This window comes from Zootoca vivipara, chromosome 2, assembly GCF_965207765.1.
Source record: "Zootoca vivipara chromosome 2, rZooViv2.hap1.1, whole genome shotgun sequence".
NCBI lineage: Eukaryota > Metazoa > Chordata > Lepidosauria > Squamata > Lacertidae > Zootoca > Zootoca vivipara.
The window spans coordinates 19,025,462-19,095,896 of record NC_142584.1 but is presented as its reverse complement, the minus strand read 5'-3'; the positions used below and the strand labels follow the sequence as shown (position 1 = coordinate 19,095,896).

The following is a 70,435-nucleotide window of genomic DNA, read 5'->3' as shown; positions in this document are numbered from 1 at the left end:
AGTGTATACACAGTCTTATTCAATGGGATTGGTCATGGTCAAGACAGCTGAAATGTGGAAGAGGACAACTTGTTTGCAGAAACTGAATGGCACTTATTTGCATAATATATACAGATAGGATAACTTAACTTTCTTTGCTGCAGAACTGGATATTGATGAGGTAAATAGATGCAGAATACACACTGCTCTAATTATAAGGTAATCTGACTACATAGAAATAGCACAATTTGGTTATTTCTGTGTGTAAAGCATTTTAAATTATTCACTTCATACACTCTACCTCCCCACCCCCCAAAAAGCACTCTTTCATAGGAAAGAGCATGCAACCCACATGTAGCTATTAATGTATGGATTTTTCTGTGTTGCACATAATGGGAAGCCACAGCCAAATATGGCTTCCCAGTATACACCTACAAAGCAAAATGAACTCATAATAAGAGATCACACCTGATGATCTGCATGCCGTCTACACAGTATTTTCTACACACATTTTCCATGTTCGCAAATGTGATGATGCACTGTCCCTAGGTAACACATGATTTAAAGGGAAAACCCAGAGGGGACAAGAAGATTTTCAGTGTACCTTTTGAAAATGTTCACTCTTCTGTGTAATAACCTAGTTGCCAAAATAGGCTTGCTGTGCAACTGTATAAGAGACGTTTGATGCTCTGTGTGAGCTGATTGGCCCATTCAATTGCAGTGCTCTTGAAAGCAGGTGGCAACACACAGAGGAAGTTAGAGACATAGTTCAGAACAGGCTGGTACCAAAGAAGCAAATCTAATCCTTGCAGAGGATGAGTCACAGCTCTCCTACATAACACAGTTCCAAGCCTGTAGTTCTTCTCACAAGGACCACATCACCCACGTCTCAGTAAGAGCGAGAGAGGCAAAAACCATCAAACAACAAAGGAAAGAATTGTGTTTGAAAACACAACCATACAGATGTGCACCAGTGATGATGAGCTGTACAAGATTAGGAGGCACATGTTTTAAAAGCTGCTAACACTATTACTAGGAAGAGAGATCCATCTGTCCTAGTTTTCTCTTTTTGCCAAGGCTGGCCACTTTCTGGCTGGCTATAAGGCGGCATTTTTGCTGAAGCGGCAAGTGGAGGAGACTTTCATTAGCAACCTCACTGTCTGCATTCACACATAATCCTAAACCAGGCTGTGAGGCTTCTTTTAACTATAACATCCATGAGGTGTCTGAGCGAAAACGCCTCTTTTCATCAGTGAGGAAACAAACCACAGAGCGGCTGGCTTGGTAATGTTATGAATTTGGGTAGGGGGAGGGGGGAGTAGGCTATATGCAAGATCCTTCTAATTCCTGGATCCAACGAGTGTTAAAATATAAGCCAGGCTAGTTTCCTGTGTTGAGGTGATCGCCTGGGTGATGGGTCATTAAGAGAACAAAGGAAAGGGGCTCTGTGCCACAGGAGAAATGGGTGGGGCTCCTCCCTCAACTCAGTGATAGTTAGAAGGACAAAGCCTGAGTTTAGAGCTGAGAGTTTGCAGTGATGTAAAGCCGCAAGCTGGAGAGTCAGAGAGCAATGCTTGATGACTGTTTGGATCCAAAGCTGCGGCTATGGGAGAAACAAAACCCTTTTGGAGTGTTAATGCTGTGAGCTCCTCCATCACAGGCTCAGGTTGTATATATGTGTAAATAAACCATGTATCATAAAGACATCAAAGTCTCTGCTGTGCCTCATTCCCGAAAGAAACACAAACACTGGGTAAGCACCTAGAACCCCCGGAATCTCACAGTGCTTGGAGACAGGGGTAGCATGTAACAGTATTATGCCCAAACAGTGATGATTTTATTTTTTTCCCCTCCTAAACAAACAGCACTAGTCTGTGTGTAATGTGAACCCAGCTGTTCTGCGGTTTGTTTCTCCACTTGACTAAGGGAGGAGCAAAGCTGAAGTATTTGAGCTGCGTTCACTAGAATGCACTTTTTTCACTTTACTGTTCAAACAAACCACTGTTTCTGTGGTTTGTTTGAACAGTGGTTTGTTTGAACAGCTTCATGTTACACATGCATGCAGCCTCCATCTCTTCTGAGCAAATACTACCCACCTCTATCAGGAGCACAAGGACTGCAAAATACCAAGATATGCTTGCCTTGATTGGTATCCCCACATCTTCTAACATGTCGCAAATGAAAACAGGAATAATCCTGAGCATGCACACACACAGTGATCCACAAATCACTGATCCCACTTTATAGGTGCAGAACGCCTATAAATCTGTAAGCTTCAGATAAGTAAAGTGACTTGCCTAACTGGGAAGAACATTCTTCACTCCACCATCCAAAAAAGCTCAGCTTCCGTCCATGGTAGATGTGCAGAAAGGGGATTCCTTGCATCTCAGCTGTGTGAAGGTGACACAGGCCTCCATGACTCATTTACAGTGCAGGTACACACAATCCAATTTAGATTAACATGAAACCCAGAACTTGCAGATTCAGGTGACTGTGATGGACAAACATTTGAAATGGAAGACATTTCAATCATGTTTCTGTCCTTCCTGTGATACTACGGTAGATGGGAAGCCCGCCCTTCAGGAAAGTAACTTTGCTTCAAAAATGAAATAAGTAAAACATGAACTATAAAGAAGTCTGCATTGCTCAACTTTCAATGCTAGTCTTCTGTAATAAACAGTGGAGTTTTGGGACAAGACTAGCTGGAGAGCATTAAAGCTAATGTCTATTTAGAACAAACTTGAGAATGCATACATGTGCTCAAATGTCTTTTAGGAATATAAATAGCTGCCTGATTAATTTTGAGTACTTCTGTTTTATATTACTAACGTTGCCAAGTATATTACTAACGTTGCCAAGCCCTATTAACCCTTGAAAACATGGTATGACCAGAAAGCTAATTGAACTAATAAAAAGGTAAAGGGACCCCTGACCATTAGGTCCAGTCGAGGACGACTCTGGGGTTGGTTGTGGCACTCATCTCGCTTTACTGGCCAAGGGAGCCGGCGTACAGCTTCTGGGTCGTGTGGCCAGCATGACTAAGCCACTTCTGGCGAACCAGAGCAGCGCATGGAAACGCTGTTTACCTTCCCGCCAGAGCGGTACCTATTTATCTACTTGCACTTTGACGTAACATCAAGCAAATATTGCTAATTAGCACTAATGAAACAATGCAGTATAGCAAAAGCCCCTAATGTTGTTAGCCTTGTGTGTGGTAGTGCTCAATTTTCTCTGGCAACAAGGGTCTATGCAGGAGTTATTTTTATTGTGCATTCATGATGACTTGTTCTCATGATGGTATCAAGACGATTATACATGATCATGCCTTCAATACTGTGCGGTTGCAAAAGTTTCTTTTTTTTTAAACATAATTTTTATTGATTTTACAAATTACAAAAAAACGGTACATACATAAACACCTTTTCCACCTTCTTCCCACCCCCCTCCATGGGACCTCCCCTGCCACAGAAGTATCCCACGCAGGTGAACAGTCAGAGATGGTCCATTTTATGGTTGGATTTCTGTCCCCCTCCCCCTCCCCTGCCCCCAAAGCCCCCCCTGCCACCAGAGAGCTCCAGGAAACCAGGGCAGTACGCAGGAAGTCATCCATCCAACCATCTATTCTCATACCAAAAAAAATAAAAAAGAAGAAAAAGAGAAAGAAAGAAAGAAAGAAAAAGACAAAAAAGGAAAAACAAAGCAAAACAAAAATAATCTTTTTTCCATTCATAATTGATAAACCATATTTTGTGGGCTTCCCCAACCTCCCCCCTTCCCCGGTTTTCATCCCTTTTTTATCCTCTTCAACAGTTTCTTATTCTATAAGATAATTACCTTTATACCTTATACTACTTTAAACCTTAGCTATTATCATTTTCACCTAATATCCAAATCACTGAAAAATCAAACTCCCATTTTTTCTTCCCGTGCCTAATTTTTACCCCCTCTATAAGCCTCCACATTTTCACCTTTTTCCAAAATCGATTCACTTTTAAAACTATAACTATTCCCAATCTAACCTTTCATCCCCGATTTCCGGCTACAACCCCCCAATCCAGCAAGTTCCGTAGTCAGCAGTCCAGTTTTAATCCTAGTAATCCATCCTATTAATCACAACTTCACTTTCCCTTCACCCCACCCCCTTTTTACAGTTTTTTGCCATCCAGGCCTCCATACAGCACCCCTGAGTTTCTTCTCTTCTCTGCTTATTTTTTTCCTCTTCCCTGTGGGCATTCTGGAGTTCCAGTAAATCCAATCGTACCCCCCTCAAAGGAGGGGCACTCCACCTGACTTTTTGTAGAGTAAAATCATCTTTTTTTTCGTGGTGAGCTTCATTTTGTATTATATTGTCACAGTCCTCATTTTCACCTTTTTTTCGTTCCAAATCACAGTCCCCATCATTGTCAAAATCCTCCAAATCACTGTCACTATCACTGTCATTCTCACACTCGTCTTCCTCAGTTTCAATAGCTTCATCCTCTAAGAAATCATATTCTGCCATCACCATCTGGAATTGTTGCTTTAACTCTTGCTGTTGTGTCTCCTCTTGACATAGTTCTATTCTTACTTCCCACATTAAGGTCAAAACAGTCCGCTGGAACTCAGGCGAATACCTTTTTGTTGACATAGTTCAATCCTGTCAAGGTCAAAACTTGTCACATGGGGTGGAAAATGGTCACAGTTTATTTTCTCGACTCCATTTTAACAAGCTGGCTGCATTCTCCGAGTCTTATTAAAAATAAAGTTCAAACTCACATTTCAAAAGCATATAAACCAAAAAAAGGATTTCCAAAAAGTCCAAAAATAGAAATAAAAATAAAATTCCACTTATAGATCCTGATCAGCTCACTGGATTGTCTGGGCTGCCGGCTCCCGGGGAAAAGAGAGGTCTTTCTTGATCTTAACCTCTTTCTGCAGGGTATTCACAACCACAGTCTTTCTCCCCTTTTACCCTGCATCTAGGGGAGGTCCTCTTTGATGCCTTTGAGGGAACCTTTTAAATTGAACTCTTCTATTTACGGCTTCGGGTTTCTATTTACTGTCTCTTAAGTTGCCGGTGGGGGGGGGTGGCTTCCTCTTTTTTCCCCTCTCTCCCAAATCCAAATTATTTTATAATCCAAATCGTGAGATTACTTACACTCTTATTTCCAATCGTTTTTTTTCAGAAGAATCCAGCGCTCTCCGCCTTCGGCTTGAAGCTTCTCTCCGCTAGGGTAACGTTGTCGCTCAAGATGGCCCCCGCGACTTCTACCCTCCTCGCTCCGGAGCTCTTATTAGAGCTTGCCGGAGAGTTGGGGAGTCCGGATTGGGGCTCTGCCGAGCAAAATCGCCCCCGGGACGCTCTTCCCGAGGTTCTAAGGGGCGCAGCGTCGCTCTCGCTGCCCTCCCCACTCCTAGCAGAGACGGGCCATCTCGGAGACGAGACGGGACCCCGCCGATCGGCGCTGGCGCTGAACCGGAAGCCTCGGTTGCAAAAGTTTCAAGGAAAACACACTGGCTTGTTTCCAATCAGTACATGTCCTATAGCTTCCTGTTGAAAACCTGTAACTTTTCCATTCCACCAATGTTCAGGGGGGTGTCTGGAGTGCCCCTCCAGATGGCCATAAAATGGAAAAGGGAAGGTCCAATTTACACTGCCCCATTGTTAAATTCAATAAGACTTGCATCTGATTACATATGGTAAGGATTGTGCTGCTAGTGTGTCAAGAGTCCTTTTAAACTCCTTGCCATGGTGTGAAAACTTGAGACTCACAACATATTCCCCCTTCTGTTCTCCTTACTTTAGCTCGAGGTCCCAACTCCAAAGGAACTAAACAAAGAAGTGTTTTATCTAGCTAGAATGAGTTAATCTCAAAACCCTTGAGAAAATACTGAGAGATTTACTTAAACTAGTTCCTGGGCAAAGCACAAATGAAGATATATACTGGTAGGTAAATATCAGATACAGGAAAAATTGAAGATATATGTGGAGCAATGAGCCATTTCACAAAAGAAACCATTGGGAAAGTGATCATAAATCTGTAGTACCTGTGTGTCTGTGGTATACAGTACTTGCCATGATGTGTGTTTGCTATGGGTATGCCAAAGGTACAGTATCAAATAAAGAACAGCAGGGAGGTCAGAGGTTGGCGAAGTTGGCTGTGCTACTGTAGGATTGCTAGAGATTCTAGAACATAGCATGTTTGTAGCATTTTAGGATAGATGTGACATATACCTGGACTTTAGGTATAGACACCAGTCATCAATGTAACAGTGGTATTAAATCTGGAGGATTTGCTACCATTGGGGTCAAATCTGTGATTAGCAAATCAGCTAAGCCCTTGCTACAATGTAGCTATCTGAAAAGCGGGGGGGGGGGTAGAAAACCTGTTGCTCTGATGATATGCAGAGTTCAGCAACACCTGGATATCCACAGGTTCTCCACCCCTGTTCTCCTTGAAATATGTTCCTTTCTTAATCTCAGGGTCGTGGGTTTGAGTCGTGCATTGCAGGTGGATAGACTAGATCAGGCATCCCCAAACTGCGGCCCTCCAGATGTTTTGGCCTACAACTCCCATGATCCCTAGCTAAGAGGACCAGTGGTCAGGGATGATGGGAATCGTAGTCCAAAACATCTGGAGGGCCAAAGTTTTGGGATGCCTGGACTAGATGAAACTTGTGGTTCTAAGATTCCTGCTCCCTTTCATTTCCCTCCCAGCTTAGAACCTGGTAGCTGTTCTGAGCTCCTAGAATTTTAAATGGGGGGTAGATTACCTACCATCAGCTGCAGAATGACCCCACACGTGCTACAACAGAGTGTAGAGGCAAAGGGAGTGAGTATGAGTACAAGCCAAGGGCATGTATGTGATGGATGGGCGAGAGGGATGTGGGCCCCAGATTAAGGCTTTGCACAAGACACCCATGACCATTAATACAGCACTGCAAGACGTTGCTTTCTCTGGCCACACAACTAGATGGGAGAAATAAACCAGACCCTCTCTCCTGAATCCAGCTGCTAGCAAGCCAGACTGACACCTACTGGACAAAATATTTGAAACACATTACTGCCTTCCTGGCACTGAGAAGTACACTGAGCAGGGTGGGACTGCTATCTGCTCCACTACAAGAATATTCACCCATGCAGCTGTTCTCATTGTTAACCAAGTTGGAACACCTACTACATAGATCTCTAGCTGTTAGAGCTTATCACTACTATAGCAGCTTTTCCTCTCCCAAATGCTACTTTACAGGTCTTCGTACTTAGTATGGACTCACATAAGCAAGAGTAAAACATGGCAATGAAACACGGTAGGTGGCAACGATGGCAAGGAATCGATCAGGATACTAGCCACCCTACCAACCCTTATATAATGTCTAAGAGGTGGAACATGCATCACCACTCAGATAGTGAGGAAAGAACAGTGAATCATTTTGAAATAGTTCCCCTTCTCCTGTGGTCTCTAGCACTGCTCAAAATAAAACTGGGAAAGAGGCTCAGCCAGATTCAAAGGGTGAAACCTACCTCAGTCTACCACACAAACCTCAGCACCCAAAGATCAAGTTTCAACTCTCCTATAATCAGGTATTTCATCAGTGTGAATGCTCATAAGGTTATTAATCATTATGGTCCTGCCAATCTGAATTTTTTAAAAAATGACTGGTGATGCCGCATCATTCCACATTTCAAAATAGATAGGAAATTATATTGGAATGGACCATTTCTGCAGGTATAGGCGTTCTTGAGCTGCTCAGGATTCCTTGGTAGACAGAAGAGAAGCTTATTTATTGTAGAGAAATCAGTGCTGGATTAGCCTTTCAAATGTTCCTAGTACAGTGATACCTTGGTTTACAACCATAATCCATTCTGGAGGTCCATTTGTAAAGCAAAACAGGTTGTAACCCAAGGCATGCTTTCGCCAATTGGGCCTCCAAAATTTTTTGTTTGTAATCCCCCCCCAAAAAATGGGTTGTAATCCAAAAAAAGGTTGCAAACTGGGACAGACACTTCCAGGTTTGATGTGTTTGTAATCCAAAACATACGCAAACCAAGACGTATGCAAACCAAGGTACCACTGTATCTTCAAACCATCGTGGCAAAACCAGCCACTCACTACTTCAACCAGGATAATGGCAATTGCCTCTGAGTAAGAAGCTGCTGCCGGAGTCACTGGGGAGCAATGCCAGAAAGAACTCACAGCATTGTACGTCCTGCATATGCTGCTCTTCCAACCAATGTGACTTATAAGGGTCAGGGCAGGAAAACAGTACCCAAGATGGCTGCAAAATAAAGCTCCCGACATTGTTCCCAGCCCATGACCTTTCTGCTCCTAACAGCTGGGTTTCATCTGACAGTTTAGGTTATAGCCCAGGACAAACACATCATCATGCTGCTCTGGGGCCTGCGCAAACTTTTCCCCCAACAGCCTTTAGTTTATAGAACAATGAGTACACAGTTAATACTCCCTCAGGACAAGGTATCCAGTGTCTTCACTAAGATTTAATAAGAATTTCTTTTGTAGGAATATAAAACTGTCCCAGAACTGAGTTTCGATATAGGACAAATTGTGATCGTGCAAGTGTTATAGGCATCATCAATGGAAAATATTTCATAAGTTATTTAGTATAGTCCTCTGCAATAACAGAATCCCTTATGCTAAGACTAATCCTGACCTGCATCTTTTCCCATGCATCGGCCTCATTTTTTTCTGCCAATAAAAAGCAACATTGGGAGCCTGTGTTTGAGCAGCAGGAGTGATTGAGAAAGGTGCACAGTGGCGTGAAGTCTACTTCCCACATTAAAAGTATACTGTACGGGGGGGGGGGATGGGAGAGAGGGACTGGGGTGGCAAAGCTTAAGTTCTTTTATTTAGTGTATGCTTGGGGTTTTTGTGTGTCACTTGGGAAAGTTCTCTTTCTATTCGCTTGTTATGTTTCCTTGATGGTGAGAGAGGTTGGGGTGGCGTAGGGTGTGGTTGATCGTCTGTGGCTGGCTGCAGTGGGATTGGTTAGGCGTAGGTGAGGGGGGGTTGTCGGGTTAAGTTAGCCATATTGAATCATAAGTTGTTGGTGGGTTATGAGCTCTTTATAGTGTGAGTGGGCATTGTTATCTTGGAAGATGTTCAGTAGGGCCAGTTCTGGGGTGACTGCTACTACCTGTTTAGTTATTTTGCTTATTTCTGGTATGACTGTGCATACCTTTTCTGACTAGATCCTCGATTACTTGGTTTGGTGGGATCTGCTGGTTCAGACACAGCATATGTTTGAGAAGGCCCCATGAGGGATCATGGGGAGGAGGTGCGAGGAAAAAACTGTTGTGACATTGATTTATTTGGCAACTTAGAAGGGCTGGGATGGGATCCAGAAACGGCAACCTGGAGCTCCACTGACCACTTAACTGCTCTCTTTTCCATCAGCTTGGGAGCTTTTTCTGAGACGCCTGCGGGGTATGATAGCATCCTTTGTCGTTTGAGCATCTTTATCAAGATGCTAACAGATCTGCCTGCCTTCGATCAGTTGTGCTTCAAGGGAAGCTCACCAGTCCTCTGATTCTTTAATATTTTACAGCCCAGATAGATGTTAACCAAAGGATCTCACAATAGTCATCTCCCTGCAGTCGGAAGCATAGGAGAATCAAATGCACCACAAGAGCATATTGGATGGGATGGCTTTCAAAGAGGGCTGGACAATTGCATGGAGGAGAGAGCCTATCAAAGGCAACTAGCAGTGATGGCTATGCTCAGCCTCCCTTGTTGGAGGGAGCAATGCTTCTGAAAACTACTTGCTGGAAACCACAGACTCCAGTGTTTCACAAGGACCCCTTTCCTTCCCTCTGCCCCAGTACCTGAGGGTTGTCACATCTCTCCAGGGATTTGGCCAGAACAAAGTATATGTTGGGGAAAGGCTCCCTCCCTGCAAAGAAAACGGAGCAATCAGCAGGCACCTGGCTCCCAGCCATGCTAGCAGCAGTCTGGCACATGAGGGTGGGGGGCACGGGAAGGAAGCATTCCTGTAGTATAGGGCACTCAATTGGCATTTCCAACTACATGAACTGTGAGCCCCCCCCCGCCCCCCGTTCTGGCCTGCCTCTCTCCTAAGGAAGATGCAAGCTCTTGCTGGAAGCTACTGGTGGGGAGAGTGTTCCTATGTTTCCCAAATGTTTCAGAAGCATCTTTTTGTTCCTTTAGCTGCTTGATATAATCATAGCATGGTAGGGTTGGACGGGATCCCAAGGGTCATCTAGTCCAACCCATGGCAATGCAAGGATCCTGCCCATAGCCAGCCCTGGCTGGGCTCCAAATTCCAGCCATCTGATTACCATTGCAATTATGCATGGTGTGGAGAAAGAGGAGAAATGTGTTGCTTACACTCATAACACTGATACGAAATCCACACCATGCAGCCCTTTCAATAACTAAGATCTGTTCTGGCTGACTCCTCTCTGGAAGAGAAGATTTTACAATTTCCTTACCAGGTCTGGAAACTGGCAGAATTGTTGTAGCCACCCCAATGTTATAGTCTTCTGGGTGAATCTTTGTGAGTATTCTTCTCAAAGTTCTGCTTATTTTTTAATGAAGTTGCATGTTCATGTCTGGTAACTTTGCATCATTTCTTCACTGTTGTCAATTTTGAACCTGATTTTTATGTATAGGTCACATCACTTCAAATTTCCTCACTGTGTAGATGTCATGAGCAGGCTGTCCATACCATCATATACCAGTTCATTTGAGAAATTCTATCCCAGGAAAGAATTTTCTACAAATTATCTTCCTTGCCTGCAGATGTTCCTATCAAAGTATATTTGGGTCTTGTCTGCAGGTGTCCTGTAATCTGGATATCCTCAACAGTGGGCATTAATGTAGAGTGTGAGATACAATTCTTTAAAGTGCATACCAGGTAGTAGAACAAAGCATTTGGCTCAGTTTTCTGTGGAGCCCCTACGTATATCCCTATGGTTCTCTTCAGATAGCACCACTTGCGTAATCATTATCGTCACTCTTTTATACCCAATGCTTTCATCATGTCTTTTTCAGTAGTATATCTGCAAGTATTTGTGTTTCAACGGGCACTCAGTTTGACTACATGGCATGCGAGAAGGAATTTGCAAACATCTATACACTGTCCTGCTTCTGAGGAATAGCCTAACTACACCATGTTTAACTTAATTCAGTGCTATCGTCTGTAATTAAATGAGCAAGCTTGTCTCTATAGAGTGAGTTAATTTCCACTCATGGTGATAATCACACAACATTAAGGATTTAATTCAATCAAGAGACTTTAAGGCAAGCTTTTCATGCCTGACTGATAAATCTTCCTTTAAATCTTGAGTTTGGAAGCACACCATTATAAAGTTGGAAATCACTCATAAAAATTTCTGTTGTCTTTCAAAATGTTTTGTTGCTGTGACTAGTTCTAAAATGTGAGTAACACAATTCAGAGCCAGGATCTGACATTGTGGTGCCTGAGACCGTCAATATGGTTCATGTTCAACGCGTTTCATGTACAAAAGCCATCCAGACTGGCTGTCGACTCTTACTTCAACACTGGTGAACACGGAGTCCTCCACCACACCTAAGGGCAGCAGGCTAGCTTAGGTGTCAGTCAGATCACAGTTCACAATTCTTTATTCTCTCTGACCCTTACTATCTGCCACCCAAGGCAGCTGCCTCACTCTTCCTAATGGCAGCGCCAGCACTGTTCAGATTCAAAGTCTCAGGTATGTGTAGGAATGTGTTTAAAAACTCCACTGGAGACAATCATGTCTCCTAAGGTGCCCAGTCCTAACCATCCTTACTTGAAAGCAAGTGCCACTGCACATGGAGATAATCTTTTATGCACGTGGAGATGATCTAGGATTTCAGTTATGATCCCCCTTATTTATTACTGCACTTTGCGACTTAACATTTCACAGCATAACAGTGAGAATAGTTCTGCACTTGGCAATGCCCTTCCTGCTCTTCAGGTACTTAAAATGTCCACAAACAAGGATTTTCGAAGTCTCAGAAAAGATTTAAAACGTTTAACAAATGGGCAGAGGTCGATGAGGAAGAACGAAGGCCCCTCCTTTCTTTGGACATTTTTGACTGGCCTCCACTGTTCCTGTCAAAATAAGGAACCCAGGCTAGGGCTACTTAGGCCAGGCTTGGGGAACTTGCTGCCACGTAGGAACCTGCTTCTATTCCAAGTCGTTCCTCCGGTTAACGTGGCTCTGTATTGCCAACACGGGCTGGCAGCAACTCTCTGTAGTTTCAGGTCGCAGCTTTTCTCCAGCCCTACTCGGGTGCCACTGAGGCCCGAACCTGGCACCTTGGTGCATGCAAAGCATATGTCTTCCTAACTCCCACCATCCTTGGCTGAGGCCAATGGGAAGTGGGAGACACTACGAGTCCTAACAGCATCGGCAGCGCTGCCTTAGGGGTAAAGTTGAGACGACTCCGCTTTCCACCTCAGAAACACGGGGTTTTGCGTTCTGACGTGCTTATGACGATTGTCGGCGACGTCTATCCAGCCCCTGAACTTTCCGAAACCCTAGCAACGACGCCGTTAACCCTTCAGCGAAGAGAAGGCGCTTCCTCAAAAACAAAATGGCCGCAGAGCCGTTTCTCTTTCCCCGTATCCTCCCCGCCGGCACACTCTCTTCTCCCAATTACGCCACATCCGGAGGCGGAGGCGACGCGACCGGAAGTTGGTCGCGTTTCCAAGATGGCGACTCCCTATGTTACTGATGAAACCGGTGAGTGGCGGGGAGCCGCGGCTAGGATGGGAGGGGGGCTCTCGGGTGCCGGCGTCCCCCTCCCCGCCACCGCCACCACCCTGCCTCACCCCAACCCCGACAGGTGCCTCGCCCCGCCCCACCCCCGTCCGTTCGCCGCGCTCCTTGGTTATCCCCGATATGACGCCCCTCCCCTTCTCCATCCTTGCTCCGCCTTCCCCTTCCATTCTGCTCCGCGACCACGCCCCCTCTGAAGGCCTTTCCCGCTCCCCGGTTGCGGCTTATCCCGCGCTGCCTTCCGTTGTGGCCCCGCCCCTCGGCTGCGGTGGTCCCGCCCCCGCGGCCGTTATAGCCGAACCTCCCCTCAGTCGCCTCAGATCCCTCTGGCCGGAGGGTGGAGGCGGGTTCTCCTCTACGCCTTTCTTTTAGGACCGGCGGTATTGAGGAACAGCGACGGCGGTTAAGCATTGCCTGCGGCTCGCACTCTAATCCCCCCGTCCCTCTTTATATGAGGACAGTGATGGTGTATAAATCATGAGACCCTTAATCTCAGGGTCATGGGTTCGAGTGCTGCGTTGGGCGAGAGATTCTTGCATTGCAGGGGGTTGGACTAGATGACCCTCGCTGTCCCTTCCAACTCTACAGTTATATGGTTCTGACCTTGCATATGGTGACTCTACCTGGTCTCTCCCTCCAGTGCCAGATTAATCCCTGTGGAGGCCTCCAGGCGATTGAAACCTTGCAAATGATCTCCTAATACCTTTTTGTAATTTTCTTTCAAGATCGCATCAACGCATCATTTTGATCCGTTGTTACAGGGCCCCTAAAAGTGCCCATTTGGTAATCTGGCACTACCCTCCCTCCCCGTTATGAACTATGTGGAAGCAACGCATACAGGTTTCAGTGAAGCTACTCCCTCCCTGCCACCCCGTATCTAGCTTTTCCTTACACAGGTATCCCCTGTTAAGCCAAATGCTGCTAGGGTTTTAAGACTGCGAGTGATTACGGGCCTCTTTTCTCCCACACCCAATACCAAGAGACCAGATGCAAAGTAGGAAACTTGGATAGTTGTGCAGAAGATGAAATTTCAGCAGGGATGGAAAAAGCTGCACCTGCTGCTGCTGCTGCTGCTCTTTCTCCTCTAACAAATCAAGGTACAGAAGAAGCCTTTTCCTCAAATACATGTGTAGTGGCAAGGCTTCGTTTTATTTCTGTTTGCTTACTGCATTTATATCCTGCCTTTCCTCCAAAGAGCTAAAGCAGCACCCATGGTTGTCCTTGCCTTTATTTTATTCACGCAAGACCTCTGCGAGACAGAGGTGGTGACTGGCCTAAAGTCAGCCAGAGAACTTTGTTGTTGAACGAGGATTTGAACCCAGTCTCTCATACCGTAGTCATGCTCAAACTGTTACGCTGCCTAGGCTCAAGTGACCAGTGCATTGTGCACCCTCTGACAGATAATGGTGGTGCAGTTTTTTTTTCTTTTTTCCTACATTGCATTATGGTAGTTCCAATACTCTTCCCCATGGCTTCTAGTGAATGAAATGATTTGTGCGTCAGCATATGCTGGGCACTTGCATATTTCATCTTCAATATGGGATTTAAAATACTGGACTGATTTACTCTGCGATCCTTGCAGTAGCCCTGTAAGCGAAGTGTTATTGAAATGTTAAATGTCCTGCAGCAAGAAATCCCCTTGTGGGATAATCAGATGGGATGAGCGGCAGGAATGTTTTCACATTTATTTCTGCCTGCAAGCCACTTCCTAATGGGAACATGCAAAGCCGCTAAATAAAGTATGGTTCAAATAACTTGACTTGTTTGAAGCTGATGTGTCTTTTTATAGTTTTGCTTTGGAAATGTTTTTATAGTAATTTAGTAAGTATATTGAATAACTCTAAAACCATTTCCAAAGCCAATTTCCATAGAAGCAAAATTCCTCTCGGAGGCAGTAAAAATCAGAAATCAGTATGTATAGGCTAAAGCTCCTCTATTGGCTAGCAAGGGTGATTTTACACCTTAATAACTGTTGATATTTATTATTGTGGTTCTGTGTATTTTGGGTTTATGGGCCCATATGGGGTTGGGTTTAGTCATATGTTGTGTTTTGCTTTTGCTTTTTTAAAAGGTGTGATACAGCTTCATTGTTTGCTGCCTTGGATGAACATGGTCCAGAAAGGTGGCTTATGAATATTTATAATAAATATTCACAGGATTTTTTAAAACACTGAAAAGTCCACATGATCACGTAGACATATGTAAACATAGGGTATCTTTTCACAAATATTTTTGAATGTATTAGGGAAATACATCGCTTCCACACAGCGTCCAGATGGCACCTGGAGGAAACAGAGGAGGGTAAAGGAAGGCTATGTTCCCCAAGAAGAAGTGCCCGTGTAAGTTAAACACTCATCTCTGCTATCCTCTCTTTCTTTCTTTTCTTCTTTCTCCAAACAATGCATTGCCCTAATTTGGTGCAAGCAAAGGGTACATTGCTTGGTATCTTCCCAACAGTACAAAGGAAATAATGTAGAAGGAAATCTGGAAATTTGTGTGGGGCCCATCTATTGTATGTCATATCTTATCTGTTTACACGTATATGTAAACACAGCTCCTAATTCCATTAACACTATTCTATTTTTATGTATTTAATATCAATTTAATAAAATACTGTTAATGTAATTAGGAGCCAGCCATGTCGAGCATGTAAACAGATCAGATGTGCCATACAACAGACGGACCCCACACCAATTTCCAGATGGTACAGACCTATGCTCCTTTCTCCATTCCGCCCATTTTACCATTTGGTACCTTCCCTTCAATCTCGCCTTCAGATTATGATTATGATAAACCTAAATATCTGAAAGAGTGGCTGGGGAAACCCAGCCACATGGGTGGGGTAGAAATAATAAATTATTATAATAAGAAACAAAGGACAATCTTGTTGAAACTTGTTTTTCAAGGAATATTTTCTCCCCACTGGCCTCTGTTATTGAAAATGAGAACAACGTGCAGTTCTGTTTAGGCATTTTGCATATCTGCAGTTAGGACATCACAAACCAAACAGAAACTCCTGTCTCAGTAGTTCTCAGTGTGAAGGTGCAGCAGGAAGGAATTGCAGCAGGAATGGTAAACACACTTGTGGTTGACTTTAGATACTCTCCCCCTCAATTTAAATAAATACATGGGGTGAGATCCAAAGAGCCACCAAATTAGTTTTGTGCCGCCAAGGAAGCTTGTTTCTCAAACCGCTCAATCTGCCACAGTGGGAATTTCAATTTGGGAATTTCAAAAGCAATTTGCAATATTGTCAGGTATGGGGAATGGTTGTCAACATTCTCCCTAGGCACTCCCTGGCCACTCAGAATTTGTGTAAGGTATTTATTTATTTATTTATTTATTTGGTTCCATCCAGTGGTCAGGGACAACAGGACTAGTAGCCCTACAACATCACGAGGGTCCCAGGTTCCCCATCACTGCCCTAGGACCAGGTGATTTAGTATCATAAATAACATTAATGTGGCTTTATCACCCATGTCTTTCTGGCTTTAGAGACACCATTGATGTATCAACAAAAGTGGGCCGAAGGAAGCCATCTATACCAGGCTTCGAAATAAATAAATAAATTCTGTACCTGCCGCCCTACCTTTTGTAGGTGCTCCTGCTGCACTTTCCTCCCCAATCAATGTTTATGGGGCTTCCCCACCACCAACAAAATAACAAACCATCATAGCTAAAAACATCCCTTTAGACTTGGGACGGGCCTTTACTGAAGCAATTACCCCAGACTGCAGTATGCGTCGTCCATCTGAGAACCAAAAGATGGCATGGATTCTTCAGGGCACTTGCATGCAGCTGCAAAATCAGTGTCTACCCTCAGTAAGCAGCTGCACAGACCATCACTCCTTCCCCAGCACTTGATGCTGTAATATCTGCTGCTTTTTTTATGGAAATGAGCTGGAATTACAAATGGACAATTCTATTATATTTTTAGGGGCTCCCCTGCTCTCCTTTCTCATAGAAGCACTGAAGATAGGATTCCTCCCTTTCCCCCCACCTCCTTGATTTCGAGTACTGATAGAAGAGAGTTCTGATAACTTTTGTTCCATGCAGGTACGAGAATAAATATGTGAAATTCTTCAAAAGCAAACCAGACCTGCCTCCGGGCCTGAATCCTGAGGCCAACACCCCGGTGGCCAGGCAAGCTTCAAAAGGACCAGAAAGCGGTGAGATAGGTCTCTCCAAGACGGCCAAGCGGAACCTAAAACGCAAGGAGAAGAGAAAGCAGCAGCACGAGAAAGGGGATCCTGATACAGAAGATCTGATCCAGTCATTAGAGAAAACTACCTTGTCAGTGACACCAGGCAGCAGTGGGGATGCTAAGCTGGCTGTCCCCGACAGTAGCACAAGGGCCCCTGCAGGCAGCGGTGATTCCTCATCTGCCACAGCCAACTTGGAGAAGAACAAGAAAATAAAAAACGTGAAAAAGAAATTGCGGCAGGTGGAGGAGCTGCAGGCACGGATTGACTCTGGGGAGATCAAGCAACCGACCAAAGAGCAGTTGGACAAGCTGGCTCGAAGGAAAGCTTTGGAAGAGGAACTCGAGGACCTGGAGTTGGATTTGTGAGGGGTTGGAATTTCAACCGGACATAGTGTGCATAGGAACAAACCGTCCCCAGGGGAACATTCTGAGAACTGTGCAACACACAGACCAGAAGAAGCTGTCTTCAGGCTCTTCCTTTGTACCTTTTTATTTTATTTTATGTTGGGTGCTGTCTGAATTTTTAAAAGTATTTCTTCCAGCTATTGATGTGTTAGATACCTGAGGACTCTAAAACCTATTTGCCACCCTCCTTAAATTACCTCCTAGTCTCTTCCTCCCTGTTGAGGTGGGTGGCTGGGAATGTCATGGCACAGGGGGGGGTGGCTTTCAGAGGAACCTGAGTGGGTGGAGTGTCCCCTATCTTCCTTCTCCCTGCCCCTGTATAATACTCAACACCTTTATGTTCTCTGTAGTGGCCACTCCACCTCCCATCTTCTCTTCTTCCTCATTTTTAAAAGAGATGCAATAATAAAAATTGCAGTAGTGATCTCTGCGTCTAGGATGTTCTTCCTCCCTTTTAATCCAAACAGCCTCTTGGTCTAAAGCTTGTTTTGTTTTTTGTTTTTTTTAAAAAAACAGCTTCTCCATGGTAGCAATACTTGTACACCCTTCCCTTTTTTTAAGCTGGTAACTCAGTTAAACTATTCTTTCGGGTGGCAATTGTGAAAAAGGTAAAGTCAGCATGAGGGGTTGAAAATGAAGCTGCCAATATTGTAATGTATTTCTGAAAATCTATGGTGTAAGGTAAAGGACCCCTGGACAGTTAAGTCCAGCTTTTCCGAGTCATGTGGCCAGCATGACTAAACCGCTTCTGGCGCAGGAACACCATGACGCGTGCCGGAGCGCAAGGAAATGCCATTTATCTTCCCGCCAAAGCGGTACCCGTTTATCTACTCGCGGTGGTATGCTTTTGAACTGCTAGGTTGGCAGGAGCTGGGACAAAGCAACGGGTGCTCTCTACCGTGTCACCACATTTGGGACACTAGTTTCCACATCTTCCGAAGGATATTGTGGAGCTGGGAAAGGTATGGAAAAGGACAACCAAAATCATCAGGAAGCTGCTCTACTTCCCCTGTTACCAGGCTGGGAAACTTCTGGCCCACCATAAATTGAACTACAATTCCCCTCATTTCTGACCATCACTTGCTGGCTGGGCCTGATGGGAGTTTGGGATCCATCAGCATCTGAAGGGCCACAAGTTCCCTATCCCTGCCCTATGAGGAAGGGTCAAATGCGGAGAAAATGGGTTAGAGACCTTTTTCTTCCTCATACTGTAATACGTGAGCGGAGTATCATTCGATGATATCGATTGGCAGTAGATGAAAGGACACATTCAAGAAAGGAATTCCGTGCCATGTGTAGATTTATGGACTTCGCTGCCACAAGATGTGTTTACGGCCACAGGCTTAGAAGCTTTTAAAAGGGGATTAGACACATTAATGGACTTGTCAAAGTATGATCCCTATGAGTTATGGACCTGCTTTTCTGCCCGGCTGTGTTTAATGTTGCATCTTGGACTGACAGCCTTAGTACACAGCCTCGCTCTATCTCTGTTCATGAGCAATGAGCTGAAGCTCTTAAAAAGCGAGTAGCACTGAGTTATCCACCCATCCTGAACTAAAAGACTGTACACTGTTCCTCTGCTAATCATGTTCTCTCCCAGCAAGCATAAAAGCAGGGCTGGGAAACCTTCAGTCGGAGGGCCGCATTGCCTTGTGGAGGCCACATGCCAGTGGCAGGCAGGCCCAGAAACAAAAGTGTTTAGAGCAGGCTTCCTCAAACTCGGCCCTCCAGATGTTTTTGGCCTACAACTCCCATGATCCATAGCTAGCACAACCAGTGGTCAGGGATGGTGGGAATTGTAGTCTCAAAACACCTGGAGGGCCAAGTTTGAGGAAGCCTGGTTTAGAGCAATGGATGAAAATATTCCTTTCGTTTCTACACAAATTCGCACTTCTTGTGTTCTCACGCAGCCAAGCAAGAAGCATCAGAGTTCAATTATGAATTCTAGACAGGCAAAAATGCCCAGGGAGCTGGTGCAGGGTATGGGGAGAGGCCTGGAAGGGCACATTTTGCCCCTGGGCTTGAGGTTTGCCATCCCTGCTCAGAAGAGAGGCCGGATAATGAGAAAATAGGATTCCATGTCTTGCTCTTCATTGTCACTGTCCAGCAGGTGGCACCAGAAGGTCTTATTAGTTGTGCAACATCCCAATACAGTATAGTATATTGTTCTATTACTAGAGTGTTGAGCTATTTTGCCCTTCCTGAACCCCTCCATACATACGGTAGGGGGAGGTAGTAAAGGATCTCCCCCCCCCTTTTTTTTAAAGCTGAGAGGGTGAAATGCCAGTGCTGGTTGGCAGATTCTGTAGCTGTCTTTTTAGTTCAGTGTGGCTGGTGGTGGATTTGGGGAGTATAGCTGACCTAGTTCCCATCCCAGACTCTTGATTATTTTCCACCCGGCAGCATCACCACCCAATCTTCCAGGGCACTCCATGCTCCATATTCCTCAGGATCATTACAAGTGCCAGTCACTGAGATCATGGCTGAGAATAAAACGGAAATTGCACCAGTGTGGAAAAAGCGAGATTCCATTTGTGTGTGTGTTTTTCTTGGTTTGCACAGCTGCCATAAGTGGCAAGAAACTGCCTGCTGAGTTGCCAAGTGGTGCACTTGAGGTTGAAATCTTGCCCTTGGGAGACTACTGCCCAAATAGCCAAGGTTTGCCAGCCTCTTTGTTCAAATATGGTGCTTATCACTTTAAAAGCACTCAGAAGAAGGGGGCAGTTTTTGATCCACAACAGACAGGATAAAGGCTGGCCAAAGGAAAGATTAGTATGGAAAAGTGAATGCAGCCGCTGCTTTCTCCCACCTTGCTTCTCGGTCAGGCTGGTTAGCTCCCCTTTCTTTTTCCACCTACTTGAACCAAAACGGACGTTCTCATTTCTGGAAGCAGAGGGTGGTTGGTAGAATCAAGTGGTGTAGGCTGGGAGTTCTCCCACTGAATCAGATGAAACAGAACTGGCACACTGGCACCTGTCCCTTCCAGTCACGTGATCCTCTCCTGCCTTGTTTTAATTTCTACTGAAACCTCTGTTTTGAGATTACTGCATTTTATATCTTGCTGTTCCATCTAAAGAGCCTGGGGTGGCATCTATATTGTCCGGCCCATCCCTGATGTTTGACTTAACGACAACTTTGCGAGGTCAGCTAAGCTGAGAGATGGTTTATTAGCAGGCCTAAGTTTCACGGCTTTGGGGATTCGAACCAGCATTTCCTTGGCCCCAGTCTAGCTCCTGCTCTGCTCTGGTTCTCAGAAATAGCAATAAATGATCCTCAAACTCATTTCTGCCCAAGCTGAGCAGCATGCAAAAAGCCCTCTTAACTCTGCTCCCATGTGTGAATAACAGCTGAGGCTTCGACAGTTGCCCACCAGGAACAAGCAAGAAATTTAATACTGTATCTCCCTCCTTTTACATCACACAGAATGAACAACAGCTTAGGCTCTGTCAAGAGTTCTCACCTGCTCATTCCTGCCCAAATGACTACCTCCTTTTTATAGTACTGTGTCCATATACATTCACAGTTTGCTGACGTCTGTCTGTGGATCGTTCCTTGTGGTACATTTCGTGTTGCGATGATCCAATACATAGTCATAAACAAGCGTGGAAGACTCTGGATTTTAAAACTTTCTGCTCAATTTTTATTACTCAAAGGCCTTGACAGTAGTAGTTCAAGTAGCAAACCAATAGTAAAACAGGCGTCATTTCACCAATGCAAAAATCAGTGGTTCTGCACATACACACTTGTCTTGCCATACTCTCCCCCAGGCAAGCAAGAAGGATTATTACACTTTAAGGATACATTCCAGCCTGGCAAAAGCACTTGAGGATGCAGAGTCAGGCCCAGCGAATTGTGCACCCTGGAGAGCGGCATGGCCTATAGAGAGACCCAAGTGCCTTAAATTCTCTTGCATGCCTGCTATTACCCCTATCCTTGTGAACCTCCCCCTTCATGCTATTTGCACACCTGCACATTAAATGCAAATAAGCACTTAACATAATGTCACGTTGGGCTCTCAGTGTATAACCAGTTGCAATTTATGTTTGTGAGGTTAGAGGATGTCAAACCTGGATTCAGTTCCTGTTGAGTCATGAAGCTTGCTGGATAACCTTGGGCCAATAAGTATTCACAGAATCCTATATAATAATGTCCATGTTGTCCCTGCGTCCAGATGTCCCGTGTGTCCCTGGGGTACTGCGCATGTCCCCCAGAGACACAGGGATTGGACGGAGGGACAACCAGGGACACAGGGATTGGACCCGTGCTCTCGGGACACAGGGAACAGCCAACTGCCGCTCCGCCAACCGCCGCTCCGAAGCCCAGTCTCATGCCGGAGGTGCGCGGTGAGGCGGCGGGGGAGAGAAGCGCTCCCCCCCCCGGCAGCCTTGCCGCACACCTCCGGCATGGGACGGCGCTTCCTCGGGGAACCCGAGGAAGCCGAAGCGGCAGCGGGCGCGGAGGGAGGCCCGCTTTGGCTTGGCAGCGGCGGGAAGAAGGGGAGGAATTCCTCCCCTTTTTCCCGCCACCGCCAAGCCAGTCCCGGAGCCGAATTGCGGCGCGGCGGGGTTTTTCGCTGTTTGCCTCCCCCAGGGGAAGGCAAACGGCGAAAACCCCCCGCTGCGGACTGGCTTGGCGGTGGCGGGAACATCCCGCCACCGCCAAGCCAGTCCCGGAGCCGAATTGCGGCGCGGCGGGGTTTTTCGCTGTTTGCCTCCCCCAGGGGAAGGCAAACGGCGAAAACCCCCCGCTGCGGACTGGCTTGGCGGTGGCGGGAAGACCCGCCACCGCCAAGCCAGTCCCGGAGCCGATTTGCGGCGCGGCGGGGTTTTTCGCCGTTTGCCTCCCCCAGGGGAAGGCAAACGGCGAAAAACCCCCGCTGCGGACTGGCTTGGCGGTGGCGGGAAGACCCGCCACCGCCAAGCCAGTCCCGGAGCCGATTTGCGGCGCGGCGGGGTTTTTCGCCGTTTGCCTCCCCCAGGGGAAGGCAAACGGCGAAAAACCCCCACTGCGGACTGGCTTGGCGGTGGCGGGAAGACCCGCCACCGCCAAGCCAGTCCCGGAGCCGATTTGCGGCGCGGCGGGGTTTTTCGCCGTTTGCCTCCCCCTCAGGGGAAGGCAAACGGCGAAAAGCCCCCGCTGCGAACTGGCTTGGTGGTGGCGGGAAGACCCGCCACCGCCAAGCCAGTCCCGGCAGGCCGCTTCCTCTAGCGCCCGTTTTTAAACGGGCTAAAATCCACTAGTTGTTAGGATAAAATTAGATATTTCTTATGTATGTTGCTCTGAGCTCCTTGGAGGGACAGGGTGCCTGCCTCATGTGATCCATAAATGATAATCATTTATTTCTCCTTAGTTTTGATATTAAATAACTCAGGGTAGCCTTTTAGATTTTGTTTCTGCGTTGATTTTTTAAATAATTGGTTAACTTTTATTTACATTATTACCCCTCCAATTTCTAAAACAGGAAATGCTGTTTGTTTGAAGAACAGATAGAAAGGAGGAGGAGGAAGAAACCCACCCTGTTCTTTCTGAATGTTGCCAAATTTTCTTCACACAGCATCTTGTTTACTTCCCATGATAAGGATCCCTGCGTGTATTGCTGAAATTAAACACAAACATTTTGGATAACGAAGTCTAGCAGGCACATGTTGAACTTAGATTGCATAGGCTTGTTTGTAGGGAGCTGGTGCTGGGAATGCTGGACAGGGAGGCATTTTGAGCCCTTTCGAATATGATTCTGCTTGGAGAAAGGCCAGCTCATTATATTCTGCTGACTGAGATAGACAAGATGGAACCCCCTCTCCACATAGAGTTGTCACCCAGACTATCAGTTGAATCTTATTTCAAAGCTGCTGCTGCTACTCCACACACACCACTATCCACTGCCTGAGGCAGCTACCTTACTCTGCCTAATGATAGGGCCGGCTCTAGATAAGAAAAGCATCAAGATTTCTGAGAGGAACTGTATGTGCACATTCAGCTGTCTTACAGTGAGTCAGACCATTGGTCTGTACATAGGGTTGCCAGACTCAATAGAGGACAGGACTTCTGTGCCTTTAATTGCCCTGCTCTCTTTTGAGTCTGGAAACCTTAAAGAGAAACCAGCAGACCCTTTGCTTGGAAATTAAACAAAGGGTCTGCTGGTTTCTCTTTACTAAGGTTTCCAGACTCAAAAGAGAGCAGGGCAATTAAAGGCACAGAAGTCCTGTCCACTATTGAGTCTGGCAAGCCTATTCTCACACAATGCAAGTTAACCCTTCTTCTGGATTGCCCCCTTACAGAGTGATAAATATACAGCAATATGTCTCTCCTCTCAAAACCTCTGTGCTACAGATAGCTACATAACCAGCTGTGCTCTCTAATGCCCTGTTTCCTCATAGCTTGTCATTCTTGTCGTAATAGGTTTTTATTTTGATTGATGCTTTGCCCCATCCCCAAGGCACAGAGCAAATCACAAGATTTTATTATCTTTTTTAACCTCATAATGGCTAGTGTAACAGCAGAGAGAGGTAAGTGAAGAATCTGAGTGTTACGACCGTTGTCATCCATGAGGGGCTACTGCAAAATAAAAAGACATTTTCAGTAATGTGCAGAGGCCCATTCTGTTTTATCCCTCATCTGTGCTCTGGTTATCTCTCATCTCGGTCATTGGCTTTCCAGCATTCTGCCTTCAAGGAACACTTTCCACACGGGCTTGTCTGCCATAGGAACCTCTGAGCATTGCCAAGGATTCTGGGGGACACTTTAGTGTGTGCACCCATTTCATATGGAACACGAGTCAGCCATGTTGGATCTACACTATTGTTCTGCATGAACCGAGATTGTACCCTAGAACAGGAGTTTTCAGCTTATTCCATCTGGGAGCTATCATTCACCCAAACATATTGTTACATGCCACCCAGGTCTCTGAGCAGCAAGAGATTCCAGGTGTTTCTTTTGAAATCAGGCACAGCAGAGACTGTGGCGTCTTTATTATATATGATTTATTTATGCACATATTCAACCTGAGCCTATGATAGAGGGACTTACAGTGTTGGCACCCCAATAGGTTATTCATTGCTTCTCCCATAGTTGCAGCCATGGATTCAAACAGTAATCAAACTTGTTCTAAAAGGTTGCCCTGACCCTCTCTCCAGCTTGCTTCGTTTTTCAGACTACAACATCGCTGCCAAAACCCATTCCTGATCTCAGTTCGAAAACTTTGTTCCTCTCTTCAGACCAACTTGGAACTGAGGAAGCGGCCCCTCCCATTTCCCCCCTGGCAGGAAGACCCCTCTTTCTGGCTTTCCTGATACCCCATCACCTTCCCTTTGTCTTTGATTAATGGCTCATCTCCCAAGCCATTTCCTGAGCATGGGAAGTTGGTATGAACTGTGTTACTTCACTAAAGCCATTGTCTGGCAGCCAATTTTAACACTCCAAGCTTTGATTAAATTCTAACACCTATCAGACCTAGGAATTTAGGGGGATCTGGAAGCTAAAAACCCTGGCACCCAAAACTCATAACAATATATTTAGGAACCCAGTTTGCATGTGCATCATAGACCTGTCTCCAAATAATTCCTGTTTCACATCTGTGAGATGAATACATTATACAAGTATTTTTTTTAATTCAGGGGTGAAAATAGACTTAATTGCTTGCATGAATGCCAACATTTTTATTACTCTGGTGGTAAAAGCCCTGCTTTCTTCTCTCCTTGGTAAAGAGGCGGGCTCCTTATTCCAGTCCTCAAAAAATGGGTATGTGCCACTCATGTTCAGGCAGGTTCTTGTTGCTTGTGGTAAATAATAAATGCCTCCAAGTTACCAGGCAGGGAAACTTAAATAAATTGAAAATAGGAGTTGGTATTTTAGCCCATCAGTGTGCCAAAAATGATTTTAAAAAATTCCTTCCAGTAGCATCTGAAGAAGTGTGCATGCACACGAAAGCTCACACCAATATCAATCTTAGTTGTTCTCTAAGATACTATACTGGAAGGATTTTTGTTTGTTTGTTTCGACTGCAGCAGATCAACACGGCTACCTACCTGTAACCAAAAATGATTGACAGGGGTGTGGGGGCAGACAAACTGGTAAATATGCTAGTGGGCCAGTATCTCTGGTAAGCTTAATTGCAAAGTTATTATACACAGGTTTGCTTCAAGAGGTTAAGCATCACCTCTCCAGTGTCTTATAGAGCATATTCATCCTTTGCTTTTTGTTCTCAACGCCATTCTTCTTCTCCATTCTTTTTGACGTACTTAACGAATTCCAGATGTGAGAAGGCCCAGCTGCAGGTTCACAAAGGTTAACGATCTGCAGTTCCTTGCTTCCATGTGTCTGTGCGTATGTGTTAGCAACAGTGTTTGTTAGGGATAAAAGTTTGTGACTAATTAAAAAGTTCATTGCAGGGGGCGGGGAGGTGAGGAGTGAATGCCTTGGGGATGTTTCCATGGTGACCGGTCATGATGACTAACCCATCCACATGCCAAAAAAACAAAGCGGCTCTGATCTGTCTGAAGCAGGAATGCCAAAGCATCAGAGCAAAATATTTTTAAAAGTGTGCGATAAGTAAAAGAGGCAACTATTTGAGATAGCGCATTTCCTTTCTGCAGACATGAGACAAAACCTTACAGTACTTTGTTTCCCAAACCTCTGCTACTCTATGCATTTTCTATCCTGCATCTGAAAGTGAAAGCAGATGCCACTCTCAGCTTCCCCCCCAACACACAAAAAGGATTATTTTTTTCAGCCTGGAGGTTGTTTTCCACCTGTGCTTCTCTGTGTGTCAACATTAGTGTCTCTCACCCCTGCATGACAAGCTGCAACTGCTAAACTTCTCTCTGCCACATAACTTGCAGGAACCCTACTCTTCTCCGCAGCTTGACACATCCTGGGTTGTATTCGACTAACCCAGGGAGCGGGTGGTGCTGTGGGCTAAACCACTGAGCCTCTTGGGCTTGCTGATCAAAAGGTTGACAGTTCAAATCCGCGCAACAGGGTGAGTTCCTATTGCTCTGTCCTAGCTTCTGCTAGAAAAAAACTTTCGTTAAGCGGAAATTTCGTTAAGCAGGGCATTCGTTAAGTGAGGCACCACTGTAACTGACTCAGTGTAGACCCATCAATGTTAACGACCATATATCAGTTCACTCCATTAGTTTCAATGGGTCAACTCAAAATTAGTTGACTACCCTCTCCACCACCACCACGCCGGAAATGTAATTGTGGAAATGCCATTTCTTCTTTGATCATATCTCTAGGGGGGTGCTTTTGAATTCCGCAACTATCTGCTGCTCTAGCAAATACCGTTGCTCAGTTGCCCACATCCTTTCCCTCCTAAGTGGGGAAAGAAGGATGAAAATAGAAATAAAGTATTAGCTCAGGAGGACATGGGTTTTGCTGTGCCACACAAGTTTCCTAACTGACCTTGAGTTAATCACTTGCAGGCTGCATATCTGTTCCTTGCTGGTGATAGTGGGAGTGGGATGCTGTGCCGTGTTCGGCTTGGCAGTTTGGCCTCCTCTGTCCTCTCAACAGTGGGGGCCCTGAGCTCTTGCTAAGGAATATCGAGGGGGCTGACAACACCTCCGCCCCCTAGAGTTGCCTCTCCTGTTCAGTGTTATTTATCATCCATATTACCCTTCACTCCCAGGGCAGGCTCCAGCATATACAGTGTAAAACAAGTTGCAGTCATAAAAACTGTCTGTTCCAGCCTTCCCCAACCTGGACTACAGCTCCCATGGGATTCAGCCGATGAGGCTAATGGTCGGGAATTATGGGAGCTGTATTCTAAAACATATGGAGAGCGGCTAGTTGGGGGAAAGTAGGACTTCTTTGACAGGCAGTAGCTTTCTATGATCTTGGGGTGAAGAGGTCTTTTCCATCCTACTTGGTCCTTTTTTTCAGCTGCCATTAATCGAACCAGAAACCTTCTGCATGCAAAGCACACTGAGTTATGAAGGACCTGCACCCCACCCCATCACCCAGCTGTTAAAGCAGGCATCCCCAAACTGCGGCCCTCCAGATGTTTTGACCTACAACTCCCATGATCCCTAGCTAACAGGACAAGTGGTCGGGGAAGATGGGAATTGTAGTCCAAAACATCTGGAGGGCCGAAGTTTGGGGGTGCCTGTGTTAAAGGGACAGGAACTTGGCCAGGAGAAACTAAACTAAACCAGAAGTAGAAACTCAGCAGTGACAGGAATACTCCCTTTTGCAGGAAGAAAGAGATGAGATTAGATAAATGGGATGGAAAGCTTTCTTATTAAGCAATGGAACAAGTTCACAGAGGGCGTGAAGCCTCCTTCCTTTGAGTGTTTGTTGAGATGTTTGAAGAAACAGCTCCAGTCCCTGTTTGCTGTGCATCATCTTACATTTCCTTCACTTCCCCAAAGGACAGGGAGTTCATGGGGCAATTGACTTGTGAGAAAAGAGTACTGGAGACTGTGCTTTTACAAAAGGTGGTATTAAACACTAGTCCTATCCAGTGTAGACCAACTGAAGTTAATGGGCATGACTAGAATCGTAGAGTTGGAAAGGACCCCTACGGTAATCTAACCCAACACCCTGCAATGAGGGAATCTCAGCTAAAGCATCCATGAGTGATGGCCATCCAACCGTTGCTTAAAAATTTCCAAGGAAGGAGAGTCTATAACCTCTCGAGGGAGACCATTGCACTGCCAGACAGCTCTTACTGTCAGAAAGTTCTTCCTGATGTTTAGTTGGAATCTCCTTTCTTGTAATTTGAAGCCATTGGTTTGAGTCGAGTCCTACCCTTCAGAGCAGGAGAAAATGAACTTGCTCCATCTTGCATGTGACAGCCCTTGAGATATTTGAAGATGGCTATCGCATCTCCTCTCAGCCTCCTCTTTTCCAGGCTAAACATACCCAGCTCCTTCAACCGTTCCTCATAAGGCCTGGTTTCCAGACTCTTTGATCACCTTGAGAAGGCACCCCCAAACTTAGGCCCTCCAGATGTTTTGGACTACAATTCCCATCATCCCTGACTACTGGTCCTCTTAGCTAGGGATCATGGGAGTTGTAGGCCAAAACATCCGGAGGGCCGCAGTTTGGGGATGGCTGATCTTGATTGCCCTCCTCTGCACATATTCCAGCTTGTCAACATCCTTCTTAAATCGTTGTGCCCAGAATTGGACTAACTTAGGTTCATTAATTTCAGTGGTCTACTCTGAGTAGGACTAAGTTGACTACAACTCAAGCATCATGCCTGCAAGCCTTTCTACAGGAAACACCAATGATTGGCTTAGTGTGTTGTGAAAACTAGGATCTCATGCTTTATGTAGGTTGCCTTTTATTTACTGCTTTTAACTAGAAATTCATTCCATGGTTTTTTATTTTTAAAAATCCTCCTTTCAAAAGGTTTAAGACTATCGCCCCCTTATATATATATTTTATATAAGTTAAAATATTAACTTACGCAATTACCTGGGAGTAAGCCCCATTGAACTGACATGTTTAGAATTGTACTGTAAGGTGTTCATTTTCATTTCCTGTCTACAAAAATGTTATTACAAAAATGAAGAAAGAATGATCATCACTCCAAGAAGAAATCTTTATAGTCTAAGCTGTGCCTCAGATGTAGCTTTGCCTAACTTTGAGCACCGAAACTCTCTGTCTGCAGGGTATGGGGTTGGGGGCTGAGCAGAAACAGGGGCCTGTTTATTTCTAATCAGAATTCACAATGAAACAAAAACGTTGGCATGTAAACTCCTTCATTTAAGTCCCACGGAATGGTAAAAATTTTCCCCCTCAAGTACCCTTCATGACAATTGTATCTGATCCAATCATGCTGTCGCAAACTGTTCCCGCTTTGTGCTTAATACCTTCTGAGAAAATACAACATTTGGCAAGATACAAAACTTATTTACATTGATTGTTGGAGTTTGCTCACTCTTAAGCCCAACAGCAACAAAAGAGAGTGGAGAGGTGCTTGCAGAATGTCACTATTTTTAGCAGGATTCAATCACACACTGGTTGCACAATGAAAATGGATTTGCTGCCCTTGTGCAACAAACCTGTTATCCAATCCCTCCCACAATCAGACCTGTTGAAATTCATTGGAGAGTGTGAGATAACATTTGACACAATGTTTTATAGCCCCCTCCCCTACACACATACACAAACAAATCAGATTGAATGCTCAGTATTGCCTAATGTAATCTAACCTTCCTGCAGACTTTGGGCAAACAAATCAGGACACCTTCTCAAAGAAAATAAGTATCTACCGTAGCTTCCATTTGTTATTTTCCTAAAACACTCTCTCGTTTCCCTGGGGTGGGGTGGGCGGGTGGCATCTATGTGTATTTATTTTTGGTACTTAATTAATAATAATAATAATTCAAGCTTGTAGTTTGAAATGTTAGAGCTGAATGGCTGCAACAAAAAAGTTGCGGATCGTAAAGTGGCTCCATGATTCCCTCCACCAGCGCTTGCCTGGATACATTTGCATAGATAATATCATTGTGCAATGATTTGACTAGACAGTGTGATTGGCTTGGCTTCCAGGCTTTTTTGAATTGATAATCAGAGACAATGGTAAAAATTTTAAACAACAACTGGCTGTTAGCAGTTCATGTGGAATCTTGCAAGTCACTGAGTACAGTTCCAGATCAGAAATAGTTTCACTGCTATGCTCTGCCCCATCCACTACCCCACTCTTTACCCCACTGATTTAAAGTCCTCAAGGGAGAGAGACACACCAGAGAAGCGAAAAACAAAATAATTGCTTATCTTTGCCCAGCACAAACAAATGCAAGCAGGAAGATCTGTGTTACATACATACATAAAACACATTTCCTCCCTCCCCGCAAAGAATCCTGGGGAGTTTGCAGTTTGTTAAGCATGCTAGGAATTGCAGCTTGGGGGGGGGTGTAAACTACAGTTCCCAGCATCCTTTGCTGGGTGCTCGTATTTTAAATCTAGATACAGGAGAGGGAAGTGAAGGATACTATGGACGGAGATTTGCCTCCCAACTGATGTGGCCAAGGGCCTAACCATGCAATAATTTAGGTTTCTAGGTAGGATGTCGAAAGCCAAGAACTTCAAGGTAGATTTACCTGAAATGCTGCTTGTTCCATGCATAGGAAAAGCAGCAGATTTTTTTTTAAAAGAAATGTTTTGATTTGGATTCACACAGTGGCATCGTAAGAGGTAGTCTAGGGTTAATGATTTCCTGTGACCCCCTTCCAGTCCATCAGTTCTATCATTATAAGCTACAGTAATCACTGGACGTCATTTGTTTTCTAGTATGACGACAACAGATGAAGCGATGCCTCTTGGCAGAAATAGATTTCTGCTGGGAGCAAACGGGACGTGGGTGAATGCACTTGGAAGTGGTATTGCAGTGGGTGATTTATCAAGTGATGAATCCGGCTGTTTCTGAGATATAAATAGCATGTCCTCCCTTTTTCCCTCTTCCTTCAATTGGCACTTTTTGTACTTTCTTTGCCTTGTCAGATCTGTGATTCACGTCCCCCCCTTTCCTTCCTCTCTCTCTCTCTCCTCGTCCCCCCCCCCCCATCATTGTCTAGGAGTATTTCTGGACAATTGTGCCACACACGTTTCCTGGCATACTTGCCTCATTGCTATGCCACCTGTGCCAGTTTCACCCCACAAGATGCATGTGGGATTGCTGCCACCATCACCCACTGAATCTTTCTGGGAAAACAGCTGAATCCCACAAAGGAAGTCGTTCAGAGTCATTGGTTTGTCTTTTGTTAATTTTCTTCTTGGCTGTAAAACTGGAGTCATTTTCCTTCTTCCAGCCAAGTTCAGAATAGGGATAAGAACTACTGACCAACCTTACAATTTCACCCTCCCTTTGTCATAATGGGTACCCAAAAGACAGAGATATCTCTCAGGCAAAATCGGAAAGGATTAAACCAGGGTTTCCCAAACTGGTTTTGGACTACAACTCCCATCATCCCTAGCTAGCAGGACCAGTGGTCAAGGATGATGGGAATTGTAGTCCAAAAACATCTGGAGAATCAAGTTTGAAAAACTCTGGGTTAACCATATCAGGAGAAAGCCTAGCATCTGCGGAGCTGGGGAATATTTTCCTAGTAAATGAAGGTTTCTGCAGAGACTTGGAGCCATTGGAGCCATAGAGCAGAGGGTGGCAACATGGTGTCCTGCAGGTGTCGTTAGCAGGGGATGATGGGAGGCGTAGTCTGAAAATTTCTGGAGGGTGCCACATTAGATATCCCTGCCTTAGAGACACACCTCAGGGTGTCATCGGCACCCAGCAGATAGGATAACATAACACTGTATGGTATTAAAGTTGTTCAGGGCTTTGTAAATCCATTCAAGAACCTTGAACCCAGCTTGGTAGCATATAAGCAGCCACTGCATTTATTTGAACAATGGTTAAATTGTCAAATGTTAACCAAATGTGAGTGGGGTAGGGGAACTAGGATCTACCCACTGTCCGTTCTCCTAACTTCTTTTTTTTTTATGCAGGCAAAGGTGTGAATTAGAGATGGAAGAATTTGCCGATTTTGGTTCTCTTGGTTTCTAATGTTTTCAGTTTCTCGTTAAATCCAGTTCTCATTTCTGTAGCGATGTGATTATTTTTTTTAAAAAAAACTCCTAATGAAAACCTATCAGCAATTCAGTTTAAATTTATCTCAATAAATACATTCTTTTTATGCCGTCTAAACTGACGCACACATTTTAGCAAGCAATTTTTCTCTAATATAATACATTTCGTATGTTATTTCCATGAACGTATTTATATTTATTCATCGGTTCCTCTAGTAAACAAGTTTGAATGTTGAATGTTGAAGGATGGCTGCTTCCCAGTTCTCATATTTTCTCCCCCATTCTCTCTCTCTCTCCCTCTTTCTGCTTGACTGGGAATCCTGAAAAGAGTTGTTGTTGTTTAGTAGTTTAGTCGTGTCCAACTCTTCATGACCCCATGGACCAGAGCACGCCAGGCACTCCTGTCTTCCACTGCCTCTCGCAGTTTGGTCAAACTCATGTTCGTAGCTTCGAGAACACTGTCCAACCATCTCGTCCTCTGTCGTCCCCTTCTCCTAGTGCAAGAAGATCAAACCAATCCATTCTTAAGGAAATCAGCCCTGAGTGCTCACTGGAAGGACAGATCGTGAAGCTGAGGCTCCAATACTTTGGCCACCTCATGAGAAGAGAAGACTCCCTGGAAAAGACCCTGATGTTGGGAAAGATGGAGGGCACAAGGAGAAGGGGACGACAGAGGACGAGATGGTTGGACAGCGTTCTTGAAGTGACTAACATGAGTTTGACCAAACTGCGAGAGGCAGTGGAAGACAGGAGTGCCTGGCGTGCTCTGGTCCATGGGGTCACGAAGAGTTGGACATGATTAAACAATGAAACAACAACAAGAGCCATGTGCAAGGACCAATGGGACTGGAAGCAAGTGGGCAATGAAAACCAGACAGTTTAAGTTCCATGAGGGCTTAAGATAGTGCCAGTGTTCTCTTCACACTAATGACAAGTTACTCAGACCAAGGAGTGAGTGCTGAGAGCAGGGCTTTATAGGTCAGGGTGGGCAGGGATTTTTTTCCCTTGGGGGGCGGGGTTTGCTGGCTGAATACTCAAGCAGGCGGGCATAATAGATCATAGAAATGTAGAGTTGGAAGGGACTGTGATGGTCATTTTAGTCCAACCCGCTGCAATACAGGAATCTCGAACCCACGACCCTGAGATTAAGAGCCCCACTCTCTACTGAATGAGCTATGCTTCAGGGCTGTATGTGATGGTGCCCATGACTCGCATGATTCAGTCTGCCAGGCTTGCAGTGGAAATGGAGCATTGGGAGTGGGAAGGGATGAGGTTATCAGATCCTGGGATCCATTGCTCAAGGCACGCAAGAATGCAAAAACCAACCAACCAACCAACCAACAAACAAACAAACAGGTGTATTGTCAACCATCCGGCATGCTACAATATACGTGGCTGCTGGATTGTGTTGACCCAGGTGAGACACAAATGGGAATGTGAAGGACATTGTCTTTGGGAAGGCCATTTATGAAGTCTGCAGTGATGCCTTCTACATTGGACAGATGGGATATGTATTTCAGAAGCTGGCTTTGCATGTACGGAAAGGATAGCCCAAGCCACTCTGGCTGGCTTCCAACCTATATGAAACCAAAATAAAACATTAAACATTTTTTAAAAAATTACCTTCCCTATACAGGGCTGCCTTCAGATGTCTTCTAAAGGTTGTGTAGTTACTGATCTTCTTGGCTCAAGGGGTTGTATAACTCCATTCCCTCTAACATTTAACTGATGAAAATAAGGACATCCTAAGGAAAAGCGGGACATCCCGGGATCAAATCAGAAACCAAGACGGCTTCTGTAAATCTGGGACTGTCCCTGGAAAATAGAAACACTTGGAGGGTCTGTAAAATCTCACAAACATTTGACGCAGCAGCGGTTGAATCATGATTCTTGTACAAAAAGGGGAATCCTTTGATTCATGGTAAGTCACAGTGCCTGTGTAGACTATACAATGTGCTGTGCACTCTTGACGCTGGTTTGTGTCAATTTCTCTGTTTGTGGTTGATTCACATGCCTGTTGTGTGTGTGTGTAGGAGGAATTCATATCAAGGCCAAAAACAACATCTTGTTAGGATAAAACGAAAAGGCTGCCGGCAGATGCTTGGCGTGAATGATGGGAACAAGGAACGAGAGCCTCTGCAGTCGCTCTTTTCCAGCTTATACTTTTTCTAATTGGAGTCTGGGAGAGTGGTCTGTTGTTGTTGTTGTTTTAAAAAAAACTCTTGCCATGAGACTGAAGTAGATGATACATGTTCTCTGGGGACACAGGAGCAAAACTCTGCTTGGAAAACGGGGTGCTGGATTCTGCTGGAGCGTAACCAGTAACCAGTTTTTAATGCTCAACATAATTTTTAAACCATTTAACAAATGAAACCTGATTAGTTTAGAGCAATTGGCTTACTTGTCTGGTGCTGGTGTTTTGCCAGTTTTCATTCAGTGATGTTGCCACCTCGACCACCAGATTTGACTCTGATTTACCCCACACAAGGACCTTGTGCCCAGAGCTTCTTTACAGCTGAATGGGCAACAGGGTGGGATGCAGGTGTCTTGAGCAACATCTGTAGAAAGTGTGAGCTGTTGTTCTTTCAAACAGAGGTTAATTTCGTCAGAGCTGTAGAGCCTGCCCTACCATTAGGGTGAGTCAGCTGATTCGCGGTGTCATTAAAGGATGGTAGAATGATTAGTTATTTGACTTATTAGTGTTGTAGCTTTATTGCTAGGGAAGGGGAGAGGTGCGCAGCCTCAACTGACAGGCTGGTCTAGGCATTTGCTGCTGTGTGTCAGGCAGCAAAATGTATTGGGCTAGGCTTGTGGCCAGAGGGCTCAGGATTGTTTCAAAATACGCCCTTTGACCTGAGATCCCTACCCCTTTACTCACCCACATGGGTCAACGACTCCGGGCAGCTTGTTGTCTGTCCCGCTGCCAAATGGCTTGGCTCCCTTGAAGGAGTCATTGTGCGCTGCTGCTTTGTGAGTCATCTCCCCTGCATGAGTCATTTCATTTGCTTGGTAAGCACTTCACCTTTCTGCATCGCACCAGATCTCTGCTTAATATATAGCATTCTGTAGTTCTTGCCTGAGTACGGAAAGAGGACAAGAGAATGGGTTGCGGCTCATCTTTGCTACAGCGACTCCTTTGCCAAACAGCATTTAGGAATCTTCCGGTTATAGGTTTTTGCTTGGAAGGCTGTTGTCACTCAGCGATATGGGGAAATGCACTCTGTACATGCTCCGTGACTTGCCTGTCCCAATTATTTATTTCATTCCCCCCGCCACCCGGCCTGAGTATTCCCAATAGGGGTGAGGCCTGGTAAGCGCAGGGCGTGTTAAATTCTTCAATGTTCAAATTCCAAAAAATGAGGGGTGGCAAAAAGTTGAAACAAGATTTGGGACTTGAAAAGTTATTTTGGTTAAGTTAATATAATTTAGTTTTGCCTGGTAAGCAAAATGTGTGTACAATTGCATAGAAATCATTAAAAACTATTGCCAAGTACTTGCAGTTATTTTATACATCAACATTATTATTATCAATTTGTTGTTGTTGGTGGTGGTGGTGGTATAGGGGGTGTTAGGGGAGGGGTAGTACCTCTGGTGGGGGCATATTGAGCTCCTTCTGGGGTATTTTGTGCACCTTTGGTCCCCACCCTGCACTCACCTCTCACCTGTGGCACCCGCCCTGTGGAACGCCCTTCCATCAGATGTCAAGGAAATAAGCAGCTATCCTAATTTTAAAAGACATCTGAAGGCAGCCCTGTTTAGGGAAGCTTTTAATATTTAATGTTGTATTGTTTTAATATACAATTGGGAGCCGCCCAGAGTGGCTGGGGAGACTCAGCCAGATGGGTGGGGTATAAATAATAAATTATTATTATATTATTATTTTCAGAAGATAAAATTACAATTCTTTGGTTTTCCAAAAGCAGTTTATGTGCTTCTTCACCGAGTGTAGATTTACCAAGATAGATGTTGTCCAATCACAAACATAATAGCAGGTATAAATTCCTCATGCTCAAAAACACATTGCAGAAAAAAATTGCAAAAAAATAAGTTTCACCCCCTTAAGATGACATGCCCTGCTGGGGAGGCCTATATCCATACCATGGTGCAGACTATCCGAGGCTTCGGCAAACCTGGCCCTCCAGATGTTTTGGGACTACAACTCCCATCATCCCTAGCTAACAGGACCAGTGGTCAGGGATGATGGGAGTTGTAGTCCAAAACATCTAGAGCAGGCATCCCCAAACTTCGGCCCTCCAGATGTTTTGGACTACAATTCCCATCTTCCCTGACCACTGCTCCTGTTAGCTAGGGATCATGGGAGTTGTAGGCCAAAACATCTGGAGGGCCACAGTTTGGGGATGCCTGATCTAGAGGGCCGAGTTTGCCTATGACTGGCCTATCTGAAGCATTTCTGGGGAATAAGAAGCAAGTGAGACTTCCTCAGTGCAAGGCCTTGACAGAATGTTATGCAGGTTTCATTCCTGGCACTTGCGCATCCATGAATACAAACTGAACTCTGAATTCAACTGCAAAGATGGCAGTGGGCCAGGAGTGGGGGCCCTCCAGATGTTACAATTGGCTCCAGCATAGCCAATGGTCAGGGAAGATGGGAACCGTAGCACCACATCTGGATGACCACAGGTTTATACATCCCTACAACAGGTCCTTGCAGCTGCAGAGACTCTCTTATGCTTTGTGTACTTGTGTGTGTGTGTGTGTGTGTGTGTGCTACTTTTCTTGTGTCTCTGAATTGCAGGCCTTTATCTGAACCACAATGAGACCCCAATGCCACCGTACAGGCCTTGTTATTAGCAGCCCTTGCAACAGGAGGGCTTGCAGGGAGCGTTTGCTCTGCGAAGAGTTAATATTCACAGAGGGGGGCTCCTCCAGGCTTTGCGGTTGCAACATGTTTGAGTTGGAAATGACTCACTCTTGCTGTGAGGAGATTTATAAACTTGAGAAAGCAGGGAGCGAACATATGGATGGATGGAGGGAGCAGGGAGGGCAGAGCAAAGCTTGAGCCGCGGAGGGAGGAAGTGGAGAAAAAGAGATCCAGCGTCGCTTTGGTTCCGCTCCAGCAAAAGCAGTTTCTGAAGAGCTCTGTGGAGTTTCCTGAAAGGAAGCGTTGCTCTGTGTTGCTGTCGGGGTCTGCGGAGAAACTGGACATGAGGCTGCCACAGCTTCCGTTGCTGCTGCTGCTGTTCCAGGTCTATGCTTCGATCTTCTCTTCCAAAGGTGCTGCTCTCAACCGAGCGGAGAAGAAAGAAGCCATGGTATGTAGGGCTTGGAAGGCCCCTCTTCCTCTAAGACTGTAGATTGAGAAGTGGAGTCAGTGCATTTGCAGTGATGGGGGGTCACACGGGAGAATGTGGACAAGCAGGGTAGGATGTTCCTCAGTTGTGACCTACAACCCCGACCCCAGACTTTTCCAACTTTCTCCAGGTCTTCGGTCCTGGCAATTGAACCTTGGAACTTTCCTAGATGCCTCCAGCCTTATTATCCATGTCTCCTGGCTTATCTTGCAAAGCTTTGTGTAGTGCAAACTTTCCCCAGAAAGGGACAGGAGGCCTGGGGGAAGATTTCCCTGGCCAAAAGAAACCCTCCGCTGCCCGGGCCTCCCTGTAGCAGCAGGAACCAAGCTGAACATCTATGGGCGGGTGCGGTGGGCAATCATAACAGAAGGAAACCGCTTTGGCTGCTGTGCAGAAGATTGGCAAGGAGTTTCCATCCTTTGTGAGCTGTTTGTGGTGTGTTTGTGTGGGATGAGTCTCTCAGCTGTCCTAGTGCTGACTGACTTCTCTATTCCTCCTCCTCCTCCTCCTCCTCCTCCTCCTCCTCCTCCTCCTCCTCCTCCTCCTCCTCCTCCTCCTCCTCCTCCTCCTCCACAGTTTTACTCTTGTTCCTTGAACCCAGCTTGCATTCTCCACTGTTCCTGCAACCTTGGGTTTGCTTCTGTTTAACGAAAGGCCGTAGCTCATGGGAAGGACATCTCCCTTGCCTGCAGAAGGTCCTAGGTTCCTTCCCTGGCATCTCCTGTAGAGCTGGGAATATTCCCTCCCTAAAAACCCCGAGAGTCCCTGCCAGCCAGTGGAGACAGTTGTGAGGTAGATGGGCCAATGTTCTGGCTCAGTACTGTATAAAGAAGGCAGCTTTAACCCCAAGATATACCGGTATCTGTCTTATTCTCCTGAGGCGATTTTCTTGGCCAGGTCTCCTAATTCCTGAAACATCCATTCCCTTTGCAAGATTACCCAGCTGTTTTAGGCACCAAAGAAGTCTTTCTGAACCAAGGACAAGTTAAAGAATGAGATATAGTTGGGAAATGCTAGAAGGAAGACTTGAAGCTTTCTCTGTGACCTATCCAAAGTGTGCTGCTGCTGCTGCTTTGAACATGGAGGCTTCCCCTTTTCTTCCTTTCTTTTTGCCCTTGGTGATGCCTTGCCTGTGTTAAAACGGTCATTTAACTGATTCATTTTCCATGAGCAGAACTTCCAGCTTTGGCTGACATGGAGAAGACTTGAAGTGGCATGTAGAAGGGGAATTTTGGCTCACAGCAAACAAGTCAAGTAATAGCTGTCTGGCAAGAGTAGTGGGGGGCAGGGGGGGCGGGGAGGTCATCACCAGCATTTTTTTTAAAAAAAGCAGCAGATTAGTTCTCCTCACCAGCTCTCAACCCACTGGATGTTGCTTAAAACTGGGTACAGAAGCCCTCTGGAAGATGAGTACAGCAAATGGGAATGTGGTGTCCAAAAAGGAAAACTGGACATTCTTTGTAAACCAGTATTTGTTGTGTAAAGCAGTGTTGTTGTTGTTGTTGTTGTTGTTGTTGAGCTATGCATCTGTTTCGTGCGAGATGGAGAAAGCCTTTGCAAGAATGAAGGGCAAAGCTACATCTTACACTGGTGTTCCGTGTTTGGAACTTCCCATGTAATTTTCTTTTTCAAATAGCATCTGCTTGGTGTCCCAATTTGGATTTGGTTTGGGGACAGGGGTTCTAGCCAAGGGCGTACCCACCACGGGGCAAGTTAGGGCAGCTGCCCTACTCTAGAAGCAGGGCTGGTGGGCAGAGGCGGAGCACAGCCCGGCGGAGCGCGAGTTCGCCATTCCCGCCGCGCCGCGCCGCACCCTCCCTCCAGCTCCCCGGCGCGCCCTCAGGCAAGGCCAAGCGCGGCGGGGAACCAGGGAGCGCAGCGCGGTGGGCGGGAACGCCCAACTCGCGCTCCGCTGGGCTGGGCTCCGCCTCCGCCCACCAGCCCTGCTTCTAGGGAGGGGCACAGCCCGGCGGAGCGCGAGTTCGCCGTTCCCGCCTGCCGCGCTGCGCCCTCCCTCCAGCTCCCCGTCGCGCCCTCTGGCAAGGCCAAGCACGGCGGGGAACCAGAGAGCGCGGTGCGGCGGGCGGGAACGCTGAACTCGCGCTCCGCTGGGCTGGGCTCCGCCTCCGCCCACCAGCCCTGCTTCTAGGGAGGGGCACAGCCCGGCGGAGCGCGAGTTCGCCGTTCCCGCCCACTTTGTGGCCCCTCCCCTTCTGTGCCTTGGCCCCTCCCCTTGCCCCCCCCTAGTTTTGATCCTGGGTACGCCCATGGTTCTAGCCCTTTGCCCCTGTACTGATCCACTGATTTAAATCACCTCCCTGTTCCCAGTTGCTATTAGTTGTAATGTGTGTGTGTGTGTGTGTGTGTGTGTGTGTGTGTATGGCCCAATGCAAAATTCATGGGGATTTAATTGTTGGTTTCATTTACAGAGTTGAGATTTAATTGTCTGTTTGATATACGGAATTGAGATGGACTCCGAAAGTTCTGGGAGAACGGCCTTAACAATTACGAACTCTTTAGAAGTAATAGGAGAGTCTGGGGTATCTGAAAGTATGTGGAGCTTGTTGAAAGACTAAGGTACCCTTTCGAAGAGTGAAGAGTTTGGGTATAAATGTTTTGCCCATTGTTCCTGAGCATCACCAGTTTTCCTTCTGTGAAATAAGGGTGCTTGCAACAGTTTCTTGGATTTCCAAATGCACCACCAGGCAGAAAAAGTTTGAGGACCCCTGTTGGAGATGGGTGGGAAAATCTGTTTAGTTGTAGCAGCAGGCAGACCATAGATCCAGTTGTGCGAAAGTGCAGAAAAACAAGTACCATGCACATCATTGCAAAAGCAAGGAACGATGCCGTGAAGAATTTCAACTCCAGACAGGGACATTTGAGATTTCTACTGATGGAGGAGGGTTGCTAGCAGAGATGGCTGTGGCCAGCCTGTTATTTGCTGAGTAAGTAGTAGTAGTTTGAGTTTCCCGATTCATGTCTAGAAAGGAGAGGCCCTGGCTTTTATGCTTAAGTGCTGGAGTGGAATCGGGCCTATGACGATGAAAATCAGGAGGGTACCTTGTTCCCACATTTAGCTATTAAGTTAGAATAAGGGACAACATGTACACATCTCTTGGCTCCAGACCAGCACAACCCCATTCTGCTTAGTAGGCTTCCCTGTAAAAAGAGGGGGGTGGAGTATTTCAAGAGATATAAAGCACGGGAAAAGCCAGTCCAAACTGTGGTCTGTTGCCCACCCAGCAACACTCATTGCCACAGAAGTGGGTCTTTTTACAAGAACACCCATGTGGGCCTCCTGCCCCGTTCTCTGAGAGACTGTGCCAATGATTTGGGGCTGAGAGTTGGTTTTAACAAGTGTCATCATTTCAGGACTTCCTGCTCCAGTTCGGATACTTAGAGAAGCCGCTGGAGCAGTTCTCGGATGCCTTGACAGAAGAGGAGATCGAGAATGCTGTGAGGTAAAACTTGAGCCGTGAGGTAAAGGAAACAAGAAACACACAGCCAAACCATTACAAAGGCTTCGATTTCCCCGCGAAGCATCTTATAATGGCCCGGTTCCCACAACATGGTAGGGCCACATTCCCATCATATACAGTGGTACCTCGGTTTGCGAACGCAATCTGTTCCGCAGAGGCGTTCCCTCGCCGAGGTATTTGCTCGCCGAAGGCACGCTTCTGCGCATGCGCGAAGCGCCGCTAGAGCGCTTCTGCGCACGCACACACTGCGTCTGCAGATCCAACGCCACGGAACCCGGATGTAAACACTTCCAGGTCTGCGGCGTTCGTAAACGGAGGTTTTCGTAAACGGAGGTAGTCGTAAACCGAGGTTCCACTGTATTTAAAGCACCATGAAACCACTTTAAACAGTCATGGCTTCCCACCCACCCCAAAGTATTCTGGGAGCTGTAGTTTGTTAAGGGTGCTGAGGATTGTTCCCCTCACCTCACAAAGCTACCATTCCTATAGTTCCCTACTTGTCAAAGCACTCTGGCAACTGTCATTTTGTGAGGGGAATAGGGATTTTTCTAACAACTCTCAGCACCCTTAACAAACTACAGTGCACAGGACTCTTTGGAGGAAGCCATGACTGTTTAAAGTGGTATCGCTGCTCTTTAAAAGTATAGTATGAATACAGGCTTAGCGAGAATTTATGAATATGTGGGATCCCACGCGTGGCTGGGGGTGAGCAAAGTGGCTGTGAACTCCTCTCTGGAAACCTGCACATTCACACAGTCTCTCTAAGGCATACCATAGTTTGGTTCACCATGTTGCACAAACCACCCGTCATGTCGGAGCCACAGTTAAATGCTGACTTATTCCCCTCCTGCCCCCCAACTTCTGCCCCCTTAGGGCTTTCCAGCTTGCATCAGGACTGCGTTCTACCGGGCGTCTGGATGCAGCAACCCTCTCCCAGATGCGGCAGCCCCGTTGCGGCGTAGAAGACCCATTCAACGAGAGGACCCTCAAATATCTACTCTTGGGTGAGCATTCTTCATACTGTTGAATTTGGGGCCAAGCAAGATGCAGGGCAAATGATTTCTCCTCCTGGCCAAAGCAGAGAGATGGATAGGGCTGAGGGAAGCTGGTGCGAAGGCATTGTTTGTTGTTATTGTTTCTATTTATGAAGATGCTCTTCTCATGGTGCGTTCCTTTTCTAGGGGGAGGAGAAGCAGCTAATACTTTTTAAAATAGCACAAAAGATATTTTCCGTTTTCTTCCAGTTGGGAAACTGAGGCTAGACTTTCCCAAAGTGTTTCTGGGTAAATAGGAACTGGAACCCAACTCACTTAGGCCCAAACCTGAGTCCCCATCCACCAGCTGAAACTGTGATTTCTGACATTATGGCCAACTTGGGTACCACTCGAGCCATGTGCCATTGTTGCCATGTTAAGCGCCAGCCAGTGTCATAGACAGAAGTGGAGTCAAGGAAGATTTGACAAAGCTTGGATTAAGTCCTGCTAGCTGAGGACGTGCTCTGTAGCTCTCTGCTTGTAGAAAGTGGGTTATCTAATTAACCCGCCCCCGCTAAGAGAAGCTGGAATGTCTTATGCATTGTTCCATCCACACTGTTGACGGCGGCATGTAAAGATGCAGATTCAGCACTTGGCAAACAACCAAAGTCTGTGGTTTTCAAACTTTTTAGATCATCAGGGGATTCTTGTCTGCTGAGGAACTGCAGCACATTGGAGAGGCATGTTCTGCAGCACAAACTCATGTAGGGCAAAAGTCAGGTCTGTTCAGCCTCACTATTACCCAGCTTTCAAGGACAAAGTCTCCCAGAGATCCACATTTCCAGGGAAGATCAGTAGTGGTGATCATGTATGGCTGAAAAAGTGGTTGCAGAAAAATGTGGGCTTGGCTTTCTCTGGCCAACTCCCCAAGACACTCTGAGTCCCCTAAGTCCATGATTGGTCAGAGAAGAATGAACGGAGGTCTTTTCTGTTGCAAGATTCCCCCCGCCCTTTGCAGGCCTAAACAACCTCAATTAGCTTCTGAAGCAGCACAGAGTTTCCTGGGAAACAATTCTGAAATCCATTGAAGTTGGTGACACATTGGCAACAAGCAGTGATTTTTTAAAAAATAAGAGCCCCTGGAGGCAGAATGGGCATATGAACCGGCTCTGAGTCAAAAATGGGGGCCCGGAGATGACTGCAGTATCATGAATAAGACATGCAGCAGGATCATATTGAAAGTAAATCCCATTGATTTCCCTGGGACTTCCCCCCAAGTAAGTCTGCGTAAGGTTGCAGGCTTAGTCAAAGAACTGTCTGGAACAAATTGGACTGCAACAAAATGTTGCAATGTGGAGTGTTCCTGTTTGTCCAGCCTGCCAACCAGCAAGCAATGACCTTTCTCAGGATACTCCATTCCATTCCACCAGTTTGTCTGTTTCCCCTACCAACTGCCCATGCCCTGTGAACATGTTCTCTTTTCCCCCCCAAATAATTTTTATTTGTTTTCCAATATTACAAAATCACAGAAACAAAAAACAAAACTAAAACAAACAAACAAAAAAACCTTTAAAAACCCATCAATTCTTGCATTTTTTTTACTTAACATTGTTGACTTCCTCAATTCCCCCCTCACTGGGTCCATTTTATATCTTAAATCATTCTAACACATTTTATCATTATCACTCAAATATTCTATTCTAAAAGCATCATCTATTCTTCACTAATAATCAATTTATCCAAATCAAATTTTATTTTCCCGTCCTTCTATCTTCTATTTCTCCCCTTAGCCTAAAATTTATTACCAAGAATTTTCCATAAATTTAAATATTAATTCTTCTATCATACTAACATTTAAACACTTAAAACTAATTCAGCCCCCCTTCCCCTGGACTCAGGGCCTCCCAGATAGTTCAGCGAGTTCCATAAGTCGTTCCAGTTTCAGACCAGATTCTAGATCAATCAAAAAATTACATCCATTATTACCCCTCACCCCACTCCCCCTGTCCCAGCCTACCCCCCCATTCTTCCTGGATCATCCAAGAGCATGTTCTCTTCTTCACTGAACTGCTTGACCACCACAAGGGTTTTCCCCATAAACATTTTCTTTTTTTGTACTTCTGCAATCCTTGGAGTGCCTTCAACCACCCAAACCTCTTGTTACATCTCTCTAGTTCCTTGGATTCTGTAAGGTTTTCACGCTCTGAAAACTGGGCTCCCTATTAAGTAAAGAGTTTGTTCTCAAGGTTGGAAGACTGGAGAAGTACCAACGAAAGAACAATGGCAAGAAAAACTGATGAATTATGCAGGATTAGCAAAGTTAACAGACAAATGACATGAAAAGGACAATAGTGACTTTAAAAAAGAATGGGAACCTTTCACAACTTACCAGCTACAGAAACAACAAAAAGAGATGGACTCATTGGCAGGTTTTGAATAAACATTCACAATTTTATTCAAGTAAAATATGAAGAAAGACAATGCAATAACACTTAAAAGTTATTTAACATGCAGAAGAGAACAAATAATGTAACAAACCAGAAGCGGAAGATGAGGGAAGTCAGTGGGAGGGGGGGATTGTAAAATATAAAATTGGATAATTGTATTTGCAATTTGCTATGACAAAAGAAATCTAACCAAAAAATTATACATATAAAAAAGAGTTTGTTACGCCTTCTCCCTGTAACCCAGGCTAAGCTGTGACTTTCCTGCCCCCAGCTCCCACGAGTGGGATAAACGCCCCAGTTTCTGACACCTCTTGCTCTGGGTCTCCCCCTGCAGGACGCTGGCGCAAAAAGCACCTGACCTACCGGATCTACAGCCACAGTGAGGATTTGGGGGCCGCAGCCACACGCACTGCCATCCAGACAGCTTTCAAGTACTGGAGTGACGTGACCCGGCTCACCTTCCAGGAGGTGCGGAGTGGCCGGGCTGACATCCGCCTCTCCTTCCACGGCACTTCTACTTGGGGCTGCTCACGGCCCTTCGATGGGCCTGGTATGGACTCAAGCTTTGCTCTTGGGGGGGGGTTGGGGAGTGACTTGGGGTGTAGAATAGGGCTGGCAAGGAGCAGGGATCTTGAAGCAGGTGTGCCACAGGGAGGTGTGATCTGCTGTGCTGCAGGGATTGGATGGAGCATCGGCTGAGGGGGTGTCAGGGGGTGCCAGAAGCTGGAAGCATCAACAGGAGGTGCTTTGTGGTCAGGTGGAGCGATGGGAAGGAGGCACAGGAGCAAGCCCTCTCTTGTGCCAGAATGGATTGACTTTAAAGTAGGGCTGGGCGATATCGTGATACATCGTCCCAAACTGGTTTGAACAAAAGCAGGCGCCGGCAAAAAACACCATGCGGGGAAAACCGTGAAACTGGCCAGTGCTTCCATCCTTATTTCAGACATCATGATGTATATCGGTACATCGCAATGTTTAGCTGCTGATATATCACGATGTTGAAAACCAGATATCGCCCAGCCCTACTTTAAAGCTGAGACGGTTTCCTAAATCGCAGGGCAGAATGGATTGGCCTAAATAGCTGATTCTGTCGTTTTGTAGTGCAGTGGGCTTGAAAAAGCAGCAAAGATTCCTCCTTGTTGCATCTCACTCAGTATGATCGTTAGCATGTGCCTATTTATAGTTTATACAGGGCACTTTCACTAGATTTGCTATAGCTTTTTGCTACACAGGCGGGGTGCAACACACCTGCATACATTATAATTATTATAGATTTTAGTTTAGTTTAGCTTAGCTTAGCTTAATTTAGCTTAGTTTAGTTTAGCTTAGTTTAGCTTAGTTTAGTTTAGCTTAGTTTGCAAGGGCTTCTTGCAGAGCTCTCAACCCACCGTCCTTTATCTTCCTCAGGACATGTCTTGGCCCACGCCGACATCCCTGAGTTAGGCACAGTTCACTTTGATTCCGATGAGCACTGGACGGAAGGGACCTCGCGCGGCGTCAACCTGCGCATCATTGCCGCCCATGAGATTGGCCATGCTTTGGGGCTGGGCCATTCCCGGCAACCGGGTGCCCTCATGGCTCCCGCCTACAGCGGTTACCGGCTGCGCTTCCGACTGCACCGTGACGACATCGAAGGCATCCAGGCCCTTTATGGTACGGACTGGGGGGGGGGGAGTTTCAAAGCACAGCCCACTGATGTGCCCCTTTTGCTTTGCAAACCATCACCCCTTGCTTTGAACGCGATGGGAGCAGATCTGGGTTTAAACAACTGACACCTAATTTGGCCCTCAGGCCTTTCCATCTTGCGGACCTCAGGCACGTGACTGAGGTGTGCCATAAAGGCAGGGAAGGGTCTTGGGAATCAAGGCTGGAGGCAGATGCAAAGTCCTTGGGGCCAGATAATGTGTGTCCCCTGTCTCTTCTACATCTGCCAGTTGTCTTGCCTCATTTGGGTCTTTGGGAGCCTCCCAGAGTCCAGCTAAAAAGCAATCCAAGTATAACGAAGTCATGAAAATAATGGGGGTTTTTTTATCTTAAAAACCCAGTTTTCTGTATTGTAATACAGTGGTACCTTGGTTCTCAAACGTAATCCGTTCCAGAAGTCCGTTCAACTTCCGAAACATTTGGAAACCAAGGCACGGCTTCCGATTGGCTACAGGAACTTCTTGCACTCAAGCGGGAAGCTGCGTTGGACATTTGGCTTCCAAAAAACGTTCAAAAACCGGGACACTTGCTCCCGGGTTTTCAGCGTTTGGGAGCTGATTTCTTCATCAACTAAGCTGTTCAAGAACCAAGGCTCCACTGTATTTCTTAATCTGTAAAGGTTTTGTAGCAGTGTAGACATATTTTTAAAACAACAATGGATTACATTTCAAATAGATGTTTAAATGAAGCCAGGGAAGATATGCTCTATAGATATTATTCTTATCCCCCACCCCATTTTAATGCACAATGTGTGCAAATTCGCCTTTGAGATACTTGGGTTTGGTGCGCCCATGCTGAAAATATGTATGGTCGGTCCTCGTGACAAACTATTAAGTAATTATCCTAAACCAGGCACCCCCAAACTGTGGCCCTCCAGATGTTTTGGCCTACAACTCCCATGATCCCTAGCTAACAGGACCAGTGGTCAGGGATGATGGTAATTGTAGTCCAAAACATCTGGAGGGCCGAAGTTTGGGGATGCCTGTCCTAAACTTACAAAGAAATAGTTCTGCCTTTCCTCTGGATTATCCCCTGCCCCAATTCCAACACTCATTTCCTCTCTCTGCATCTCCCCACCCACCCACTGCTGCCTTCATGATCTGTTTCAGACTTTCAGCTATTGTATCCCCTAGCAACAGGGAGGCCTGTTCCTAATTATGAGATGCTTGGGCCTGTTTTCAAATCATGAGGCGGGGCGCTGCTCTCTAAGGGGAGGTGCGGACGGTTGCCAGGTAACACCAGAACTTCTTCCTCATCCTTTCTCAATTAGGTTCTGGATGGGTTAGGAGGCAAAACGCCAACTTGTCAATCCAGTGCCAAGGGATCAGTAGCCGGCCAAGCATTCGCCCCTCTTTCTCACCCCAATTATTTCCCTTCCTTTAATATATATGACTTCTCAATTTTATACATTTTAATAATTTTACAATCATTTTAACAATTTGAAACTCGACTTCCTTCCCCCTCTTTCTGCAGTTCCTTAAAAAAGTTTAAAAATATATTTCCTGCATATTACAAATTAACTTAATCATTTATTTGTCTACTTTAAATGTATACAGTGGTATCTCTGGTTGTGAATGGGATCCGTTCCGGAGGTCCGGCCGGATCCTGAGGTTTTTGCAACCAGAGGAGAAGCAGTAGACTGCTTCTGCGCATGCGTGCACGGCAAAACACTTCCGGGTTTGCAGCTTTCACAACCCGAAGTTTACATTACCTGAGGGTAACGTAAGCCGAGGTGCTACTGTATTCTTATAAAACTGCAGGTTGTTACAATAATCCTGCCAATGTCCTTAGCTGTTTAAAGTTTGTTTGTAAATATTCAGTAAACCATTTCTGTTATTTTTTTTTTAAATTGTTATCTTTATTTCTTCTTTTTCTGGTAAGTTTCGCCATTTCTGCTTATTCCATAAGTTTTTGTATCCGTTCTTCTTTCGTCGGGACTTCCTCTTTCCATTTTTTGGAAATAACATTCTTGCCGCAGTAGCCGCATACATGAATAAATTTCTGTTCAGTTTGGGTAGTTCTGCCCCTGTAGTTCCCAAAAGGAAAGATTCTGTCTTTTTTAATTTTTAAACAAATGTTATTTTAAACATCTTTTTCAATTCATTATATATCATTCCCCGGTAAGCTTTAACCTTGCTACAAGACCACATCATATGATAAAAATAAACCCTCTTTCTCTTTCCATTTCCAACACTTTTACAATTATTTCCCTTTTCCTTTTTTTTTTGGTGGAGATGCTGGGCACCAAAATAAAAGATGAAATATTTCCCTTCCTATTATTTTCCTGCAGGCAAGAAGACCATTCTAACGACATCGACGACTGTGACTTCACCTGCCCACATGACTGTTCCGGCTGTTTCACAGAAGCCTAGTAAAATCCCTAACCCATGCAAAGATGGACTGGATGCTATCATGCTAGGTAAGTCCCCTCCCTCACTCCAACCCCTAGATCCAAACACCACCACCCTCCAGAACATACTCCACCCATCCCAGGTTTGCACAAATGGCTGTCTCCCCGATGTCCCTTTCTAGCCGGCTTTTTGCTGTTTTGTCATACTGGTTCCCAAACTTAATCCGTTCTGGAAGTCCATTCCAAAACTAAAGCGTTCTAAAACCAAGGCGTGCTTTCCCATAGAAAGTAATGTAAAATGGATTAATCCATTCCAGACTTTTAAAAACAATCCCTAAAACAGCAGTTTAACATGAATTTTACTATCTCACAAGACCATTGATCCATAAAATGAAAGCAATAACCAATGCACTGTACTATAAAATAAATAAGACAGTATTGTAGAAGATAAAAAATAGAATTATTCCCTCCCCTACATGCACTGATGATAGTCATTGTTTGGATTGGGGAGGGGGGGCTTTTATCCATTTTTGCAGTCACAAAATCAATCCATCAGTAGCTAAACTGGGTTCCACACAGTCACAAAAACAAGTCGCAATAACAGAGTCGCAAGCCACAGTCACAAAAATGAAGTCGCAGGTCAGTCCCATAAAATGAAGAACAAGTCCCCCTGTGTCCCCCCAGAAAAAAACCCCCACTGGATTTATGAATGAACACATGCAAAACTCACTCAAAGCAGAAACACACACATTTCAGGACTAAAAATATTATCATGCTAGATTCCCACTTTTTAACATTTGGTCCATCTCTTCTGCACCTTGCCTAGGGCCTTATGACAAGACTTACGCTTTCCGTGGTGATTACGTGTGGACGGTGACAGATTTTGGTACCAACCCACCCATGAAGATCTCGGCGCTGTGGAAGGGGCTGCCTGGGGGGCTGGATGCGGCTGTACATTCTCCCCGGACTGGGCGCACTTACTTCTTCAAAGGTCTGTTCGAGATAGTTGAGAAATAAGCTTCCCTAAAGGATAGAAACTTGGTCCTTTGGAGAGAGATTATGACTATGATTATTACGCCAAAGGCCGTGTACTTCTGCAGATGCGGCTCTTCTTTGTCTTGATCAACTGCGTGCAACTCAAACGTCTTGGTGCTGACCTTTAAAGCCCTGAACGGCCTTGGCCCAGTATACCTGAAGGACCGCCTCCACCCCCATCGTTCAGCCCAGACACTGAGGTCCAGCTCTAAGGGCCTTCTGGCAGTTCCCTCACTGCGAGAAGCAAAGCTACAGGGAACCAGGCAGAGGGCCTTCTCGGTAGTGGCGCCTGCCCTGTGGAACGCCCTTACCATCAAATGTCAAGGAAATAAGCAACTATCTGACTTTTAGAAGACATCTGAAAGCAGCCCTGTTTAGGGAAGTTTTTAATGTTTGATGTTTTATCGTGTTTTTAATATTCTGTTGGAAGCCGCCCTGAGTGGCTGGGGAAACCCAGCCAGATGGGCGGGGTATAAATAAATTATTATTATTATTATTATTATTATTAATCACCTTTTTTTCTCCCACAAGCCCCAAAGGGCCAAACCTCAAGTGACCGTAAGCCTCTGACATAGATTGCATTTGTATTACCAGCTTTTAGTTAGCTGGAGTGTTATCCTTGCATTGCCTCCTTATTAATTCATGTCACTCCGGCTACAGGTATTAAACTTTGGCGTTACCGGGGATTTAAGCTGGATCCTGGCTATCCCAAACCCCTCACCCGCATCCCAGCTAAGATAGATGCTGCCCTCTACTGGCCTCAAAACAAGAAGATCTTCATCTTTAAGGTAAATTGCAATAATAACAATTGCAAAACATTTTATGCTATCCGGACATGTAGAACGCAGACATGTGTTTTAATCTTCTTCTTCTTCTTCTTCTTCTTTTGCTTACTGTCGATTTTAATTATCTTTTGAACATGTTTAAATGCCTGGTTTTAATGGTCTTTTGTTGTTAATTTAATATTTTATGGTTTTGGGGGGGGGGTTGTAAACAGCTTAGAGGTTTTTTCGCAATAAAGCAGTATATGAATGTTGTGAAATAAACCTAAGGGACCGATGACTATTGGCTAGTATTGAAGCAGGAATAATTTCAACAAATGGGCTCCCTAGGAGCAGAATGTGAGCAGGGAGACAAATAATAGAAAGTTTGGGCGAATGAATGATTAGGATGTGGGGATACTGGCCTTTTAGTCACAACAGTGTTCGTTCTGTGCTGTTCAAATATTCCTTTCAGCAGATCCATGTGGCACTTTTCATGTACCGATTCACTGGCATTTACTGGGGGGGGGCGTTTAGAAAGAAGCAGGAATTCCCTAGACCCCAAGGCATTGTGGGAGATTTTTGAGGGGACATAATGGGCACAACAGATGCTGCCTTATTATGAGCCTTGACAGGTGGATGCTAGCTTTGAGGTGATGAGAGACATAAGAGAAGGGTGTGGAGATGGATTGAGTACTGTCCGTAGGAGCAGGCAGGAGTCAACAGAGGGAAAAGGGAATCACACTGTTCTAGCGATGGCAAAATGGCCAATAACATCTCTTTATGGCTCCCAAGACAATGGGAGGTTAGGGTGATCACTGCCTGCTTTCTGGCTGAACGGTTTTCTTGTTTGCCTTTCTTGCAGCACGTTTTTAAATAGGAATAAAAAGCCTTTTGCCCGGAACTGTTTCACGTACACTTTTTCATGTCCAGCGGTGACTTGCACCTCAAAATGAAAAGGTTAGATGATAGATACCGGTAGGATAGATCAGGGGTGGCCAACTCCCAAGAGACTGCGATCTACTAACAGAGTTAAAAACTGGCAGTGATCTACCCCCTTTTTTGGGAGGGTCAGGTCAAAGTTGAACTTTTTAGGAAGGAAAGCCCTGTTTTTTGGGTTCAGGTCAAAGCTTTTGAACTTTTTTAGGGAGATGTTGGACGTGCCTGGGATAGATAGATGATAGATAGATAGATAGATAGATAGATAGATAGATAGATAGATAGATAGATAGAGTTCTCCTAGGAAATGGAGCAACCATTAGAAGCAGCCCTGTATATGGACGTTTTAAATGTTTAGTGTTTTGTTCTGTTTTTGTATATGCTGGAAGCCACCCAGAGGGTCTGGGGCAGCCCAGTCAGATGGGTGGGGTACAAATAATAAAATTAGTACTAGGGAGAGTGCAATCATTCCTCTCTTTTTTCCTAGGGCACGGGCTACTGGCAATGGGATGAACTGGGAAGCCACTTCTCCACTCTCCCCAGGAAGATCTCCAGCCTTTTCTCAGGGGCCCCATCATACCTGGACGCCGCATTCACCTGGGAGAACGGCAAAGTCTACTTTTTCAAGGGCGGCATCTACTGGAGACTCAACGACCAGCTGAGAGTAGACCGGGGCTACCCACTGAGCACAGCCGAGCGCTGGATGAACTGTTAACGCTGGCAATGATGCCCTGGCACGCTTCCCAGGACTGGCACGGGTGTGCCAATTAGACAGCACACAACTATTGTTAACAGACCCAACAGTGACGCCTAGAGGTGGTGTGTAGGAACAACTCCTCTTCTGGAAAGAACCAAGCTTGGGAGAGCTGGAGCAAAACTATAATTCTGTTCCTGCTGCGCATTTACCTTTTCAGTGCTGGACATCATAAACATCCCCCATTTACCTTGGCATCAGCATAGGTGGCAGAAGGGACCTATCTCACTTCAGGACACAGGGAGTCTTGGTTGGGGGACATGGGGTATGTGCCTAAGTGTCTTGTCTCGATGTGAGAAGAAAGTAGAGGAGTTCAAAGTCGAAGGCGGGGCTTTTTCCTGTTTCTGCTGTGGTTTTGTAAGATTTGAAGGGGGTGGGTATGAGACAGGCACCATTGCTCACCAACAGGCCTGCAAGTTTGGGTAGCAGAATACTGACTGCTCACTTTTATCTCCATCAGTAGAAGAGCTAGCTGTTCATTTTTTAAATAAAAATAAAATTTAATTAGGATGACATTTTTAGGGGAAGGGTCTGGCATACCCATGAAGGGCAGAGGGCTGGTCCTTGCGCCAGACACACACACAATTTCTGTGGCAGACCCAGAGGGTTATTATTGTATTCCATGTGATCTTGTGTATCTAGCAATATGAATGACGACTCCAATTTGCAGGGCTGGAATGGCACTCATGCCATATTTACTCAGCCCCCAATAAAAGGGATATGTGTCCCTCCTCCCACTCTCTTTTCAGCATCTTTTAAGCCAGTGGTTTTCAACCAGTGTGCTGTGTCACCCTGGGGTGCCTTGAATGACAGTCAGGGGTGTTGCAGACAACACTGGCCTCTGTCCCTTTCCTTCCCTCCCTCCTCTGATGCCCTCTTGCATCTTTGCCCCCCCAAAGAGTTGCACGGTCCAGGTGAAGCTTGCTTCTGGGGCTGGCCAGGGGGTGCTTCCCAGGCCCCTGTGGGACAGTGAGAGGAGGCAGCTTTCTTTGGGGCAGCTCAGAGACCAGGGGCAGCAGCTGCAACTGCCCAGAGGACTCCCAAGGAGGAGGGAGAGGAGGCTGAGGGAACCCTTCACAAAAGAGGGTGTTCAAAAAGCGGCAAGGGGCTGCCAGCTCTGCAGGCAAGGAGTGGCATAACTGGGCTCCTGAGCCCCACAGGGGTGCTGTAGAAAGAATGTTGTAGGTCAAGGGAGCCGTGGACTTGAAAAGGTTGAAAACCTCTGCTTTAAGCAATATTCTACCCACCCCCTCCAAATTTAGTGATGGGAAACCTGTAGCCTAACACCTGTTGTTGAATCCCACCTCCCCTAATCCCTCACCATGGGCCTGCTGGTATAGCAATTGGGCTTGGGGGGGGGCACACAAATTTGCTATCTCTGCTGTAAAATTTCCGCTGTGTTCATCAGTGTTGGTGCTTATCTTTATTAAGATGCTCACTACATGTCATCTCTTGTCTATTTTCCAAGGGGGGTGGGGAGGAATCCAGCCTTGCTAATGTGCAGTTGGGATTTACTTTCACTCTTCGCAGAATTAAGGGTAGGTAGTTTTTCCGTTTTCTGCAATGCTACTCTGGCCCCATTTTGCAGGAGGCTGCAGTGCAGAACTCTTTTCAGTTGACCTTCCAAACAAAGAAGCCATAGCGATTTCCAGGCAGCAAACATTCCCAACCTCCAGTAATTTGGCTCAACCATCTCCTCTTATAATACTAGAACAACTCAGTCACAGGAGACTATCCAATCGCAGGGCACCATGCTCAAGTATACAAACTCTTTTTGTAGATCCTACACAAAACTGATGGCTTTCATTCATTTTTCTTGCTCATGGGAATACATTCTCTTTCCTACTGGAAATGATGCACTGATGAGAAGGCAAAAGCCGGCGCCCACCCAGGCAGAAGGGGTGTGGTTGTGCCAACACCTTTTCATATCCTTCCCCCCCCCCTGCTGCGTGATGGAGGACTTAAAATCCAAGGCCCCAATCCCACTGTATGTCTGCAGCAGTCACAGCAACAGACTCCTCCAAATCACAGAAAGCAGGTTGATGGGGGGGGGGATGACAAAACCAGTTTCTCCTCCTCCCTGTCCTCAGAAGCAGCTGATGGGCATTCAGAAGAGAACCCCATGAGCACGTCAGGCCCTCAACCTGCTGGGACGGTCTTTCCCACACAGTAGATCCAGGGGACACCACTATGCCGCAAGGAATGAATGCTTTTATGAGCCCCAGACACTCCTCCACAAAGGAGGCTGCGCACCATGTATCTGCGTGCTTCAAGGCTCTGGCTTTCTATTCCATCTCTGCCCCCTTTCTATTCCACCTCCAGTCGACGATGCAGTCATTCCGTCACAAATGTGTATCACTGGCTCAGCAGAGCACGAGACGGCAAGGTTACAGGTCCACCTAGTCAGGAGATGCACTCGGAACAACAAAGTAATTAAAAGGGGTGGCACCCTTTGCTATCACACTGTGAAAGTGTACTTTAGTTACTGGGTATTCAGGAAACACTGAGGTTAGTCCCATGCCCCCAGCAATTCAGATTTTATATATATATATATATATATATATATATATATATATATATATATGGATCAAGTTCCAGTCTGTATTCAGATTGTGACAGCGAAGCAGTAAACCTAAGTTTAATACGTCTGAGGCAAACATTTCTGAAAGGGGAAAGAGCTAACTTTCGATGAGATCGTCAGGCATTAGAATAGAAAGTTCGGCAACAGCGAAATTATTTCTAATGCAGCCCAAGTCTCAGGCTGGTAACTGCTTGTCCGCTTTTAAACTTTTGTGAACAGGACACCAGAACCTTTTCTTTCTGCTAGGCAGATTTGTATCATACTACACGCAGATGCACACAACTTCCCAGCAGCAATGTTTGGACCCGGGCAGAGAAAGAGTCAAAGCAGTATGTGACTGGATGTCAATGGAGTAAGAACCAGCCCCCCCAACTTTCTTTTGTATACAGGGGGCAATCAATAATTTTGTGATAGTTTTGAAGGTTCTGCATGCTTGGCTGCTCTGTAAAAACGGGTGGTTTTTACAGTTCAGTCAACGATGGAGAGAGACGCAATTAGAAATCCCTGGGGAAATTATACAGTTTCAAAAGGATCCATTTTGCTGGATCTGATTTGTGTACACATCTGTGCTCTGACCCCCTGCTGCACCCCATTTTCTCCCCGCCCCCCAATTTCGCCCAACTCCAACCTCTTTATAGTGACCCAAAGTGATTATAGAGACAGACTACATAGCACAAATGTATCAGTGTTAAGCATTATCAGCAAAAGTTATAAAAACAGTAACAACAAATATCCACAGGAAACAATCTGCTATAACAAAACAAGTCTCTTGACCAGGATTCAAACCCACTGTGTCCTCACTGAATTCGGATTAATAGTTTAGGAACTGAAACCTGGGTTGTTAGCCTACAGTTCAGAGTTCAAGCTCCCCCCCCCATTTTTATTTTTATTTTAAAAAAGAATAGTTTTTAATCCTTCTCTTTAAGTGTTTTCAAAAAGCACCAGTGTCGGGTTAAACCAGGCACAGGCAACCTTGGCTCTCCAATGTTTTGCCTATGCCTGGGTTAAACTGAAAGCCATTTCAGTGCAGGTAAGGCTCTGTATAGACGAGAAAAGGCACTTTGGATGATAATTAGAGCCCTTTGGGGGAATCCTTCCCTTACACACTTACAGCCATTTGAGCAGGAAAGGTGGGGCCATATTTGCGAACTCTGCTATCCCTGTCATAAAAATAATCAAGGGTTTATGAATGACCAAACAGGATCTGGGAAGGTAGCTTTTGAGTTTGAGGGGCGGTGTGGAGAGAAAAGCACAATTTTCCCTTCTTATATAACCCTGGTGTGGCAAACTTTCGGGCCTTCGGGTGTTTCTGAACAACAACTCCCCTAATCCCTTGATAGGCCACTGACCATGTTTGCTATGAAGGGAGATGTAGTTCAAATAACTTTGGACGGTCCAAACGTTCCCTGTGCACGTTGTATCGGCAAGCCAAACTGCCCTAGAGAAAGGATAATTGAATGGCGACTCGACTCACAAGATTCTGCCATCTGACCCACCCACACACACACAAAAAAAAATGTTGTGAGAAGCACCATAAATCAGAACCATTTACCTCACCAACCTGTGGTGCAAAGATTTCAAGTTACCCCCTAGCTATTTTACCCCCGAGGTAAAATAGGGTAGTTTCATCCAAGCCAAAATGTAATCAAAGTATCCTGTTGCTAGTTCTAGACCTCTAGTGCATCTAGACCCCATCATCCCCCCAAAAGTGGTGATGTCTATGGCTTAACTGAGCCCGCAGAGGACAGATACTATACTAGCTTCAAAGTTAAGGACAGCCACCTTAAGAGGGAACCAGTTCATTGCAGCATGGCTTGAGAGGCAGCTGCAGGTATCCTGCAGAGGAAGATAGCTTCCTTCCTTCACTTGACTTAATTGGGAATAAATTAACAGTGTTGTTGTTGTTGTTTTTCTATTTAAAAACATCCCTTCTTTCCTACTGCTTTTGATTCAGTCACATTGTTGGCCCCGTGTGCTGTTCCAGGGAAACGAAACTGCCTGCTGTTGAACAACATTTTCCTTAAAATATATATAGCAGGCTAGCCGAGGGTGCTTGCATATCAGTCGAGGGACTGCACGGGACAAAAATATTCAGACCCCTCCCCAGTGAGGGCCGAGTTGTGCTATGTCCCTGCTTAAGGCACAGGCGGAAGTAGAAACCGTCCCCTTCAGAGGCAGCCACGGGGCGTGGTGAGGGGAACAGTCGAGCCAGAGTCGTAATCCAGGTCCACAGTGGTGTGAGCGCTGGCACTGAGGTTGCTCAGAGAGGTCCCAGTTCCCAGTTGCTGGCGGTCGCGCAGGCTCTGAATATAACTCTTTGGGGTGGAGAAAAAGAATGGAATGCCAGTGAGTGAACTGGGAAAGGGGAACAACATAATAACCCCTCCCCACACAACTCCATTAGGAGCCAATCCACATTGACAAAGAACCTGCCTTATGCTCAGTTATAAACAGTGGCGTAGCGTGGGGGCAGGGCCACGGGGTAGTTGCAAAATTCTTAGGGGTGCAAAAATTTCAACACCCAGTGCTGCCTCAATACAGCTGCGCGCTTCCGCCGCTGGGCTCCATTGAAACCAGCTTCGAACCATGAACTAACCTCTCCAGACAATAGAACATCTTTTCTCTGTGGCTGCAATCTCCTGGGTGATGCAGACACGGTTAGGCAGTTGAACGTGCATGTGTATTCCATCCGTTTCCCTCTCTCCCATCCCATGCGGTCCCAGGCCCTGGCAACCCCCACTACGCCACCAATTTTAAATGTAAAGGGTGGAAGGGACAGAGCAGATTTGTGCAAAGGAGTGACGGTCCACACTCCCATTGGCTGGCTGCAAAGTAGTCATGGGGAACAGGGCAGTTCATAAAAAACTTTTTTTTTTAAATGCCTGCTCCAAAGGTCTTAACTTACTACATTAGGGATTATATAGCTTTATCTGAAATTTCATGCATATCAGTTAATAGCTTGACCCTGCTCCACGGAGTTGAAATTTCAGCCTTCACGACATAGGAAAACGGCCAAGTAAACAGCTATTTTCGTGGTGGAGGGTCATGATATTAACTGATATGCATGAAATTTCAGATATAGCTGTATAATCCCTAGTGTAGTGAGATAAGACCTTTGGAGCAGGCATTTTTTTTATAAATTTTTTTTTTAATGAACCCCCCTAATGGGGAACCTTTTCAGTTCTCATCATCCCTGGCAGCCATTAGTCATGTTTGTTGGGGAGTTGAGGAACAGCTAGTTGGTGAAAAAGTTCCCCCACGCCTGCACTAGAGGATCGAGAAGATGCCAGGGAAAGGCCGAAGGGGCATTCTGAAGGTGACAACGCAGTTGGGATCGTGGGTTTGGCACTGCACGTTGCCAACGGGGGCCAAGAGTAAAGATTGTGAACATTTGTGACAGGAAGTCTTTCAGCCACTCACCGGTGCAAGGACATCTCCTGCACAGCGCTTGACAGCGCTGGGCTTATGCCGGTACGAGCCGTCCTGAGGAAGCTGGCTCTGCCTCTTCTTGGCTTCGCGCTGCCGGATCCGTAAGAGCTGCAGCTGCTTCTGGCGCCGATTCAGGACCACTGGGCAAGAGAGTTGTGAGAAAGCAGAGGGAGACTACACCTAAGAAGGCTGGTTTATAAATACAAATTTACACGTATGTGGAATATAAATTACACACACACAGTCATGGGAAAAAGGAAGTACACCCTCTTTGAATTCTGTGGTTTTACATATCAGAACATAATAGCAACCATTTGTTCCTTAGCAGGTCTTCAAATTAGTTAAATACAACCTCAAATGAACAACAACACTTGGCATATTACACCGTGTCCTGATATGTAAAACCACAGAATTCAAAGAGGGTACAGTTTCTTTTTCCCATGACTGTGTGTATGTGTATGTATATATCAGGCATGTCCAACAGGTAGACCGTGATCTACCGGTGGATCACTGGACGCCTGCGGTAGATCACTGGTAGATCATTGGCTCCCCCCAAAGAAGCTGAACAACTGTGTCTCCCTTTAAAAAAGCTCAACATTTTACCTCCTCCCTGAAAAAACTCAACTTTGACCCAACCCTCCCCCCCATGGGCCTTCCTTCTTCCTAAATAAAAGCCCAACAACTTTCACCCGAACCCCCAAAAAGGGGGTAGATTATTGCCAATTTTTAACTCTGTGATTAGATCGCAGTCTCTTGGGAGTTGGCCACCCCTGGTATATATCAATATATCTTAATTTTTTTAAAAAAAAGGAGAGGCAATGCTAAGAAAGAAAACGAATGCTCTCACTCTTCAGCTATGGGGGAATTCCTTTCCTGACCGGAGAATCAAATGTAGGCAAGTGGAGGTGGGGAGGAAGGAGAAAAAAATGGTCCCAAACAAGTCTCTCTCTTTCACGTGCTGGGAGGAGAACAGTGAGCTTTCTGAGCCAATTGGGGATTTAAACTGGGTCTCCCTAGCCCTTGGTTTGACACTCTCGACACTCCGTGTCATACAAGTGAGAAATGATTTGCACGAGGCCTTTGGGGATAAGGAAGGACAGAAGAAAAAGTGATTAACTGTGCAGCACACCTCCCTGCCTCTCTATGACTGTTGGCACTCTGCTGCCCATCAACTTTCCCTCCACTACCAGCGTTAGAAACTCTAGGTGCCATATGGCTCCTTAAACCAAGGTTACAGTCACCAAAACGGAATGTCTAGTTGCCATTTTGGGGCAAGACGACTCTAAATTCTTTTTTTTCTTTTTTCAAATGATGGACTAACTGTGATTGATTCTCGGTTAAAATATCTGGCTAGTTCAGATGACAACCTTGAGCTAGGTTAAGAACTTTTGAGAACGTAAAGGAGAAACAAAAAATTTAAAAAATTCCTTCCAGTAGCACCTTAGAGACCAACTAAGTTTGTCATAGGTATGAGCTTTTGTGTGCATGCACACTTCTTCAGAAAAGTCACTTGATCCAGGGACAGCCCACGTGTATACAACCTCTTTTTCCTTAGTTGTGACTGTTCCTGCTGAGGCTGAACAGAAAAAGCATTTTGGTTCCAGAAATTTATTCTGATTGCGCAGATAAAAAAAACTAACTGATAGAATTCCACAGGATGGGGCATTAGTGTGTGAAACTCGTCCAGAGCAAATGACCCTCAGAAGGTGGAGATGTCAGGTACCATCTTGGCACCCAAGCATCTTCACTTGGTCGGGTGCAAAATCTGCCTGGCGCCTGACTAATCTCGCACACTGTCTGCTACTAAAGTCTCTTACAAAAATGGGCCACATTTCACCGGGCATGAGGTAGGCAGGTACAGGCCCGCCTCCAGATTTTTGAGGGGTGGGGGTCCTGGGCAGGTTGTCACTAATGCTCCCTGCCCAGTACAACTGGAACTTCTCCCCTCCGCCAGCATGGTCCTAAAGCCTTCCACCATACCTGCCAAGTTCCTGCCGGAAAAATAAGGGATCGGCAGACCGGAAGTCATGCTGCAGCCATTTTGGAACTGGGCAGAGCAGCATCGAAAGTCGCTTCTGAGCATGCTCCGCCCAGTTCCAAAACAGCCACCGCGTCAGAAATCGCTTCTGTGTATGTTCAGAGACTCCAGACATGCACAGAAGGAGCCTCCCCCAGCTGGTAAGTAAACCGGGTGGAAACAAAAAAAATCCATTTTTCCAGCTGGGAATGGCTGGAAAAACGGGGGTTTCCCGGGGAATACGGGAGACTTGGCAGCTATGCCTTCCACTCACCATCCGTGTGAGAGAAGCCCTCTGCAGTCACTCTCCACTGCAGCAACATTCCCATCAAGGCCAGGACAGGCCACGTGGCCAGCACGGCCCAGCCACACCAGCACAGCGGGGAAGGAGGAGCCAGGCGGAGGCGGTCGTACACATGGTGTCCCAGCGCCAAGTTCTCCACAGCGTAGTCCAAGCAGAGGATCATCACAGCACCCCCAAACACTGCCGTGGAGACCACCGTCAGGGCCTTCTGCCAGCGCAAGGCCAAGACAGCACCCAGGAGGGCTGATCCCAGCAGCGAGCCAGCAGGGACCCAGGCGCTAGATAGCTGGCACAGAGGCTCTGTAGCCACCATTCCAGCCGTCGCCAGGAGCAAGCCGAGGAGGAGCCCCGTCAGGAACAAGCCAACCGAGTGCACCAGCATCGTGACTAAGCCGCAGAGGACTCCGATGCCCAGGGCAATGCCCGCGCTGACTTCCAGGCTCAGCTGCGTGTCCAAGATGCGCTCTTTGTAGCAAAGCAGGAAGATGACGGCCGAGCCGAAGAGCAGGCCAGAGAGGAACATGATGGCTTTGAAACAGCGGTAGCCTGGCAACAGAAAGAGGGCCGAGTTTAGCAGAGGGGAGAAAGAAGGTTCTTTTTATCAAGACTATTTTTTTAATTAACGATTTTCTTGATTTACAAAAATATGTGCAATGTCTCTCATGCCATTTTTACAAGTCAGTTTCATTTGTTGAGACATTGGGAAGAAAAGGGGGAAAGAGGTAGAAGGGGGGAGGGTGTGGTTGGGTGACGATGTTTCTATTTTACTTAATGTATGTGGGTTTTTTTTGTCAGCGTCGCTTGTGTAGGTTCTCTGCTGTTTGCTTGTGTTCCTTTGGTGGTGAGAGATGTTGGGGTTGGCCTAGGATATGGTTGTTCATTTGTGGTTGGCTGTGGTGGTCTTTGTTTCGTGTGTGAGTGGGGTGTGCGTGTGTTTTGGGTCAGGTTAATCATATTGATTTGTATGCTGTTGGTGGATTTTTGTCATTGTCTTGTTGGGCTCTGTATGTGATAAAGTGGAGCCATACCGGGGTGAAACCGTCTTCTTCTATTTGTCCCTGTGTCAGTTTCAGCTTATTGGTTAATTTTTCTAGTAAGGCTGTTTCCCATGGTACTATTTGATACCATTGGTCCATGCGTACTCCTGATAGTGTCTGGTTATGGTGTTTCTGGCTGCGGAGAGTAAGTGGGTTATGAGTTCTTTGTGGTGTAAGTGGGCATTATTGTCTTGGAAGATGTTTAGTACGAGAAATATGTAAAATAACCAAGCAAACATTAGAGAAAAGAATGTTCTTTTTATCATATGTGGTGGTCCTGTAGTAAAGTTAAAGCTTGCTGGGAAATGATATATAATGAAATGAAAAGGATGTTTAAAATAACGTTTAAAAACCCCCAGAAGTTTTTCTTTTGGGAATTATAGGGACAGAACTACCCAAACTGTATAGAAACTTATTCATGTGTGCTGCTACAGCAGCAGGAATGCTACTTGCCCCAAAATGAAAGAAGCAGAAGTCTCAGCAAAGGAAGAATGGATACCAAAACTTATGGAATATGCAGAAATGGTGAAACTTACCAGAAGAATAAGAAATCAAGATAAGAAACTTTTTATAAAAGAATGGAAATGGTTTAATATTTACAGATAAATTGTAAACAGATAAGAACATTGGCAGGATTATTGTAATAACCTGCAGTTTCATACGAGTATATATTTAAAGAAGATGAATAAGTGAGCAAATTAAGTTAATTTGGATATGCAGAAGATATTAAAAATAAATTTAAGGAACCACAGAAAGAGAGGGAAGGAAGTCGAGTTTTGAAATGTCAAAGATTGTAAAATCAGTGAAATGTATAAACCTGAATATATATATATATATATATATATATATATATATATATATATATATATAGGAAGATGTCCTAGACGTAATCTGGGGGCTTCTGCACACACCAAGTTTAGCAGAGGAAATCTTAAAAAAATATTTTGTCAATAGGATATTCTGGGACGGGCTACTGGAAAAAGGTTACATCTAAATTCTCATTGTGGTTAAGCTAGAATCTCTTAAGACTGAAAACATGGAAAGAAAAGCTACCATGTTTTGGGGAAGGGTGTAGGGAAACAGTCCTTCTTCGCTAAACCTCAAGAAAGAAAAGTTTTCTGACGCAGACTTACTGTTATCACAATTACCAGAGGACAACTTGTTACTTGTTGCTTTTTGAAATAGGTCAAGTATGGAGGACACACAGTTCTTATTAGCTTGGATAGTTCATGTAATTCAAAACATGGAATGAGAGGTTGTTGTGTTTTTTTGCAGGGTGGCAGGGAAGAAGAGGTGGAATTTCTGACTTTTTAAAGAAAACACAACTCTGATTCCCCCTAGCATTTTTTTAAAATGAAAAGAACAATGAAAAATTATATCCCTCTTCTCTCCCTCCCTCGTCATTCTTTGAAGGTTAAATTGCCCAAGTCAGTAAGTACATGTGACAGGATCATTTAAGACTCTTAATATATGGTTAGCCTACAGAGCTAGGTTCCAAATAAGTCATCACTTATAAGCCACCAACCTTCCACAATAGACTCTGTTTTCTATCTCCCTTGCAAAGTTCAGGTTGGCCAACAGAGTGTTTTTTTCTTTTAAAAAAATGTTTAGGGGTACTCTCATTTTCCTACTCATATTGAAATACTGCCCCTCAATGAGGCCAAAGTTAGATTCACAAAATGTTTAGGGGTATGTGTACCCCTGCATCCATCCAGGGGAAAAAGCACTGTACACACACACACACACGTCAGATCTATACAGTTATATAGGGCATACTGCCTTCAATATGCTTATATGGCCATTAGAGCATCAGTCCTCTATTTGCTTGGAAACAGATACAACATTGCTTATACAGTATAGGCTTGTTCCTGTTCATCCTTCAGTTATGCACTTACCGTAATACTTTCAGGTGACTTAAAAGGGCAACTTTTATATGCTGGAAAACACTGGAGTCTTTGGGCTTTCCTTCAAACTGTTATTGTATTATTAATTATTATTTTCTTACATTTATATCCCACATTTCGCCCGAAGAGCTCAAGGTGGGGTACATGGTTCTCCCCTCCCTATTTTATCCTCACAACAACCCTGTGAGGTAGGACAGGCTGATAGACAGCGACTGGCCCAGGGATACCCAGTCAACTTCACAGCTGAGTGGGGATTTGAACCCTGGTGCTTTATTCAGCTAATTTTTTATTTTCTTTTTCCCGAAGGCACGGCAAAGGGGCTGCGCGTGGTATTAAAAAAAAAAAAGTACAGTACACACAATTTTGGAAAGTTGTTCATTGGCTGTGTATTCAGACACCACTTAAGATGTCGCCGCCCAATTTTGCACGATGGTTCTCAAAACGAAGGAGCGGGTCTCCGCGTGTGTTTGAATACAATCAGACGCCATTTTGAATCAAGATGGCAGACCGAACCTTTTGAAACAGCCCTGTTTTTTTTTGTATCTTAGAACTCCCAAACAACTCCAGGAACAAACTGCTAAACACACACACACACACACACACAAATGGGAGCATTTGGATGTAAAGAATCTGCGTTGAGTACACAGGAAACACATATGCTTTATTTTATGATGTAAAGGTACTTCAAGATGGTGCCAACTAGTGCTGGATTTATGTATAAGCTAAACAAGCTATAGCTTAGGGCAGGCACCCCAAACCTCGGCCCTCCAGATGTTTTGGACTACAATTCCCATCATCCCTGACCGCTGGTCCTGTTAGCTAGGGATCATGGGAGTTGTAGGCCAAAACATCTGGAGGGCCGCAGTTTGGGGATGCCTGGCTTAGGGCCCCACTCTCTTGGTGGCCCCCCAAAAAATTAAAGAAAAAACCCTGGATGTACATTTCCAAAATATAAGAACAAATAAAATAAAACCTACATACAGCAACAGTGTTTTTTGTTGTGTGGGCGCCTATGATGTAAGTAATGGGCATATATAGCATATATTCACCACAAAAAAAACAGTGGCAATTTGTTGTTGACAAAGGACAGCTGGACATATAAAGGGCCCCATTACCTTCAGTAGCTAGGGCCTCATCAAACCTAAATCTGGCCCGGGCGCCAACCACTATTCCTGGTGCATGTAAAAAACCCACTGGGAACAGAGGAAAAAGGAAAGAGAAGTGACGTTTGAGATGGGCTCAGAGAGAGACAGAACTGCCTCTTTCCCCTTTCTACTCACCAAAGCAGCAGTAGACAACTCCAAAAACGCAGCAGAGGCCACAGATCACACAGGGAATCACCTCGTAGTGCCTTTCGGAAAGGAGGGCGCAGGGATCGGAGGCAGGGTCGCCGGGCTCTGTTGCCCCCTCATTAAAGCCCCGGGGGTCAGGAGTAAGTGGAAGCAGCGGTGTAGGGTCCATGCTGGTCAGCCGGGATGCAGCTCAGCTTTCAAGAGCCATCCAAGCGGGATGGACAGCCTGCAGAGGGGGAGAGAGGGTTACCCTCAGCTTGAAGAATGCCAAATGCGAATTTTAGAAAAACCAACAACCAACCAACTCCTCTTCCTCCAGGAGCACAGCAGGGGCCGTCTGAGATCTAAATCCTTTAGGAAGCCTGGGGGAAGTTGGAGAGATGGGGCTGGAGGAGGATAGCAGTGCAAGGAATGTCCGATGGGAGCGTGGGGGGAAAGAGCTGTGGTGGCACAGCTGAAACGGAGCCACAAACCCCACACCAAGTATTTTTGTTTAGGGGCAGTTGTGTGTTTCAAGGAAAAAGAGCGCAGCAGAACAAGGGAACACACATTAGGACATCAAAACGATGCTAAAGTGTGTAAGAAAACATAATAAAAAAGATGCCAACTGCCCAGTACGTATAGGTAGAAATATTCCTCAGGGATACAAATTAGGATTATAATATGACATTTGTGACTGCACCACTGCCACTAAAGAAATTTATTTTGGGAGGCGGAGGAAGAGAGATTTCTGTTGTCCCTCCCAGCACTCCTCAGCCCAAATCTCAAGAACAGGGTAATTCCACTACACATAAGGATATAACCACATATTTGTTTATTGACTTAATCTAAGTTACTGGCTCTGAACCAGGAGTGAAACTGATTAATAGTCTCCCAGTGTCTCCTCCCTAGAGGTAGAAAAGGTGCAGAAAAAGGAAAAACCAAAGCAATCAAAGCAAGCAACACTTAAGCTTCTTAGTTTAGGGGGAAGACAGGTAAGGGGACAGGGACATAAATTTACAGTATATGATTATTTATGGTAAAGAGAGAGAAAGAGGAGCTTTCTTGTGTTGGGGGTACTTCAGTGGGTGGAGGGATGCTGGTAGTCATTAAGAACATAAACAGGTGTGTGATGGGCATACAGACTGCAGAGTAAATTGCCTGCCTGGTAGGGCTGGGCGATATCTGGTTTTCAGCTTCATGATATATCACCAGCTAAACATTGCAATATACTGATATATCGCAATGTATGAAACAAGGATGAAGCTACGTAGAGGCATTGGCTGACTTCACGGTTTTCCCACACTGTGATTTTAGCATAGCAGACACACATACACACCGTGATTCATGATATATTTACCAGCTCAAAAATTATGAAACAGATATCGTGATATGGACATCAAACCAGTTCTGGACGATATATCGTTATATCACCCAGCCCTACTGCCTGATGTGAAGGTTGCAAATGTTGCCCATCACCTATTTAGTGCAGTAGTCAGCGGTCATTTGGCAAATTGGCACCAATAACACAGGGAAATGTAGTTGTGAGGTCCTGGAAGCCAAAATGAATGGTCTCTACTTGTACTGGGATGGAACCAGGCTGATTGTTAGCCGCTTTGAGACTCCTTAAGGGGAGTGAAAAGCAGGATATCAAGTCCAGACTCTTGTTCTGTTGGTGCTTGAAATAAACAAGATGGCAGAGCAGCCTTTAAAGTGATTAAGAGTGCAAAGTTGGCAAGAGCTGAGGAGGGTCTCCCTACGCTGTCAGAGGCAGTATGTCTCCGAATACCAGTTGATGGAAATCACAGGTGGGCAGAGGGCTCTTGTGCTAGAATCCTGCTTGCAGGCTCCCCACAGTCATCTGGTTGGCCACGGTGAGAACAGGATGCTGGACTAGATGGGCCACTGGCCTGATCCAGCAGGATCTTCTAATGTTCACTAGGCCTTGCCCACCTCATTTCCTATCTCCCTTTCCTGCTCCCCAAGGGTTAAGCTATTCACATGACCCAAGCGGTGAAAAGACATAACTAATCTCTATTCCCATCCCCTAAAACACCCAGATGGAATTGGCAACGGATTATTTCTCCCCTCTCTCCTCAAATCTGGCATCCATCACATACAATCCAAGCCAAAGCTTGTGCATACAACCTTTAACCCCCTCCCCTTGCAATAGGGAGAGATGAAAGGGGGTAGTTTGGGGGCTGTCAAGAGACACAAAGAGGTGGAAGTCAACAATTACATCTAAATTCAACAACTATTAAACTTGGTCACCAGCCATGGCTTCTAGGTCCTATTCCCAGCTCTGAAGGGGAAGGGGAAGCCTAGTGAATTGGAGCAGGAGATAGAACTAGGTGCCAGAACTTCTGGGCTCTTTTCCCAGCTTCAAGGGAGAAGGTATCCATCATTTTTCATACAGGCCCTGGGTGAAAGGCAAGGAAATCTAGACAGCCCCCAAGACTTGCCTGTCAGTAGGGTTGCCAAGTGGCCCCTTTCTCCAAGAAATGCCCCATCATTCAGAGCATCACAGTCTCCCACAGAACATGACAACAAATTTCCTGATTTCTGTGGAGTGTTGTGTTCTACAGTTAAAAGTTGGCAACTTTGCCTACATCCAGCCACTGTTCCCTTTGTGTAATATTTGATGGAGTGGCCTCTAAAATAACCAGTAAAGCTGGCAAGGAGACTGATGGCAAAGTCATCAGGAGACAAAGTCAATGCAGGAGACAAGTGGAACATTTATCCTGGGTGCAGACCTTTGGGGGGGCACAGGACAGCCAGATACTGAGCTGCACAGTGACGCTTCTCAATTTTGGCCCTAATTCTGCCAGGCCCTTGAAGAAAGATGCTTGGGCAGCTTTAAAAGAGAATTAGACAAATTCACGGGGGGTATGGCTATAAGTGGCTACTAGTCACAATTGCTCTCTGCAACATCTGCAGGATGCTTCTGAGTACCAGGAGAACAGCAACCAGAAAGTGTTGTTGCCCTTTTGGCTTCCTATAGGCATCTGGTTGGGCAACCCAGCGGGACTTTCATTCTCTTTGCTTGTTGCTGAAAATCACAAATGGGAAGATTGCTGCTGCCCTGATTGTGGGCTTCAAATAGGCATCTTGTTGACCATTTCTTTATATGGTTCAGGACTCCTATACCTAAAGGTTCGGCTTTCCTCATATGAACCTGCCCAGATCCCAAAATGGTCATCTGAGGCCCTTCTCTGTACGCCACCTCCAAGGAAGGTCCAGAAGATGGGAACGAGAGAGTGGTCTTTCTGCGACAGCCTCCCCATCTATAGAATGCTCTCTCCAAGGAGGTCCACCGCGCATCAACTTTGTCGTTGTTTTAGCTCCAGGCAAATACATTGTTGCTTTCTCAGGCGTTTGGGCAGCACTAATGATTGGTTGTTTTTATGTTATGTTTCAATACGTTTACCTGTTTTTATTAGTGCATTTTATTCTCATCATAAATCACTTGGGGACTTTGTGGAAAGCAATACACAAATTCAACAAACCTAAAACCTGTAAGAACGCAAGACTCCACTTGATGGGCCTTTAGTTTAGTCCAGTTCTTACAACAGGGCAATGAAATATTACAAGGTAGTCGAGAGAGGAAGGGATCACAGTTATATAAGAAGCAGGAAATGTATTCACAAAGAATGCCTCTCACCTGCGCAAGGTACTGAAGCAGCCTCAGCTAGCCATGAGAAATTGTAGGTTGCAATTCTATTATACCATCAACAAAAGATTACACTTGATTCCATTATTCTATCATTCTCGCCACTTCTTTCAGTATTCTCAGTCACTAACGTGCACTGAGGTGATTTTAAAATTCCACTTTTTAAAATCGCCCTATATGTGACAGGATAGCTAAAGCAGGTAACTTAATTCAAAACTTAAAAGCAATTTGAAAGACGGTACCTTTGAGTCATACGCATTTCATTGCAGAAAAACAACACCAAACCCACATGGGGAGAGTCAGGTGTGATTATCATAAACAGATGACGATTGACAGAGGGTGGTGCACACAGGGTTTGGTTATACATGGTACATAATGACTTCACATAGGAAATTGCATGAAACTCTCATGCCAGTTATTAAATGAGAACTCTTCTCCTGCAAGAAAATTAGCACGAAGCAGCACAATGCTAGAGGCATCTATAGAGAAGAGTTATTTCCAGGAAAGTACATATAGGGCTGCAGCCTAGTTTTTGAACTTTCAGGACGTGTGTCAGAAAGATTGCCAGAGCTCATCTGCTGGAAGCTATGGCCCATCTCTCCTTTAAGGGGAGACGAGGGAAGGTGGCATTAATTTGGGTGAGTGGATGGTAGTTAAAGGGGGAAACACTCTGCAAATATGCAGAAGCATTTTTTCTTTATTGTCACCTGTATGTATAATATGATGACCTTGCCCCAGTTTCATGGCTGAGCCCTGGCTCAAATCAAAACTTAGTTAAACTCCCTGAATATATTTGCTCCCATCACACACACACACAGCATTTTCACATGCAATATTCCACTCATGCACGTGTGCCACGTTGAGGACGGCAGCTGAACCAGTGGGTCCCAAAATCCTGGCTATTTGCATGTGTATATACAATATTGGCTACAGAGGGGCTGCTGGCTCCTCCCCTAGCCATGGCTTGACTCCCAGACAGGAAAACGGTGCTGAGTTTAACGGAAATATTCCCTTTGGGATCAGAGAACAAGAATCAGTTTAGAATACCATTAGCTTGCTTGAGCTCAGAGGGAAGGAAGAAAGGACACAGCTGGGAATCTGGGAGGTGGGTGGAAGGCTTAGCAAGCAATCCCTAAAATTTAGGGCTCGCAACAAAGTTCTGCGGGTTGCAGTGCTAGAGAGAGCCGTAAAAATAAAAAATAAAGCAATCAAATTACGGACAGTGGTAGGAGGAGGCTCACACTGCTTGGCCCTCGTTCTTTTCTTTTCTGAACTCAGTGGTAAAACCTTCCCAAATATTAAATAGAGGAATGCATTCTACGGAAGCTCAGAAGGACTCACAGAATAATCCGGACACGGGGAGGAGAGAACTGTTGCTGGTCTGCCCCCCCCCGGTTTACCCATCTTAAAATCTCGTTCAGGAGAGATCACTCACCTCCCTCCAGTCACCCTGATCTGAATTCCAGCCAACTTTCCAAGTTGGCAAAGAGCTTCTGAAACGATGCAGAACATTTTCCCAAAAACATTATTTTTGAAGCGCGCACGCACAGGCACAAACAAAAACTAGATTAACTTGGAGGGGGTGGGTGGACGGATGCGCGAGACAACCGCCCTTGGAGCTTTAACGCTGAGCATAAAGGGAGCCCGGATTTCTATATTCCACATCACCGGAAAAGAAAAGTAAGCCGCTTGGTAGATATAACTTACCAGTCCAGAACAGGGTTCCCACCACGGCATATAGACGGGACTGGTTTGCAAAAGAACCATCCCATCAATCAGCTCCACCCACTCCGGAGAGTAACTGTTGGGAACTGAAAGAGCATGCAAAAGAGGTGCCTAAATAAAAGATCAAATCTCCTCCTCCGCCTCTTCTCCCTCCCCCGCACAGACCCCACCCCCGATTTAGCCCCCCCTTTCCTCCAGTTCAAAAAACTCGGGGCAAAATCATCTCTCCCCCCACGACAGCTGAAGAGTGAGCTCATCAAGCGCTGGGCGGGGCCAGCGGAGAAGCTGGGCGACCCGAGGGAGAACATAATGGGGTCTCGAGAAAGAAAGGAGAAAGTAACCGCCTCCTCCTTCTCCATGTTTCTGGCAAAAAAAACCAGAGGGGTAGCGGAAAGTGCGAGAGAAAGGAAACTGGGCTCTTGAATCCGCGGAAAGCCGCGGCTGGAAAAGAATGGTCTATTCCCCCCACCCCCTCTCTTTTTAGGGGCAAGAGGGTTGGTTCCTTCCAGTTGCAGAGAATGGTTTGATTGTCTTGCAGAGAAAGGAGCAATTTAGACTTATCTGTGCGCGGGGAGAGTGGCCTTGTGGGGGCTTCTATAGGGCCAACTGTTGCAGGGCAGGGAGGGGGAGGAATCCTGGGGGCCGCCACCAGCCTCTCTCTTTGCATCGCCCCCTCTCAGCTGGGCTGGTTGTTGGGGACGTTGGGAGCTTTGCAATCTCTCCTTCCCGCCATTGGGCCCTTTCGAAAGGTGGGAGAATTGTAGAGTTGGAAGAGACCCTGAGGGCCAATCTCATCCATGCCCCTGCAATGCAGGAACAGGCAGCTGTCCCATACGGGGATCGAACCTGCAACCTTGGCATGATGGGCACCATG

General features: G+C 45.7%; 3 protein-coding genes across 5 annotated transcripts; 2 read left to right on the top strand and 1 right to left on the bottom strand.

The window, feature by feature from the left end:
• The first annotated feature begins 12,631 nt into the window (after nucleotides 1-12,631).
• On the top strand, nucleotides 12,632-17,757 carry PYM1 (PYM1 exon junction complex associated factor). 2 transcript variants are annotated; one of them, XM_035103924.3, is made up of 4 exons: nucleotides 12,632-12,688; nucleotides 13,705-13,821; nucleotides 14,970-15,063; nucleotides 16,781-17,757. In XM_035103924.3, the coding sequence occupies exons 1-4, from the start codon at nucleotides 12,658-12,660 to the stop codon at nucleotides 17,292-17,294; spliced, it is 756 nt and encodes a 251-aa protein (XP_034959815.3). In that variant the 5' UTR covers nucleotides 12,632-12,657; the 3' UTR covers nucleotides 17,295-17,757. The 2 variants fall into 2 exon arrangements, with proteins under 2 accessions (XP_034959815.3, XP_034959816.3); XM_035103925.3 differs by lacking the exon at nucleotides 13,705-13,821.
• A 19,028-nt stretch (nucleotides 17,758-36,785) lies between these two features.
• On the top strand, nucleotides 36,786-52,360 carry MMP19 (matrix metallopeptidase 19). The gene is made up of 9 exons (XM_035103923.3): nucleotides 36,786-37,141; nucleotides 40,553-40,641; nucleotides 41,533-41,663; nucleotides 44,415-44,630; nucleotides 45,488-45,733; nucleotides 48,075-48,203; nucleotides 48,961-49,125; nucleotides 49,830-49,957; nucleotides 51,357-52,360. Exons 1-9 carry the CDS (start codon nucleotides 36,851-36,853, stop codon nucleotides 51,582-51,584), a joined length of 1,623 nt encoding a protein of 540 aa, XP_034959814.2. The 5' UTR covers nucleotides 36,786-36,850; the 3' UTR covers nucleotides 51,585-52,360.
• A 2,509-nt stretch (nucleotides 52,361-54,869) lies between these two features.
• Nucleotides 54,870-69,826, bottom strand: LOC118079603 (transmembrane protein 198). 2 transcript variants are annotated; one of them, XM_035103922.3, is made up of 5 exons: nucleotides 69,544-69,826; nucleotides 64,176-64,413; nucleotides 59,925-60,500; nucleotides 57,625-57,773; nucleotides 54,870-56,519 (listed from the first exon to the last, which is right to left on the bottom strand). In XM_035103922.3, exons 2-5 carry the CDS (start codon nucleotides 64,354-64,356, stop codon nucleotides 56,373-56,375), a joined length of 1,053 nt encoding a protein of 350 aa, XP_034959813.1. In that variant the 5' UTR covers nucleotides 64,357-64,413; nucleotides 69,544-69,826; the 3' UTR covers nucleotides 54,870-56,372. The 2 variants fall into 2 exon arrangements, with proteins under 2 accessions (XP_034959813.1, XP_088519091.1); XM_088662965.1 differs by having other exon boundaries at nucleotides 69,272-69,548.
• Nucleotides 69,827-70,435: the final 609 nt, after the last annotated feature.

Excerpts from the sequence above, each read along its gene's own strand:
- LOC118079603 (XM_035103922.3), bottom strand. The coding sequence starts at position 64,356 with ATGGACCCTACACCGCTGCTTCCACTTACTCCTGACCCCCGGGGCTTT. Across the intron at positions 60,501-64,175 it reads AGTTGTCTACTGCTGCTTTG|GCTACCGCTGTTTCAAAGCC; the intron begins GTGAGTAGAAAG and ends TTCTGTTGCCAG. Across the intron at positions 56,520-57,624 it reads CAGGAGATGTCCTTGCACCG|AGTTATATTCAGAGCCTGCG; the intron begins GTGAGTGGCTGA and ends TCCACCCCAAAG.
- PYM1 (XM_035103924.3), top strand. The coding sequence starts at position 12,658 with ATGGCGACTCCCTATGTTACTGATGAAACCG. Across the intron at positions 12,689-13,704 it reads CTATGTTACTGATGAAACCG|AGACCAGATGCAAAGTAGGA; the intron begins GTGAGTGGCGGG and ends CCCAATACCAAG. Across the intron at positions 15,064-16,780 it reads CCCCAAGAAGAAGTGCCCGT|GTACGAGAATAAATATGTGA; the intron begins GTAAGTTAAACA and ends TGTTCCATGCAG.
- MMP19 (XM_035103923.3), top strand. The coding sequence starts at position 36,851 with ATGGATGGAGGGAGCAGGGAGGGCAGAGCAAAGCTTGAGCCGCGGAGG. Across the intron at positions 44,631-45,487 it reads ACGGCCCTTCGATGGGCCTG|GACATGTCTTGGCCCACGCC; the intron begins GTATGGACTCAA and ends TATCTTCCTCAG. Across the intron at positions 49,958-51,356 it reads AGAAGATCTTCATCTTTAAG|GGCACGGGCTACTGGCAATG; the intron begins GTAAATTGCAAT and ends CTTTTTTCCTAG.